Source organism: Garra rufa, chromosome 4 (assembly GCF_049309525.1).
Source record: "Garra rufa chromosome 4, GarRuf1.0, whole genome shotgun sequence".
Lineage (NCBI taxonomy): Eukaryota > Metazoa > Chordata > Actinopteri > Cypriniformes > Cyprinidae > Garra > Garra rufa.
Window position 1 is genome coordinate 31,376,801 of NC_133364.1, and position 72,089 is coordinate 31,448,889.

The 72,089-nt window shown below is 40.7% G+C and overlaps 4 protein-coding genes across 4 annotated transcripts; 2 read left to right on the plus strand and 2 right to left on the minus strand.

The window, feature by feature from the left end:
* Positions 1-5,581: 5,581 nt before the first annotated feature.
* LOC141332876 (uncharacterized) lies at positions 5,582-16,458 on the minus strand. Its single transcript, XM_073837837.1, has 4 exons — positions 16,428-16,458; positions 15,767-15,876; positions 11,219-11,530; positions 5,582-7,278 (listed from the first exon to the last, which is right to left on the minus strand). Exons 2-4 carry the CDS (start codon positions 15,855-15,857, stop codon positions 5,762-5,764), a joined length of 1,920 nt encoding a protein of 639 aa, XP_073693938.1. The 5' UTR covers positions 15,858-15,876; positions 16,428-16,458; the 3' UTR covers positions 5,582-5,761.
* Positions 16,459-21,459: 5,001 nt separating this feature from the next.
* LOC141333868 (uncharacterized) lies at positions 21,460-28,714 on the plus strand. Its single transcript, XM_073839024.1, has 4 exons — positions 21,460-21,544; positions 27,303-27,751; positions 27,989-28,550; positions 28,713-28,714. Coding segments are annotated over exons 1-4 (1,098 nt in total).
* Positions 28,715-49,202: 20,488 nt separating this feature from the next.
* Positions 49,203-53,623, minus strand: LOC141333837 (uncharacterized). Its single transcript, XM_073838986.1, has 2 exons — positions 53,487-53,623; positions 49,203-51,097 (listed from the first exon to the last, which is right to left on the minus strand). The coding sequence occupies exons 1-2, from the start codon at positions 53,590-53,592 to the stop codon at positions 49,425-49,427; spliced, it is 1,779 nt and encodes a 592-aa protein (XP_073695087.1). The 5' UTR covers positions 53,593-53,623; the 3' UTR covers positions 49,203-49,424.
* Positions 53,624-59,259: 5,636 nt separating this feature from the next.
* LOC141333894 (tripartite motif-containing protein 16-like) lies at positions 59,260-66,016 on the plus strand. The gene is made up of 6 exons (XM_073839055.1): positions 59,260-59,853; positions 61,997-62,092; positions 62,214-62,447; positions 64,905-65,064; positions 65,162-65,209; positions 65,294-66,016. The coding sequence occupies exons 1-6, from the start codon at positions 59,275-59,277 to the stop codon at positions 65,815-65,817; spliced, it is 1,641 nt and encodes a 546-aa protein (XP_073695156.1). The 5' UTR covers positions 59,260-59,274; the 3' UTR covers positions 65,818-66,016.
* The last annotated feature ends 6,073 nt before the right edge of the window (positions 66,017-72,089 follow it).

Sequence of the window (72,089 nt, forward strand, 5' to 3'; positions counted from 1 at the left end):
ATACATTAAACAAACCATTTGTAGTTGGTTATAAGTCATTATACATGTTTGTGTTCTACTATCGTATACACTGTTTTGACTGCTGGAAAGACGCAATTATAAAACTGAGGAGTACTGTAATTTCTTTCTTACTTTGGAATGTAATGTTTGGAATTATTATTGCTTTTCTGAAACAAGACAGCTTCGTCAAATGTGACAACTGTATTTGTCAGTGTTCTTCATTTTTGTTTATAACACACTGTTTATGATATTGGGAGCAAAATGAGACATACCCGTTCCGTTTCTTATGTGTGGATGCGCTTTACTCACGAAAAAAGTTAATTGTTGGTAGATAAAGCATTACACCGTTATATTCGATAACAATTGAAGCACTTTAAAGCTTCTGCAACTATAAGGTTGACTAAACAATTTGTATCCATTTAAACTCTTGAATGTTTGCAAATACAAACCTTTCTGCAGCCGAATCACAACAGTCTCAGGAGCGCGACGCAACCTTCTTCTTTTCTTGTAGAATTTGTGGCAGCCTAGAAGCATCATCGGTGTATTACTGCCCTCCTCAGGTCATCTTTATACTCCGCTCAACATTTAAATCCTTACAGTCATGTGCAAAAAAAAGAAGGATAATGACTTTCGCCGATTCATAAATCCACAGTCTTTCTGCATGTTGAATGACACACTCCATTATTACATGGTTTACAGTTTCTTCTTGTCCACATCTACATGTTTACCAATCCTTGCTTACCCAGAGTTCAACGTATAAAGAGTGGTCCAACCTTAGTCAAGTTAGAAGACAACCTTCCTAACCTAATAATAGTAGAATTTTCATCTATTGGCTGAACAGAATAATGTCTGCATTTGTGTCCTTCATTTCAGTCTTTATGCCACAATGTTATTGTTCCTTGTTGTATTATACTTTTACACTTAACTCTCCCGTACATAACATATACTCCACTTCACTTCTATTTGCAGCTTTTCTTGCCATTTCATCTGCCTCTTCATTTCCAACAAAGTGTTCAAACACTTTGGTTTATAGTGTAATTTACAACAGCTTAGAACGCGGCTCAACCAATCAGAATCAAGGACTAGAACTCCCCGTTTTATAACATTCTCTCACTAAAGATCAAATATTACATTGCAATGTTCATTATTTCAAACAATTTATTTGCTTTTATTTCTAGTCTTCAATTTACACTGTGGCATTTCACACAAGGACAAACACTTTTTTAATATTTTGTTCTGATATTCGGACACACAGGACTACTGGTGCCGACGTAGCCTTAATTTTACACAGATCCGTATTTTCTGGTGCCATTTTAAGTTGCTTAGCCATTTAAATCTCTTTCCACATGAAGAACAATGATAGCGTCTCACATCTGCATGACTTTTCAGGTGTATCTCTAAGTGTGATGACAAAACAAATTTTTTATTACACTGATCACAATTAAATCGCCTTCCTCCAGAGTGAATTCGCATGTGATTTTTGAAATTGACCCTTTTTCTAAACCTCTTGTCACACTCCTGCTATAGAAAATCATTCCACATCGACGACAAGTAAAAGACCTCTTCATTAAGTGAACTTTCAGGTGGGAAGTAAGGCGTGTTTTACGTGGAAAACTCTTTCCACACTGATCACATGTGAATGGCTTGTCTCCAGTGTATCATTGGCCATATGATATCTTAAATTTAGTTCTGATTTTAAGCTGTGAATGGTTTCTCTCCATTGTGAATTCCCATGTGGACTTTAAGGTCTTCAGGTTGATTGAAACTCTTTCCACACTGAAAGCAGGAAAAATAACTTGTCGTTTGTGTCTTTTGACCTCGTCTTTGTGAGGAAGTCTTTTCAGTCTGTAAGGTTTTAAAAGATTTTTCTCCAGTAATGAAATCATGATCTGTCTCTTCAATTTCATGTAGTACTTCATTCTCCTCTTTCAGTGCCATCGGGTCTACTGTGGAAAGATACAAATAAGAATTCATTAGTTTCAATTCTCTTTATCTGTTCACATTTTAGTTAATGCAATAGAAACTAACATGAATTAAGTACAACTGTATTGCTCAAATATTAATACATGCTGTAAAAATGTATACTGCATAATGCTAGCTAATACATGCTTGGTAACAAAAGTGTAAATATTAAAACTTACACACATTTTAGGTTGCAGCTAAAGAACGTTTGACCTGCAATATTTTGCGGATAAATTATTTTGAAAGGTCAAAGGGCTTTGAAGAAAGTACCAGTGTAACAGTATTTTAATGATTTACTATGGAAATGACCACGTGTCATATCTGTGACAAAATAATTTAGCATGGGGGCATCAACATCTACAAGTAAAAACACTACAAACTTGTGGACTCATCTGAAGCACATCTATCCAGAAGTCTAATGAAGCTAAGAAAAAAGGGGCAAGAAAGATCCTTCTCAGCCATCAGTGTCTCAGCTATCTAAAAGCAAGACAAGGGTGGAAGGACACAGATCCAAGGTCTATCAAATTTGAAGCAGCTATAATTGAAAAGACTGCCACTGACAACCAACCATTTTCCGTGATTTCAAACCTTTGATTTAAGGGTTTCATGTTCCTTATGGAACCTAGGTACTGAATTACAAATAAGAAGTTCTACAGAAGAAAGATGCTAGATGAAACCTATTCCAGAGTTTTGACAAAAGTCAAATGTAAAGTGACGAAGGAGAAGGCCCCATTCATGGCATTCACAACTGACTGATGTTCTGGAGCTAGAGTCCCCGATGAGACTAACTGGGAATTTCATTTCTGAGTACTGGTCAATAAAAGTATATTCTAGCTGAGGCTGGGCGATATGGCAAACAATTTAAATCTTGATTGTTTTGACCGATTCTTGATTTTGTACGATTTTTAACTAATCAACTTCAAAATGTAACTACAACATGATTCAAGTAGCGTTTTCTTTATTAACCCTCTAGTTAAAGAAAATGTTTAATTAAAAACACTGTATTAAAATGAAAACACACTAGTGTAAACAGGCTTAAGACCGCAAGTGCACATGACGTGTTCTATTTGGGACAGGGCCTTTCTGTCATTTAGACTTAGATGCACGTTTCTATACGACAATGGGTATGCTTGGGCTGTTGGGAAAAGCCATACTAAACTTGTGGCTTCATTTCGGGGCAAAGCAAAACATTGTCGAACTACATTATATAAAAGTCGTGGAACTAGTTTGGTTATTCTACAATTAATGGTACTATTATACTTCAATTAGAAAATACTATAAATTGACAAACTGTAAGGCGTGATGATGTTCAATGTCTCCGACAGCGGCTGTAGTCCCATTTAGCAACTTGTTAGCAACCCTTTTTTTAAAGAAACATAACAGTTTAAAAAAATCACGAGTGGAGTGTAACTGGTGTGTTTTATGTTGTACAATAAAATGTGAAAGTATCTTGAGCTTGTGTTAACCACGGACCTTATTTAAGGGATTTAACCAAAATCCCATTCAAAAACCCATTGACTTTGGGGGGATGGAACCAGAAGTGCTAAAATGCTAACTTTCTCTTGGGTTTTTGCCTACAAAGTAACATCATAGTTCACTCTACTGTGCCATATCTCCATGAGAGGTGACCAAAATTTTTGACATATCAGACCATACGTTGGCAGTCAGGAGAGGTTTATCGCTTCTCGTTTCCCCCTGTAACTGCACGACAAACAACGCACGCCAAAGCTGAAATTCAGTCCTTTTCAAAGAAAGGGTCACACGAGTTGGAATTTGGCTCAAAAAAATATTAAAAACACCTCAGGTGGAATAAATATGCATGACTCCTAAAAATAATTACTAAAATGAAGCTAGAACCAGACTTTCAAAAAAGAAAAGAGAAAGCTGAAAAATTTGACTATAGGTACCAAACCAATTTAAAATAATATACAGGCAAAATACATACATTTGCTGTTAATGACAGTGATTTCATTAAGCTGTAAATAATAAACAGCGTTTTTGTAGAGTTCAACATTTTAATAAAGTCCAAATGACAAAGTTTACCTGTTTGTTCCTCAGTCTCTTGTTTCAAACTGAATACTTCTGCAATCCTGAAGTCTTCAGTCTCCTCTTTAATAAACGCCATCTTTATCATTGGAGTTTTTCTCTGGATACTGTCATGTTTAAGATGAGAATAATTACCAGAAAGAAAAATAAATACAAACTAAATTTTTCAATCAGCTCCCTACATCACCATAGACTGTATATTACATTTAACAGATTACACATTAAACAAACCATTTGTAGTTGGTTATAAGTCATTATACATGTTTGTGTTCTACTATCGTATCCACTGTTTTGACTGCTGGAAAGACGCAATTATAAAATTGAGGAGTAATTGCTGTAATTTCTTTCTTACTTTGGAATGTAATGTTTGGAATTATTACTTTTCTAAAACAAGACAGCTTCGTCAAATGTGACAACTGTATTATTTGTCAGTGTTTTTTTTTTTTTTTTTTTTACAACACACTGTTTACAATATTGGGAGCGAAATGAGACATACCCGTTCATTTTCTAATGTGTGGATGCGCTTTAGTCACAAAAAAAGTTCACTATTGTTAGATAAAGCTTACACTGTTATATTCGATAACAATTAAAGCAGTTTAAAGCTTCTGTAACTATAAGGTTGACTAAACAATTTGTATCGATTTAAACTCCTAAATGTTTGCAAACACAGGAGCGCGACGCAACCTTTTTCTTTTCTTGTAGAATTTGTGGCATCATCGACGTATTACTGCCTTCCTCAGGTCATCTTTATACGCTGCTTGACATTTAAATTCTTAAGTAAAGTACAGTCATGAGCAAAATATTAATAATGACTTTTGCCGATTCATAACTCCACAGTCAAATAAGTCTTTCTGCATGCTGAATGGCACACTCCATTAATCACATGGTTTAGTTTCTTCTTGTTCAGTTTTTTCTGAATGTTTTCCAATCCTTGCTAACCCAGAGTTGATTAACTCCTCTCAAGTCCCTTATACTTGAGAGCAGCCATGTATGAAGAGTTTTTTGGAGGTTATAGTACATTGAAGAAATACCCCTCAGTAGAAATCGTGAACCGGGGGCAAGTAGACTGGACCACAAGGGCACTTCAGCAAAGGGGCAGGGGCTCAAGCCCTAGCATTAGCCATATTCAAATGTTTAATAAAGCAATAAGCCCCAAGAAGCCGTGGTTTACAGTGAAGCAGAGTGCCTAAAACCCCCTTAGCTGTTAAAAATTCACTGTAAATGGTTATTCAATATATGTAGCAATGTTTAACCAAAAAAAAAAAAAAAAAAAAAAAAAAAAAAAAAACACACACAGAGCAAATAAAGTGTAATGATATTAATAAAAACATTATACCTCCGGCAAACAATGTTCCTCAGAATCGTGGTTTAAACCGACAAATGTGAACAAAGCTGTAGGTTTATAGTTTAAATTACAACAGCTTAGAATGCGGCTCAACCAATCAGAATCAAGGTCCAGAACTACCCGTTTTATAAAAGTGCATTCTCGCACTAAACATCAATCAAATATTACAGTGCAATGTTCATTATTTCAAATAATTTATTTCCAGTCTTCAATTTACATTGTGGCATTTCACACAAGGACAAACACTTTTTTAATATTTTGTTCTGATTTTCAGAGTTCATATTTGGCCCACATTCAGCTGTGCTGTCACCGTTAATCAAATAATTTTTATTTTATGGGTTATTATTGGGTGGGGGGTCCACAAGGTGGGAATCAAACTCAGGACAGCCGCAGAGAAAGCACACAGGGCTACTGGTGCCGACGTAGCCTTAATTTTACACAGATCCGTATTTTCTGGTGCCATTTTAAGTTGCTTAGCCATTTAAATCTCTTTCCACATGAAGAACACTGATAGCGTCTCACATCTGCATGACTTTTCAGGTGTATCTCTAAGTGCAATGGCAAAACAAATTTTTTATTACATTGATCACAATTAAATCGCCTTCCTCCAGAGTGAATTCGCATGTGATTTTTGAAATTGACCCTTTTTCTAAACCTCTTGTCACACTCAGAGCACTGCAGTTTCTTTCCAGAATGAATTTGCAAATGACGTTTCAGGTCTATCTGGCATGTAAAACACTTTTTACACCGAGGACACACGTAAGGCTTCTCTCTAGTGTGAAGTCGCATGTGACCCTTGAGGTTTCCCCTAAATCTAAAAGTCTTTCTACAGTGAGGACACGTGTAAGGTTTCTCTCCAGTGTGAGTTCTCATGTGATTCCTAAGATTTCCTTTTCCTGAGAAGCTCCTCTCACACAATTTGCATTTGTAAGGCCTTTCTCCAGTGTGAGTTCTCATGTGGCAATTAAGGGATTCTTTATATGCAAAGTTTATTCCACACTGCTGGCACGTGAAAGGTTTCTCTCCAGTGTGAATTCTCATGTGAGGCTTCAGGCTAGCTTTATGACTAAAACCCCTTCCACACTGCTGGCATATGAAAGGCTTCTCTCCAGTGTGCATTCTCATATGAGTCTTAACGTATCTATTGAATCGGAATGTCCTTTCACATTCCGGGCATTTGAAAGGCTTCTCTCCGGCATGAATTATTACATGCCTTTTAAGGCGTTTCCTGCTATAGAAAATCATTCCACATCGACGACAAGTAAAAGACCTCTTCTTTAAGTGAACTTTCAGGTGGGAAGTAAGGCGTGTTTTACTTGGAAAACTCTTTCCACACTGATCACATGTGAACGGCTTGTCTCCAGTGTGATTGGCCATATGATATCTTAAATTTAGTTCTGATTTTAAGCTTTTTGCACACAGTTTGCAGGTGAAAGGCTTCTCTCTGGAGTGAGTTTTCATGTGGCTTTTAAGGGCTGCTTTTTGAATGCAACTCTTTCCACACTGAGGGCATGTGTATGGTTTTACACCAGTGTGAATTTTCATGTGAGCGTTAAAGTTTCCTTTTTCCTTAAAATGTTTTCCACACTGTTGGCAGGTGAAAGGCTTCTCTTCATTATGAATTCTTTTGTGGACTTCGAGATCTTCAGGTTGAGTGAAACTCTTTCCACACTGAGGGCATGTGTATGGTTTCTCTCCATTGTGAATTCTCATGTGGACTTTAAGGTCTTCAGGTTGATTGAAACTCTTTACACACTGAAAGCAGGAAAAATAACTTGTCGTTCGTGTCTTTTGACCAATTTTTTGTGAGGAAGTCTTTTCAGTCTGTGAGGTTTTATAAGATTTTTCTTCTATAATGAAATCATGATCTGTCTCTTCAATTTCATGTAGTACTTCATTCTCCTCTTTCAGTGCCATCAGGTCTACTGTGGAAAGAGACAAATAAGAATTCATTAGTTTTAATTTTCTTTATCTGTTAATATTTAAGTTAATTCAATATAAACTAACATGAATGAAGTACAACTGTATTGCTCAAATATTAATACATGCTGTAAAGATGTTCGTTTATTGCATAATGCTAGCTAATACATGCTTGGTAACAAAAGTGTACCTATAAAATGCACACACATTTTAGGTTGCAGCTAAAGAACGTTTGACCTGCAATATTTCACGGATAAATTATTTTGAAAGGACAAAGGGCTTTGATGAAAGTACCAGTGTGATAGTATTTTAATAAAGTATCACCAGGGGGAAGTACCACAGTGTCATATCAGTGACAAAATAATCAGCATGGGAGCATCAACTCATCTGAAGCACATCTATCCAGAAGTCTAATGAAGTTAAGAAAAAAGGGGCAAGAAAGATCCTTCTCAGCCATCAGTGTCTCAACTATCTAAAAGCAAGACAAGAGTGGAAGGACACAGCTCAAAGGTCTGTCAAAATTTAAGCAGCTACCATTGAAAAGATTGCCAATAACAACTAACCATTTTTAGTGGTTTCAGACCTTGGATTTAAGAGCCTCATGTTCCTTATTGAACCTAGGTACTGCATTAAAAATGAGAAGTTCCACAGAAGAAAGATGCTAGATGAAACCTATTCCAGAGTTTTGAAAAATCAAAAGTGAAGTGAGAAAGAAGGCAGCCCCATTCATGGCATTCACAACTGACTGATGTTCTGGAGTTACAGAGTCCCCGATGAGACTAACTGGGCATTATGTTTCTGAGTACTGGTCAAGAAAGTACAACAGTTTTAGTGAAAAAAAAAACATAAGATTACGAGATTAAAGCCATTACATTTCAAGAATAAAGTTGAAATAAATTTATTCTTGTAATTTAGCGTTCTTCTCGGTTCACCGCATGGACAGGATTAAAGAATCGGGGAAGTCAAGGGGAGGCAGCGTGTGCTTAATGGTGAACAACAGCTGGTGCAACAGCGCAAACATCGTTCCTCTCACACGCTTCTGCACACCCAACCTGGAACTATTGACCATTAAATGTCGCCCTTTTTACCTTCCTCGGGAGTTTACATCGATCTTAATCAGCGCCGTTTATATTCCACCAAAAGCGGACACGGACACTGCCTTATGCGAGCTGCATGAGGCACTCTCACAGCACCAGACACAACATCGGGATGCTGCGCTTATAGTGGCTGGGGACTTTAACAGCACCAACCTCAAACGCGCTGCGCCAAACTTTTATCAACATGTTACCTGCCCCAGCAGGGCCGAAAGGACATTGGACCATTGCTACAGTACAACCAAAGATGGCTACAAGGCACAATCTCGCCCATCGTTTGGGAAATCTGACCAAGCCGCCATCTTCCTCAAGTAAAAATACAAACAAAGGCTCAAGCAGGAAGTTCCGGTTCAGAGAGAGGTCGCGCGCTGGACGGACCAATCGGTGGCCGTTCTACAGGACGCACTGGATGACGCAGACTGGGACATTTTCCGATGCATCTCAGATGACATCAACGTGTTTACAGAAGCGGTTGTGGGATTCATCGGGAAACTAACAGATGATAACGTACAAAAAACGACCATCAGAACGTTTCCCAATCAGAAACTGTGGGTGGATAAGACCATTCACGATGCTCTGAGATCACGCACCGCTGCCTATAATGCGGGACTTGCGTCGGGTGACATGAACTCGTACAAAGCTGCGTCATACAACGTTCGGAAAGCGGTAAAGGAGGCAAAGCAGCGCTACGGGAGGAAACTAGAGTCACGGCTCCAACAAAATGACTCTAGGAGCCTGTGTCAGGGACTAAGGACAATAACTGACTATAAAGCACCAACATCCGGTATGACGAATGCAGACGTGTCTCTGGCAGATGAGCTGAACACCTTTTATGCTCACGTCGAAGCTGTTAGCAATGCTAACAACGCTAGCGGCGCTAACGACTGGAGACAGGAAGACAATGCCAACACCAGAAACGCATTCATCATCTCCGAGCATGATGTGAGGAGAGCCTTCAGGAGAGTGAACTCCAGGAAAGCAGCAGGACCAGACGGCATCTCAGGTCAAGTACTCAGAGCCTGTCCAGACCAGCTAGAACCTGTGTTCACTGAAATATTCAACCTCTCCTTATCTCAGTCGGTAATTCCTACATGCTTTAAAGGGTCCACCATTGTTCCTGTCCCAAAGAAACCCCATCCTGCTTCCCTCAATGATTATCCCCCTTTAGCCCTGACCTCAGTAGTGATGAAGTGCTTTGAACGGCTGGTTAGAGACTTCATTTCTTCACTACCTGACACACTGGATCCACTGCAGTTAGCATATCGCCCAAACTGCTCTACGGATGATGCCATCTCTCACCTCCTCCAAACATCACTCACTCACCTGGACACCAGAAAGGGGAATTATGTTAAAATGCTCTTTGTCGATTTCAGCTCTACATTTAACACTATAATTCCATCCACACTCACCATGAAGCTGGAACACCTAGGACTCAGCCCATCCATGTGTCAGTGGATCTCCAACTTCCTAACTGGCAGACCACAGGCAGTAAATATGGGCAGACATTTCTCAGGGTCCCTCACCCTCAGCACTGGAGCCCCACAAGGTTGTGTTCTGAGCCCCCTGCTGTACTCACTTGTACACCTACGACTGCGTAGCCACTACCAACTCCACCACCACCATCAAGTTTGCTAATGACACCGTTGTGGTGGACCTGATCTCTAACAATGACAAGACAGCCTACATGGAGGAGATTAGGAATCTGGAGAGCTGGTGCTCAGAGGAATGAGAGACTTTAGACTGCCCTCTGAGGTGCTTAGGAACTTCTACTCCTGCACCATAGAGCGCATCCTGACGGGAAACATCACAACATGGTTCAGGTACAGCACCATGGAGGACAGACGAGCTCTACAGAGGGTGGAGCGCGATCAGCCGAACGCATCATCCACACCAAGCTGTGAAAGACCTCAGCCATCCCAACAATGAACTGTTCTCTCTGTTGCGGTCAGGAAAGCGATTCCGCTCCCTGAAGGTCAACACCGAGAGACTGAGGAGGAGCTTCTTCCCACAGGCTATACGGACTCTCAATCACAACACCACATAGGACTTCACACTTTGATAGGCTTCTCACAAACTATTTTACTACCCACCATAAGCCCATATGGCTCACTTGCACATTTTACACACCGCAGAACTGTGAACTTTGAACTGTGACATGCACATTACACACATAACTGGCACTTTTTGCACATTCTGCCCATTACAGAACTGTGTACTTCAACTGTGACTGTGATCTTGCACTTATTTTACATCTGCACATAGTCCTGCCCATAACTGCACATTCCTTTTTGTATATTTATTATATTCTATTGCTACTTTTTCTATTTTTTTGTTGTTATTGTTATTGTATTTTTACTTTAAAATTGTAACTGTAAATTAATCCATATTTCTCTATATTTCTAATTCGTAAAAATCTATTCTATGCTGGAAATTCCATCTCTAATTTTTATATGATAGGTTATCAGCAGTCGTATAAGCATTTCACTTCATATCATACTGTGTATGACTGTGTATGTGACAAATAAAATTTGAATTTGAAAAATAAAGTAAAAATGTTTTGAGAATAAAGTCAAAATTCTGATAATTCATAGCAATTACAAGATTAAACTTTTTATATTTTTAGAGTTTATTCTAGCTAGGACTGGGTAATATGGCAAAATATTGAAATCTCAATTTTTTTCAGAAGGTTTAAACGATTGTTTTTTTTTGGAATTTTTAACTAAACTTGAAACATGGTTCAAGTAGCTTTTTCCACACAGTTTACAGGTAAAAAGGCTTCTCATGTGGCTTTAGAGGGCTGCTTTTTGAGTGCAACTTTTTCCACACTGAGGGCATGTGTATGGTTTCTCACCAGTGTGAATTTTCATGTGAGCATTAAAGTTTCCTTTTTCCTTAAAACCTTTTCCACACAGTTTGCAGGTGAAAGGCTTCTCTCTATAATGAATTCCCATGTGAACTTTAAGGTCTTCAGGTTGATTGAAACTCTCTCCACACTGAAAGCAGGAAAAATAACTTGTAGTTTGAATCTTTTGAGCTCTTTTTCGTGAGTAAGTCTTTTTAGTCTGTGATCCATTAAAATATTTTTCTCCAGTAATGAAATCATGATCTTTCTCTTCAATTTCATGTAGTACTTCATTCTCCTCTTTCAGTGCCATCGGGTCTACTGTGGAAAGAGACAAATAAGAATTTATTAGTTTCAATTCTCTTTATCTGTTAACATTTTAGTTAATGCAATAGAAACTAACATGAATTACGTACAACTGTATTGCTCAAATATTAATACATGCTGTAAAAATGTATATTGCATAATGCTAGCTAATACATTCTTGTTAACAAAAGTGTACCTATGAAACTTACACACATTTTTAGGTTGCCGCTAAAATTATTTTGAGAGGACAAAGGGTGGAAGGACACAGATCCAAGGTCTATCAAATTTGAAGCAGCTATAATTGAAAAGACTGCCACTGACAACCAACCATTTTCAGTGGTTTCAAACCTTTGATTTAAGAGCCTCATGTTCCTTATGGAACCTAGGTACTGAATTACAAATAAGAAGTTCTACAGAAGAAAGATGCTAGATGAAACCTATTGCAGAGTTTTGACAAAAGTCAAATGTAAAGTGACGAAGGAGAAGGCCCCATTCATGGCATTCACAACTGACTGATGTTCTGGAGCTAGAGTCCCCGATGAGACTAACTGGGAATTTAATTTCTGAGTACTGGTCAATAAAAGTATATTCTAGCTGAGGCTGGGCGATATGGCAAACAATTTAAATCTTGATTGTTTTGACCGATTCTTGATTTTGTACGATTTTTAACTAATCAACTTCAAAATGTATTTACAACATGATTCAAGTAGCCTTTTCTTTATTAACCCTCTAGTTAAAGAAAATGTTTAATTTAAAACACTGTATTAAAATGAAAACACACTAGTGTAAACAGGCCTAAGACCGCAAGTGCACATGACGTGTTCTATTTGGGACAGGGCCTTTCTGTCATTTAGACTTAGATGTACGCCATTGCTTACTGTATGTTGAGCAAATGCAGACTACTGGTAGAACCTGTATAATGGGCATAAGGAATGAATCTTCTAACACTGAGTTCAGGACAATCGGTTTGTAGCTCTGCTTCAACGGAGTGGTGGAAGTATGACGTCTCTTTGTAGGCCGATAAGATTTTTACATAGGCTTTTGGATTATCGCAAAAAATAAACTGTGTTCAACCATAGATCATGAAACTTACACGTTTTGTCCACCAAGATAATCCTCACAAAATATTATAACTTGTATGAATTTTGAAACCTAAATAAAAACGGCAGAACTAAAAAGCTAAACTAAGGCTATAAACGGACTACATCAGTCGCTCGCCTTCAACGTCTCCACCACCATTCCATGTTACATTAACCTTTTCATATAAAACTGAAAAAAAAAATTAAACTAGAGCCAAAATAAAACTGAAATGAAACATTAATAAACAGTAGGAGTGAATAAATTAAATAATCATTACTAAAGCACATGTGAAAGCACATTTCGAAATAAGGTCCATTAAAAGTAAATGAATCCCTGATTAATATGAATATTTTAATTAAAAACAAGTCTACAGGTAGTAGTCAATAAAAATATAGTCCATGCAATTATTATAACAGCAGATTGAGCAAGTTTTTGATTATGGTAGGATAAACCTATTTTAGTGAATAAAGGTGGTTAAGGTGGTTACACAAAATGTTATTTTATCCTTTCTACTTGAAAATCCTCAATCTTTCTGCTTTTAAACAGCTTCATGTGGCCGTAAACATTTAACATTAAGGTGACTTAAGTACTATTTATCAGTAAAGTTTCACCACGACAATGTAAAGCTGGTAAATGTGGTGTAAATGAGTTTACCTTACGGTACAAACCCAGAGTCTCCGCTGGTTACACCAGTAATAAAACAGCATTTTCCATACTAAACTTGTGGCTTCATTTCAGGGCAAAGCAAAACATTGTCGAACAACAATATAAAAGACGGGGAACTAGTTTGGTTATTCTACAATTAGAAAATAATATAAATTGATAAACTGTTCTGCGTGATGACGTTAAATGTCTCTGACAGTGCCTGTAATCCCATTAAGCAACTTGTTAGCAACCGTCTTTTTTAACAGTTTAAAAAAAAATCACGAGTGGGGTGTAACTGGTGTGGTTTATGCCATACAATAAAACGTGAAAGTATCTTGAGCTTGTGTTAAAGGAGTCGTTCACTTTCAGAACAAAAATGTACAGATAATGTGCTCACCCACTTGTCATCCAAGATGTTCATGTCTTCCTTTAGTCATAAAGAAACAGTGTTTTTTGAGGAAAACATTTAAGTTTTTTTCTCTCCATATAATGGACTTCTATGGTGCCCCGAGTTTGAAATTCCAAAATGCAGCTTTAAAGGGATGGTTTGGAGTAGAATTGACTTCATTGCTATGCACTCCGAAGCCCATCTAAATACCCCATCCGAAGTTTTTTTTACATTAGTCAAACATTTATGGAGATATTAGAGTTTTTCGAATTGCTTGTTACAGGAGTGAATGGTACATGTGATGTATCTCGTAAATTGCACCACTAAACGTGCAAGTAATCTTACCAAACTTGTACAGTAGTGTAAATAGGTTATGTACTCACAAAACGCTGCATCGGAACATTTGTAAGTCCACCATGAGTGTTTTAAAAACACGTTTTAGCCGATCCCTATTAGTCTCAAAAACTACAAATGGCGACACGTCGACGTCACTTCCCTGGTTTGAAAAAAGCACGTAAAAGTCCTCCTACAAGTTGACATGCAGACAGATGTAGTAGGAGGACTTTTACGTGCTTTTTTCAAACCAGGGAAGTGACGTCGACTTGTAGTTTCTGAGACTAGTAGTTCTCGGGTAAAACGTGTTTTTAAAACACTCATGGTGGACTTACAAATGTTCTGATGCAGCGTTTTGTGAGTACATAACCTATTTACACTACTGTACAAGTTTGGTAAGATTACTTGCACGTTTAGTGGTGCAATTTACGAGATAGCCTACATCACATGTACCATTCACTCCTGTAACAAGCAATTCGAAAAACTCTAATATCTCCATAAATGTTTGACTAATGTAAAAAAAACTTCGGATGGGGTATTTACATGGGCTTCGGAGTGCATAGCAATGAAGTCAATTCTACTCCGAACCATCCCTTTAAAGGGCTCTAAACGACCCCAGCCGAGGAAAGAAGGGTCTTATCTAGCAAAACGATGGCTTATTATCTAAAAAAAATAAAATTTCTATACTTTTTAACCTCTAATGCTCGTTTTCTCTAGCTCGGCAAGATGAAAGTTTGAGATTAAAAAGTATGTTTTTAGAAAATAACTGATTGTTTCGCTAGATAAGACTCTTCTTCCTTGGCTGGGATCATTTAGAGCAGTGTTTCTCAACTCCAGTCCTCGGGACCCACTGCTCTGCACATTTTGTATGTTTCTGAGTCTGACACACTCAGTTCAGTTCATGAATCTTTCTACTAATGAGCTGATGATCAAAATCAGGTGCCTTAAATGAGGAAGACATACAAAATGTGCAGAGCAGTGGGTCCCGAGGACTGGAGTTGAGAAACACTGATTTAGAGCCCTTTAAAGCTGCATTTTGGAATTTCAAACTCGGGGCACCATAGAAGTCCACTATATGTAGAGAAACCCTGAAATGTTTTCCTCAAAAAACACCATTTCTTTACGACTGAAGAAAGAAAGACATGAACATCTTGGATGACAAGGGGGTGAGTACATTATCTGTGCATTTTTGTTCTGGAAGTGAACTACTCCTTTAAGGGATTTAACCAAAATCCCTTTAAAAAAAACATTGACTTTGGGAAGATGGAACCAGAAGTGCTAAAATGCTAACTTGCTTCTGGGTTTTTGCCTACAAAGTGACGCCATAATTCTCCCACTCTACAGTGTGATATCCCCATGAGAGGCAACCAAAATTTCTGACGTATCAGAAATTCATCCGACATATGATTGCTGATCAGGAGAGGTTTATCGCTTCTCGTTTCCCCCTACAAACTGCACGACAAACAACGCCCGACAAAGGTAAAATTCAGCATGATTCAAATAAAGGGTCACACGAGTCAGAATTCGGCTCAAAAAAAAAAAAAAAAAAAATTATAAAACACCTCAGGTGGAAGAAATATGCTTAAAAATAATTACTTAAATGAAGCTAGAACAAAGCTTTCAAAAAAGAAAAGAGAAAGCTGAAAAATTTGACTAGGTACCAAACCATCAGAATTTAAAACAATACACAGGCAAAATACATTTGCTGTTAAAGACAGTGATTTCATTTAGCTGTAAATAACTGTAATATACAACATTTTTGAGGAGATCAACATTTTAATAAAGACCAAATGATGTTTATTTACCTGTTTGTTCCTCAGTCTCTTGTTTCAAACTGAATACTTCTGCAATCCTGAAGTCTTCAGTCTCCTCTTTAATAACCGCCATCTTTATCATTGGAGTTTTTCTCTGGAGACTGTCATGTTTAAGATGAGAATAATTAACAGAAAGAAAAATTAATACAACTAACTGAAAAACTAAATTTCTGGGTTCATCTCAATCAGCTCCCTACATCACCATAGACTGTATATTACATTTAACAGATTACACATTAAACAAACCATTTGTAGTTGGTTATAAGTCATTATACATGTATGTGTTCTACTATCTAAACTGAGGAGTAATTGCTGTAATTTCTTTCTTACTTTGGAATGTAATGTTTGGAATTATTATTACTTTTCTAAAACAAGACAGCTTCGTCAAATGTGACAACTGTATTATTTGTCATTGTTCTTCATTTTTGTTTACAACACACCGTTTGCGATATTGGGAGCGAAATCAGACATAAGTTACACGATCATTTTCTTGTGTGTGGATGCGTTTTACTCACAAAAAGTTCCCTATTGTTAGATAAAGCTTACACTGTTATATTCGATAACATTTAAAGCAGTTTAAAGCTTCTGTAACAATAAGGTTGACTAAACAATTTGTATCGATTTAAACCCCTAAATGTTTGCAAACACAAACCTTTCTGCAGCACAACAGACACAGGAGCTTCTTCTTTTCTTGTAGAATTTGTGGCATCATCGGCGTATTATTGCCCTCCTCAGGTCATCTTTATACTCTGCTTGACATTTAAATTCTTAAGCACAGTACAGTCACGTGCAAAAAACTGATAAATACTTTCGTCGATTAATAAATCCACAGTCAAAAAACTTTGAAAAAAGTATTTTTGCATGTTGAAGGACACAATCCATTATCAAATGGTTTACAGTTTCTTCTTGTCCACATCTACATCTATGTTTTCCAATCCTTGCTAACCCAGAGTTCAACACACAGGGGTCCAGCCTTAGTCAAGTTACAAAACAGTCTTACCTTCCTAACCTAATAATAGTACAATTTCCTACTATTGGCTGAACAGAATAATGTCTGCCTTTGTGTCCTTCATTTCTTTTTGCCACAATGTTATTGTTCCTTGTTGGATAATACTTTTACACTTAACTTTCCCGTACATAACATATACTCCACTTCACTTCTATTTGCAGATTTTCTTGCCCTTTCATCTGCCTCTTCATTTCCCTGAACATCTATGTGGCACCCAAAGAAATCCCACTATATTCCCCATTTTAATAACTTGATTCAGTGTTACTAATTAGTAATTCTACTATTAAGTCTGATCTGGCTTCACTTGTCCTCCCCTATAATGCCATTAAAGTTGCGCTTGAGTCTGAGAAAATGACTCTTTTCCCCGGACCATTTTCCTTTACCCACTCCAAGGCCAATAAAATAGCCACCAGCTTTTCTACTTCTTGAGTTCATTTAACCATCTGTAAATATCTGAACATAATCTGACTAGTTTCTATTTAAATAAAGTATAAACCATAACATGGCTACCTTTATCTTTCTTTATTTTATCCCTATAGAAGTCTTCCTACTCTCTCTTTTATTGCATATGTGTGTATCTTTACAGAAGTAGCACGGACAGACGCTTCTGAAACGTGCGCGCCATAATAATTACTGACTAGAGTGGCCGCATCAGAGCCATAAGGCAACTTAATACTTGTTTAAGTATTAATGGCAAGGAAAGCCCCTTATGCTTGAGAGCAGCCATGTATGAAGGGTTTCTTGGAGGTTATAGTACATTGAAGAACTACCCTTCAGTAGAAATCGTGAACCGGGGGCACATAGACTGAACCACAAGGGCACTTCAGCAAAGGGGCAGGGGCTCAAGCTCTAGCATTAGCCATATTCAAATTTGACAACGTTTAATAAAGCATATAAGCCCCAAGAAGCCGTGGTTTACAGCGAAGCAGTGCTAAATTAGCACAAGGATATGTTTGGATAGGTCTTATTCTGTTTTTCAAAAAAAAATTATATGAGTGGGAAAAAATCTCTCCCTTCTACCATGCTCTCTCTGTTCTCTGCTGTGGCTCCTCCTGGCAACAGGTTTTGTTTGATTTTTTAAACAAAAAAATCATGTGATCTCCATTCCAATGGACAGGGTCTGAAGGGGTTAAAAATTTACCTCCCATAAATTTTGCATCCTGAAATAAGGTTCACGTCTTTTCATAGCTAATTTGTCAGTGTGTCTTTAGTAAATCCTGACAGACGTTCACTTAAAGAGGGTGCAAGATGTTATTTTATCTGGCTGTTGATCCTTAATCGAGTCATTTTTGTACAGTAGCCTCGTAGTTCCACAGGATCTTGTGGAAATGCATCAAACTACACTGAAAAAAATGGCTTTGAGAAAAAGCTCCTGACCCCTGGTATAAATGATTTCTGCACAGTTTTGTCTTTAAAGGGTAGAATGTCACAATCTTCCACTGGTAGTTTATATGCATTTCACCGATAAAAATCTCTGAATTTCTCTGACATCTGTTTTACTTATTAATATATTTTTGTATGTATATTTTTACTCACTTTTTTGACACTGAACTTTTATTTTGGTCTGGAGACATGATGTCATAAGGCTGCACCGCTATCGTTGTCATTCGGCTGAAAAAAGGTTTGTGTTCTACAGCATGCAAGGTGTTTAAAATAATACAAACCGTTATGTCAGTCGTATCGGTTTTACATGCGGTGTGAAATTATGTGTTATTATTGAATGTAACATTATTTTACTTAACCTATATGAACGGCATTGTTTCTGAGTGAAGCGCATCCTCACAGGAGTAAGACAAAAGATGCGTCTCATTTTGCTCCCTACTTGGCTCCGTGTATCATGAATCAGTTTGTATTAAAACTAATTCGGGCACTGGCATGTAGTAATGGGAGAAACGTTGTTACAGTTTAACTAATGTCCGTGTTCAGCTGTGATTATTATGCAGATCAGCCGCATTTTTTTTTTTAATTTGACAACAAAGCTGCACACAGATTCATCTAATACCGTTGTATTGTATTATTGGCTGTATAACAGACTGAAACTTGAATAAGGGTTACGAAATTAGCCAATTTATGTAACTTATATATGCATTTAAAATACAAATGAGTAACTGTATTTCATTAGGTGGTACAATTATAGTAGGCTAACATCCAAAAAGATTTTACCATAGTGATTACTTTAAATTTTTAATGTAATTTACTTAATTAAACAGTAATGTAAATAGCAGTTAGCGATTCTGCTACAGTTTAGCTCTTGCAGAATATGCCTTTTTTTTTTGAACAAAATTAAAGGGATCATCAAAATTCCATGTTATTTTTTGATTTAGTACTGTCCTGAATAAGCGATTTCACATACCAAATGATTACGTATACTCCAAAATAACTGATTTTGAAAAATTTTGCCATTCGGAAATTTACATAGCCTTACATTTTAACTGTCTGGAGCCATGACTGTATTTATGTTTTGTGATAGTTGTTTAAGGCGAGACACTGCAGATGAATAGGGTAAAAAAATAATAATAATAATAATAAAAAACAACTAATAGTTAATAGACTTTACTATCACTCAGGTGATTGATTACATTGATAACTGCAAACATTTTTTGTATTACAAATTTTCTAAAATGTTACATTTAAATATGCAAAGGAGGCATTATTTAATGAAATATGCGCTAATGTGCATACATTTCTAGCACAGAAATTGAAACCCTGGATGAAGTCAGTTTCAAAATTTTTTTTTATTTTTTTTGACATAATAGAGTCAAAAGTTTTTACACAGGGAATTTTCGGTATCTCATTTCGTCACTAAATAATTTAGAAAAAAACTGACAGGAAACATTTTTTTTTTTTTTTACAATTTTTTTTACAATTTTTTGAGGAATAAAATGTATAAAATCAAGCAAATTATATATAAACAAATCCCTTTGTAAAGAACTTCAGGATATAGACAGGAATAACAATGTAAAGTTTGGTGTATATAAGTGCTACTGAAGTGGAGATTTATGGCTCAGTATAAGAAAAAACTCATTTTGAGAAAACGGTCTTTAAAAATGTGTATTTTAATTGAAACCTATTGACACAAATAGATAAAGTGCTATAAAAGAAACACTTAACAGTGTCTTTTGGATGATTTCTTTCCACTAAAAAACTCTATGAAAAACCAAAAAGCCCAGAATCTCAAATTTGACAGGTGCATGAAAAAAACAATGTTTTTGCCTGCAGTGTCTCCCCTTAAGAGTCCCTAGTTTGTCCTGAGGAGTTCAACTGTCCATTGTTCTTCAGAAATATCCTCTGGTTCTTGCGCATTGTCAGGTTTTTATAGCTTATGCATATTTGGCACCTTTCCGACAATGAATGTATGATTTTTAGATTCATCTTTTTGAGATCCAGGACAAATGAGGGGCCCAAACACAACCATTACAAAACGTGAAAACATTCACTGATGTTCAAGAAGGAAAAACCCTGGCTCTTAAAGGAGAAGTTCAAATCCAGAACAAAAATTTACAGATAATTTACTCACCCCCTTGTCATCCAAGATGTTCATGTTTTTCTTTCTTCAGTCATAAAGAAATTATGTTTTTTGAGGAAAACATTTCAGGGTTTCTCTACATATAGTGGACTTCTATGGTGCCCCCAAGTTTGAACTTCCAAAATGCAGTTTAAATGCAGCTTCAAGTGGCTCTAAACAATCCCAGCCGAGGAAGAATGGTCTTTTGCTTCGTCCTCGTCTGGAATTGTTTAAAGCCACTTGAAGCTGCATTTAAACTGTATTTTGGAAGTGCAAACACGTGAGGCAGCATTTAAGTCCATTATATGGAGAGAAATCCTGAAATGTTTTCCTCAAAAAACATTATTTCTTTACGACTGAAGAAAGAAAGACATGAACATCTTAGATGACAAGGGGGTGAGTACGTAATCTGTAGATTTTTGTTCTGAAAGTTAACTTCTTTATTACATCGTGTTTCCTTCTTGAGCATCAGTGATTTTTTTTTTTACATGATTGTCTTTATACAAGCAATTGATGCTGTTAAAAAATAATATAGAGAGGAATATAATACCAAAATTATCACGAAAAAGTTTTATTGCAATAGACATTGCACAGGTTTTTTTTTAATTTACAAATATGTGAAATTGTTCTCATTTAAAGTAGAAGAACTAAACATGGACATCAGTTCAACTGTAACACCGGAACTTTCTTAAACTTCATTTCTGAAATTCATTGACTCGATTTTCCAAAGTGATTTGCAAAACATTGCATATTGACACCAACTACTGCTCATAATTGTGTAAATTCAACTTGTACAATGTTTATAACAAACTGCAAATGTTTTAATGAAAGTGTAATCTTATGAGTTTATCGACCACCCATTAAATACAACTCAGTGAATTAAATTTGAAGTGTCTGTATAACTTGTCTTCTTTTAATAATTTGATGTGCTAGTTTTTTGGAAGCGCTTGGCTAATTAGATCATTTAAAAATATTAACTATCACTATTACTGAACCCCCTGACCAGTGCACTGGCTGCTGAACTAGGGAGCTGATTGAGAGGCATCCAAAGATTTCGTTTGGATCTATTTTTCTTTTTTGTTAAGCAATGTCATTTTAAACGTGACAGTGTTCAGACACGCAGAAAAACTGGTGAAGCAACTGGGATCCATGTGACGTGCTATTATAAAGATGGCGTTTATTAAAGAGGAAAGTGACGACATGAGGATTGAAGAGGACTTCAGCGTTAAACAAGAAGATGCTGAAGAACAAACAGGTTGGTTTCTATTCTTAAAAGTGAACTCTTTCATTTGTTCCTTTATGGAAATGTTTCACTTTTCAGAAATAAATGCTATTTTTGAAAAATATTTGAGCTGCCTAATTTTGGTTTTGTTTGACATAGATCAGGTTGGCTCATGTGTGTGGACATGTTGAGATCACATGACCAACCAGATCGTAATGCTGCATTCAAGTGCACCTGCGAAGATTGTACTTCTAAATTTGTGACTTTGAAAAATAAAAAGTAGCCCCTATAAAAGGAAAAAAAATTTAACTGTTGATAATTAATTATGATAATCATTCATTTCTATCACTCATCAATCATTAGTTTCTATGCAACAGTCTATCTAAAACAGTGCTGGGTTGACAATATAGTTTAATAGCTGGTAAAAACATTTTTTGACTGTACATTTTCTCAGTTCATTCACTGTTAGCAAGTGCTTTTGTGCATTTGTGCTTGTGTACATTTTTCTTATTTTGCCTAAAATCATATTTTTTCATTTAGTACTGAGGCTACAGAAGATAGTTATATGTTTCCCAGAAGACAAAATCTGATCTTCACCTGCTCTTCAAAATCGAAATTCAAAAGTTTTCAACCCCCATCTCTTAATGCAAGGTTTCTTACTTCTGAAGCATCGGGGAGCCATTGAACCTTCTGTAATAGTTGCATATGAGTCCCTCAGTTGTCCTCAGTGTAAAAAGATGGATCTCAAAATCATACAGTCATTGTTGGAAAGGGTTCAAATACACAAAAATGCAGGACAACCAAATAATTTGTGGGACCTAAAGGATTTTTCGAACAGGAGGCAGTTTAACTGTTCAGGACAAACAAGGGATTATTGTATTCAGGTCAGTACTAAATAAACAATAATGTGTATTTTGTATGATCCCTTTCATTTTGGTAAAATAATTAACATTTTGCATATTCAGGGGGATGTCAACTTTTGATTATAGAATAGACTTTCTGTGGGCCCCACCCCCATAAGCTAAAATCCACTATCATCTCAACCTTTTAGGTTAAAAATTGCACATCCTTTGCAGAAACAACACAAAACCAAAGATTTGTACCAAAAACTAATAATATTCCTAATAACATTAAAATTATATGTAATTTTTAAAATAAGTTGTGAATGAGGATTATATATTCACAATTATATCACAATTACTTGTTTTTTATGTATTGACATCTATTGTATATTAAAAGGGTTATACACCCAAAAATGAAAATGTTCTTATAATTTACTCACCTTGCTATCCCAAATGTAAATGACTTGCTTTCTTCAGATAAACACACAGAAGTTTTTTTTTTTTTTTTTTTTTTAATTATCCAGCTCCGTCAGTCTATATAACACAAAATATTCACTCCACAATGTTAACTTATACAACCCCAGTGAATGAATCATTGTCTTCTGAAGTGGAATGATAGGTGGGTGGGAAAAACAATAATGTTTTAAACTTTCTTAACTATAAAACCTTGCTTATATCCAGCTGTCATACAGTTCACGATTGACGTAAATCAACACATTGTGAAGTGTAATGATGTAAAGTGCATTGCATGAATGTTTGCATGAGATGCTTGCTTTGCTTCCATAACATACTTAGTACTACACAACATGAACATATCACTGTTGACAGAAGCAATAGTTTATAGTTTAAAAAGTTTTAAATATTAGAATCATTTAGGTTTAAAAGACATTGGTTTTCCACTGGGGTTGTATAGGTTACTGTTGCAGTTTCTTTGTCTGTGTGTGTGTGTGTGTGTGTGTGTGTGTGTGTGTGTGTGTGTGTGTTTTGTAACAGCAACTTTAGGGCCAGATTTACTAAACAGGGCAAATCAGTGTAAGAGCGCAATTCCATAAAAGTGCAGATGGGAGGGGAAAATTCTCTGTGTGATTTACTGACAATGTGCACATTAAAGAACACAGATACAGCCAGAAAATTTCCATAATGATTAGAGCAATTCTGCCCTCCAAAGGCAAAGTGCAGTAACTACACATTTGGTCAAAATTGAGTTAAGGCTTAAAATGGACTTTGTGACAACAGTTCTGTCTTGTGGCAAAATCTCCTGGTTCAATTTTGTCCCGTTTCAGAGAAACGAGAGCGTCAACATGTTTAACTAGCTGTTGTAAAAACTTTAAAGGCATTTTTCTCAGTTTCAGTGTTCACGTAGTTACTGCAATTTACCAAGAGCAGCACAAATTACCACCTACAAATTTACCAAGACATGCTGGTGCACCTTTACCAGGCGCCCTGGAGGCTGGTGAAGGGCAGGAACAGTGGACACAATAAAGGCCTCCAGGGCGAATCAGGGAGCAGGGGGAGCCATGGCAAATCAGGGAGTTCAGGGGGCCATGGCGGAGCAGACAGTTCAGGAGGCCATGGTGGATCAGGGAGCTCTGGAAGCCATGGCGAAGCAGACAGTTAGGGAAACCATGGCAGATCAGGGAGCTCGGGAAGCCATGACAGAGCAGACAGTTCAGGAGGCCATGGTGGATCAGGAAGCTTGGGTAGCCATAGCAGGGCAGACAGTTCAATAGGCCATGGTGGATCAGGGAGCTTGGGTAGCCATAGCAGGGCAGACAGTTCAATAGGCCATGGTGGATCAGGGAGCTTGGGTAGCCATAGCAGGGCAGACAGTTCAATAGGCCATGGTGGATCAGGGAGCTTGGGTAGCCATAGCAGGGCAGACAGTTCAATAGGCCATGGTGGATCAGGGAGCTCGGGTAACCATAGCAGGGCACACAGTTCAGGAGGCCATGGCGGGTCAGGGAGTTCAAGAGGCCATGGCGGGATAGACAGTCCTAGGAGCCATGGCAGATCAGGGAGCTCGGGAAGCCATGGCAGGAAAGGAAGCTCGGGTATGTGCCCCACCCCCCAAAAAAAAAAAAAAATTTCTTGGGGGGAATTAGGGCACTACAGGCCTGGAAGACTTCAGGAGGAGTGGGCTCTGGAGTGCGCTCAGGAGGGGCAGGCTCTGGAGGGTGCTGTAGAGGCACGGACACTGAAGGGCGCTCTGGAGGCGTGGACACTGGAGGGCTGAACAGGACCAGCGGAGACTCAAGAGGGCTGGATGGGACCAGTGGAGATGAAGGAGAATCGGGAGGGCTGGACGGGACCAGTGGAGATGAAGAAAACTCAGGAGGGCTGGACGGGACCAGCGGCGATGAAGAAGACTCAGGAGGGCTGGACGGGACCAGTTGAGATGAATAAGACTCAGGAGGGCTGGACGGGACCACCGGATATGAAGAAGACTCAGGAGGGCTGGACGGGACCAGCGGAGATGAAGGAGACTCAGGAGGGCTCGGGGAACAAGGAGCGACACATTGGAGCAGCAGGTGGAGGATGCTGGCTTGTGGTGAGCTGGAGCGTTCACATGCTCTCGGATGGGAGGAGGATTGGAACCCTCCACATCGACATAGAACTTAGAATTACTTAAATCATGAACATAATTAATAAAATCCGCTAGGGGTTTGCGGCAATTGTCAGGAGTCAATAAACAAAACAAACTATCATCATTCATCCCATCCAAAAGCATGCGTTAATCATCTAATCGCTCCAGCTCACCAGGTTTAAAACGCTCAAAAATTCCTCCACGTACTGCTCCAATGGCCTTTCCTCTTGCTGGATGTTTAAAAGGAAATCCTCAGCCCAGTTCATTTTGATGGTTCAGTCTTCTGTCACGGGTTGTTGGTAGTAGGGAGAATGCAGGAGACAAACTTCAAACGCAGATATATTTTAATAATAAAGAATGCAGGAGTACAACCACATGGAAATAACACAACACTAGACATTTAAGACTGAAAGAAAAGGAAGAGACAAGCAGGAACTTAAATACACAGGATAATTAAACTCAGGTGCAGGGAATAATGAATTAACTTAACAAGGAAAAGCAAACCGGAACTAAACAAAATAAGGAAAAACAGGAACATGGATGTGACAGTTAGTATATCTGGCCCATAGTTGTTAGTATTTATATATTTATACGTACATTATATGGTCCTGGGGCCTGACGTATGCAATTTTCCACACACATATCAGGATTTATAAAAATAAACTAAGCGTAAATATGTGTGCACCATAGGACACTCTAGACCAGGAGTTCTCAACTCTGGCCCTCGAGGTCCACTTTCCTGCAGAGTTTAGCTCCAACCCTAATCAAACACACCTGAACAAGCTAATCAAGCTCTTCATCATTACTAGGAAGTTACAGGCAGGTGAGTTTGATCAAGGTTGGAGGTAAACTCTGCAGGAAAGTGGACCTCGAGGGCCAGAGTTGAGAACCTCTGCTATAGACCAAGCATGGGAAAACTCGGTCCTGGAAGGCCGGTGTCCCTCCAGAGTTTAGATCCAGCCTAAATCAATCACACTTGAACACACAAATCAATGCCTTTAGGATTACTAGAAGGCTACAGGCAGGTGAGTTTTATCAGGGTTGGAGCTAAACTCTGCAGGGACACAGGCCCTCCAGGACTAGTCTCGCGTAGCCAGACCTTCAGACTGACGGCTGAAGGTCTGGAATTCATGGCAGCTTTAATTGGCCAAGGCCCGCCCTTAAGGCCGTTTGACCGACATGTCAAACAACCAATCACAGTTCGTTTCGTTCAGCGTCACGTTTCGGGGTGTAGAAATGCCCCCACAACAACAGACTGTCATGCAACAAGTCAGTCATTGAAATAACCAGCATTGAAAGTTAACGAAGACGAGGGAGAGCAAGCAGTAAGTCAGTAATTTGTTTGCGAACGTCGCAAATGTGTTTAACAACAACGGCGTCTGCATAAGCACCTTTTAGCAAAACGCGAGTAAATCAGTCTGCGCTTTGTTTCCCGGCGGACCTAAAATAAACGCGACACTCGCGTGTTCCGGATATCCGATCAAATTCAACTAATCAGATCACGACTTCGACATTCCTGAAGTGTTTCCAGTTAAGTGTACCATATGCATCAGATGTTTAGCCAACGTTCCGTGGGCGTGACGTCTGAGGCTGAGACTACTCCAGGACCAATAATAACAAAGCAAACAGAATTATTTTAAAGACATCTACATTTCATTTAAATATGAACTCTCATTAATAAAGTTAAGCACTGAATTTTCATGAAATCATTATCTAGAAATTACAACATTTTTATATGAATTTAAACAGAAATATTTGTAGTGGATGTGCTACTTTTGAACAGTTATCCTGTGGTATGTTGTGTTTTAAAGGGTGTTTTAAATCTGCTTTTCCCTAGGGCATCCAAGATGTAGGTGACTTTGTTTCTGCAGTAGAACACAAAGATTTTTAACTCAAACCGTTGCAGTCTGTCAGTCATATGGCAGTCAATGGTTACCAAATCTTCAAGAGTAAATAAAACACACACAGACAAATTAAACCCTGCGGCTCATGACGATACATTGAGGAAACAAAGTCACCTTCATCTCGGATGCCCTGGAGGTAAGCAGATAAACTTCAAATTTTCATTTTTGGGTGAACAATCCCTTTACTCTCAGCTTTAAATAGCAAAACATTTTTGCGCAAATAATGATCATTGATGTAAACTTGAATTTGCCTGATTGTCTTTGGAACATAGATGGTCGAACATACCCTTGGTTAAGCTGTGTTTGATAAGGGGTTTGATAACTGCCAGCTTGAAAGTTCTGTGATTAGAGGAAACACCTCTTTGAGTAGCACATTTCAGTAGGTGTTGACGTTTTGATGCTTCAGTGCTAGTTATGTTGGTTTTGATGTCTGTTGTGTTTGTTTCTTTTTCCCACTTTAGATCTTATCATATTGAAAGAAGAAAGTCCTGAATCCAATGAAATGGAAGAGAAAGATCAGAATGAGAAGCATCATGATATCACAATTGGAAAAAAATCCACACAGACTGGAAAGACTTCCTCACGAAAAAGAGCTCAAAAGACAGATTCTAACTGTTATTTTACTTGCCCACAGTGTGAAAAGAGTTTCAATCAAAAACAAAACCTTGAAGTCCACATGAGAGTTCACACTGGAGAGAAACCTTTCAGCTGCCAACAGTGCGGAAAGTGTTTCACTCAAAAAGGAAACCTTAAAAGTCACTTGAGAATTCACACCGGAGAGAAGCCTTACACCTGCAAACTGTGTGGAAAGAGCTTCACGGCAGAACCAAACCTTAAGTATCACATGAACATTCACAATGGAGTGAAGCCGTTCACTTGTGATCAGTGTGGAAAGAGTTTCACACGTAAAGTAACCCTTAATTATCACATGAGAAGTCACTCAGGAGAGAATGGTTTAATATGTCATGATTGTGGAAAGAATTTCAGTCATAAGGTAAGCCTCAAGACTCACATGAGACTTCACACTGGAGAGAAGCCTTACACATGCCCTGAGTGTGGGATGAATTTCACATATAAAGCATCCCTCGATTCCCACATGGGAAGTCACAGTGGAGAGAGTCCATATGCTTGCAAAGTGTGTGGGAAGCGCTTCTCGCTAAAAGGAAATCTCAAGACTCACATGAGAATTCACACTGGAGAGAAGCCGTTCATATGTGTTCAGTGTGGAAAATGTTTCACACGTAAAGGAACCCTTAAGTACCACTTGAGGATTCACTCAAGACAGGACTGTTTTATATGTCATGAATGCGGAAAGAGTTTCCCAGACATTGAACACCTAAACAGGCATGTAATAATTCACTCCGGAGAGAAGCCTTTTAAATGCCAGCAGTGTGGAAAGGGATTCCAATTCAATAAAAACCTTAAGACTCACATGAGAATTCACACCAGAGAAAAGCCTTTCAAATGCCTTCACTGTGGAAAGACTTTCAGTTATAAAGTAAGCCTTAAGACTCACATGAGACTTCACACTGGAGAGAAGCCTTACACATGCCCTCAGTGCGGAAAGAGCTTCACATATACAGCAACGCTTAATGCCCACATAAGAAGTCACACTGGAGAGAGGCCGTTCATATGTGGTCAGTGTGGAAAGAGTTTCACACGTAAAGGAAACCTTAATTACCACTTGAGGATTCACTCAAGAGAGAACTGTTTTAAATGTTATCAGTGCGGAATGAGTTTTGCAGACAGGAATCACCTTAAGATTCATGTAATAACCCACACCGGAGAGAAGCCCTTCATGTGCCATCACTGTGGAAAGAATTGCACAAACAAAGCAAATCTTGAAGTTCACATAAGAGTTCACACTGGAGAGAGGCCTTTCACCTGCCCTGAGTGTGGGAAAAGTTTTACTCTTAAAGGAAATCTTAAGACTCACATAAGAGTTCACACAGGAGAGAAGCCTTTCATGTGCCTTCAGTGTGAAGAGAGCTTTACATATCAAAGAGACCTGAAACGTCATTTGCAAACTCATTCTGAAAAGAAATTGCAGTGTTCCGAGTGTGGAAAGGGATTTAGAAAAAGTAGCAATTTCAAAAATCACCTGCACATTCACTCTGGTGGAAGGCGATTTCATTGTAATCAGTGTAATAAAAAATTTATTTTGCCATCACATCTACAGATACACCTGAAAAGTCATGCGGATGTGAGGCGCTATCAGTGTTCTTTGTGTGGAAAGAGGTTTAAATGGCTCAGCAATTTAAAATGGCACCAGAAAATACGGATCTGTGTGAAATTGCCTGTTTACACCTCAGCTGAATGTGGGCCAAATCTGATTGTCCAACTTCAGGACAATTTGCATCCTTCACCTCTGTATTCTTTGTATTGAGGCTTTTTTATTTTCTTTTGTAATGTACATATGAACTTTTGCAGCCACAGCGCACCATCTCCTTTACTATATACAGTCAAGCTCAAAATTATTCATACCCCTGGCAAATTCTGACTTAAAGTTACTTTTATTCAACTAGCAAGTTTTTTTTTTTGACCGGAAATGACAATAAGACGATGTACCAGAGGCATCATTGTGAAAAAGAATATTTCTCAGCTTTTATTTACATTTGAATAAAAAGTGGCATGTCCAAAATGATTCACACCCTTCTCAGTAATCAATAGAAAAGCCTTTATTGGCGATTACAGCAATCAAACGCTTCCTAAAATTGCTGACCAGCTTTTTGCATGTCTCCACTTGTATTTTTGCCCATTCATCTTTAGCAATGAGCTCCAACTCTTTCAGGTTGGAGGGTCTCCTTGCCATCACCCTGATCTTTAGCTCTCTCCACAGATTCTCATTGAATTTAAGTCAGGACTCTGGCTGGGCAACTGCAAAATGGTAATGTTTTTGTCAAGCGGCAACCTCCCGCTCTCTCTATTGAAACCAACACGGAAGTGACTTAAACTGCAATTCATCGACTGGCCGCTAGTGACTGGCTGCAAAAGGGAGTCAGTCCCATTGACTCCCCATGTTAAAATGCCCAACTTTACAGCAGAAAAAAGTATGTTTACAGCCTGGTTCAAAAATGGTTTTGGTCTATATAGCTAGCTTTGCCCTTCATGTCAACTGTGAGGGGGGTGAATTTTTTTTTATAACTTATCCGTTTAAGCCTTAAAGTTCAGCATAATTTAGGGCGTGGCCACTTGAGTGACGGGGGATTGGCACTGCTGTCACTACTGTCGTGCTAGGTGGGCGTGGTTTCAGCAACCAGCTCCACCCACGTCCCGCCTCTTTGCCCATTTTTGATTATCCGGGAGTGACGCGCGGTGACGCGATTCCAAGATGGCGACGGCCAAAATCCCGCCCACTATAGGCTCCAAAAGAGCTCTTAAGAATCCTACGGGTGACGTCAGGGATACTACGTCCATATTTTTACTTTTTTTTTTTTTTTTGCTGTGTGTTTTGGGTCTGTCATGATCGGGGCTGTGGGTCTTCCCTCAGCCTCCTGAGGTCGCTGTTACTGCACTGCACTTCCTGATTGCATTTACCTGTCTTTGTCATTAGCACTGATCACCCACATCTGTTCACTATCTGGACTATAAGAACTCTCACTTCTCACTCCTGCTTCATGTCTGCATTGTCTTTAGTCTGTCTTGTTACTCTTTGTGTTCCTGATCCTGGCCTTAGACCTTGTTTCATGTTTTGTTCAGTTTATGTTTCAGTTTATGTTTAGTTTGCCGTGTTGACCTTTTGGTTTGTTATGTTATTATTTTCATTAAAACCCTTTTACCTGCATTTGGACCCAGACCTCCCTTATTAACGTGACAGAATGCAGACATCCAGGATGGGTCCAGCGGGGAGGATTTTTTCTGCGGAGACGGTGATTTTGCCTTTCAGGGAGACGGTGACTGTGTCCGAGGGGATGGCGGCCATTTGCGCTCGTTGGGCGGCGGAGACGGCAGCGTCCGCTATCTCGGTTCCTGACGCGGCGGTCATTGAGGCGGCTGTGCCCGAGCGGATGGCGGCCATCTACGCTCGTTGGGCAGTGGAGGACGCTCGTCTGGCGGCAGTTCCCGGGGCGGCGGCGACCGCTATCTCTGTTCCTGACGCGGCTGTGACCGCGCTCTCTGTTCCTGACGCGGCTGTGACCGCGCTCTCTGTTCCGGACGCGGCGACCACGATCTCTGTTCCTGACGCCCCGGAGACCACGATCTCTGTTCCTGACGTGGCGGCGACCGCTGTCTCTGTTCCTGACGCGGAGGCAACCGCTGTTTCTGTTCCTGACGCGGCCCTTACCGCGCTTTCTGTTCCGGACGCGGAGGTGACTGCGCTCTCTGTTGCTGACGCGGAGGCGACTGCGCTCTCTGTTCCTGACGCGGAGGCGACCGCGCTCTCTGTTCCTGACACGGCTGTGACCGCGCTCTCTGTTCCTGACACGGCTGTGACCGCGCTCTCTGTTCCTGACACGGCTGTGACCGCGCTCTCTGTTCCGGACGCGGCGACCACGATCTCTGTTCCTGACGCCCCGGAGACCACGATCTCTGTTCCTGACGTGGCGGCGACCGCTGTCTCTGTTCCTGACGCGGAGGCAACCGCTGTTTCTGTTCCTGAGGCGGCCCTTACCGCGCTTTCTGTTCCGGACGCGGAGGTGACTGCGCTCTCTGTTGCTGACGCGGAGGCGACTGCGCTCTCTGTTCCTGACGCGGAGGTGACCGCGCTCTCTGTTCCTGACACGGCTGTGACCGCGCTCTCTGTTCCTGACACGGCTGTGACCGCGCTCTCTGTTCCTGACGCGGAGGCGACCGCGCTCTCTGTTCCTGATGCGGAGGCGACCGCGCTCTCTGTTCCTGATGCGACACTGACTGCCGTCTCTGTTCTTGACGCGGAAGTGACCGCTGTCTTTGTTCCTGACGCGGAAGCGACCGCTGTCTCGGTTCCTGACGCGGCCGTGACCGCTATCTTTGTGCCTGACGCGCCGGAGACCGCTATCTTTGTGCCTGACACGCCGGAGACCGCTATCTCTGTTCCTGACGCGGCGGCGGGGCCGGCTCGCGTTCCTTGGGCGGCGAGGCCGGTCCATGGGACTCCGCTGCACGGGCCTGGCCCGCCATCCCTCCCCCTGAGTTGCCTTCCTCCGTTCCTCCTCCCTCCAGACTTTGGGAACGTCTGGGAGCCGTTCCGTAAGGAGGGGGTACTGTCATGATCGGGGCTGTGGGTCTTCCCTCAGCCTCCCGAGGTCGCGGTTCCTGCACTGCACTTCCTGATTGCATTCACCTGTCTTTGTCATTAGCACTGATCACCCACATCTGTTCACTATCTGGACTATAAGAACTCTCACTTCTCACTCCTGCTTCATGTCTGCATTGTCTTTAGTCTGTCTTGTTACTCTTTGTGTTCCTGATCCTGGCCTTAGACCTTGTTTCATGTTTTGTTCAGTTTATGTTTCAGTTTATGTTTAGTTTGCCGTGTTGACCTTTTGGTTTGTTTTGTTATTATTTTCATTAAAACCCTTTTACCTGCATTTGGACGCAGACCTCCCTTATTAACGTGTCATGCTGAAATGACATTTTACAGTTTCTCTGCAGACTGCCTGATATTGTTGTTGAGAATTTTGATGTATTGCTCCTTTTTCATGGTGCCGTTTACTGTACTCCGGCTAAAAAAAAAAAACAGTGGGGATGGTGTTCTTAGGGTTGAAGGCTTCTCCTTTTTTATGTTAAATGAAGGCTACATCATTGTGGCCAAACAATTACATTTTTGTTTCATCTGACCATAAAACAGAAGACCAGAAGTCTTCTTCTTTGTCCAGATGAGCATTTGCAAAGGCCAAGCTGGCTTTTTTGTGCCTTATCTAGAGAAGTGGTGTCCTCCTTGGTCTGCTTCTGTGGAACCCAGCGGTGTGCAGTGTCCATTGTACTGTCTGCCTTGAGATGTTGCCACAGGATAGCTTTGGTGGTGATCCTTGGATTCTTTTTTTACCTCTCTCGCTATCCTCCTGGCCAGCACAGGTGTCACTTTTGGCTTTTGACCACGTCCTCTGAGATTTTTCACAGTGCAGAACATCTGGAACTTCAAAACATTTAGATACGGTCTTATAGCCCTTTCCTGACTTGTGAGCAGCCACAATGTGCAGCCGCAGGTCTTTAGTGAGCTCCTTTGTCTTAGCCATGACTGTCCACAAACGAACAGCAGATAGCTTCTGTTTTTTACCTGTTAAGTTGATTAAAACAGCTTTTCCCAATGAATTAGGGTAATTAGGATGCTTTAGAACACCTTGGACTATTTGGAATGGTATAGAACTTTGGATTTTCCCATAGACTGTGACAGTTTGCAAATAGTATGAATAGTTTTGGACATGCCACTTTTTGTTCAAATGTAAATAAATTATTTGTTTCACAATGGTGCCTCTTCTACATCATCTTATTATCTTTTAGGAGAAGCCTGTGTCATTTCCAGGCAAAAAAAAAAAAAACTTGCTGGTTGAATAACAGTAACTTTAAGTCAGAATTTGCCAGGGGTATGAATAATTTCAGGCTTGACTGTATAATCATTGTTGTAGTTGACAACCTTTAATTTTGATTCTATAGTGGCATTGCTCCATTACATATGTTTATGTCTCAGAATCATAATATTAAACTTGTCTTGCTGTGAATTGCTACAATATATAGGATACGAAAAAACTGTAAATAGAAGCATTACAAAAAATGCAGGTAAAAGTATACATCAGTTTTTGATGTGAATGCCTTTTACAGTATACTCCAATTGATGGTGTGCATAAACACAAATGCACTAGAAAGTTTTATCTATGTCCAGTGTCTGGGTTGTTTCTCTTCAGAAGTTATGAGTGATGAAAATGTCTTGTTTAGAAAGTACTTGCACCTGTCTATTGCATCTCCTGTTGTTTTTGTTGTTGTTGTTCGGTCAGCTTGTTTTCTTTTTCCAATGTGAAACACCACATCACTTTATGGACCAACTAGTTTCCAAGTGCAAAAAAAAAAAAAAATCACGATATATGTGCATGTGCTGATTGTACAGAGTATGCACTTTTAGAATAATAGGGTTTTGCATGTAGGTATGTACATTCAATGCTGATTCATTTCATGCGTTCAGTTTCTTAAAGAAATATTTCACCAAAAAATGAAAATCAATGGGTGCTGTCTGAGAGTCAAAAAAAATAGACTACAAAATACACTGACCAAAATTATAAACTCAACACTTTTGTTTTTGCCCCCATTTTTCATGAGCTGAACTCAAAGATCTAAGGATTTTTCTATGTACACAAAAGGCCTGTTTCTCTCTAATATTGTTGACAAATCTGTCTAAATCTGTGTTGCACTTCTCCAAGCACTTCGCCAAGATAATCCATCCACCTCACAGGTGTGGCATATCAAGATGCTGATTAGAAAGCATGATTATTGTACAGGTGTGCCTTAGGCTGGCTATAGTAAAAGGCCACCAGTATCTGGTGTGACCACCATTTGCCTCACGCAGTGCAAAACATCTCCTTCGCATAGAGTTGATTAAGTTGTTGATTGTGGAATGTTGGTCCACTCTTCTTCAATGGCTGTGCGAAGTTTCTGAATATTGGCAGGAACACACACTGTATACACATATGACACACTGTCATATACACAGATCCAGAGCCTCCCAAATATGCTCAGTGGGTGACATGTCATGTGGGTACTGGGATGTTTTCAGCTTCCAGGAATTGTGTACAGATCCTTGAAACATGGGGCATTGCATTATCATGCTGCAACATGAGGTGATGGTCGTGGATGAATGGCACAACAATGGGCCTTTGAAAAAAATGCACCTGTGTTCGTTGTCTATAACGAATGCCTGCCCATACCATAACCCCACTGCCACCATGGGCCGCTCGATCCACAACGTTGACATCAGCAAACCGCTCACCCACACGACTCCATACACGCTGTCTGCCATCTGCCCTGTACAGAGAAAACTGGGATTCATCCATGAAAAGAACACCTCTCCAAAGTGCCTGACGCCATCGAATGTGAGCATTTGCCCAGTAAATTTTGTTACGACGACGAAATCCAATCAGGTTGAGACCCAGATGAGGTTGACAAGCATGCAGATGAGCTTCCCTGAGACGGTTTCTGACAGATTGTGCAGAAATTTTTTAGTTATGCAAACCGATTGTTGCAGCAGCTGTCCGGTTGGCTGGTCTCAGATGATCTTGGAGGTGTAGATGCTGGATGTGGAGGTCTTGGGCTGGTGTGGTTACACATGGTCTGCAGTTGTGAGGCCGGTTGGATGTACTGCAAAACGCCTTTGGAGACGGCTTATGGTAGTGAAATGAACATTCAATACACAAGCTCTGGTGGACATTCCTGCAGTCAGCATGACAATTGCACTTTCCTCAAAACTTGCAACATCTGAGGCATTGTGCTGTGTACTGTGTACTAAAACTGCACATTTTAGAGTGGCCTTTTATTGTGGCCAGCCTAAGGTACACCTGTGCAATAATCATGCTGTCTAATCAGCATCTTTATATGCCACACCTGTGAGGTAGATGGATTATCTCGGCAAAGGAGAAGTGCTCACTAACAAAGATTTAGACAGATTTGTGAACAATATTTGAGAGAAAAAGGTTTTTGTGTACATAGGAAAAGTCTTAGATCTTTGAGTTCAGCTCATGAAAAAGGGGGCAAAAACAAAAGTGTTGCATTCATAATTTTGGTCAGTGTATATATGAACTGAAAGTGAAGTGAAACAATCAGTCTGAAACTGAAAATTATTTACAGCATTATTACTTGTAATCCACAGTGTCAGATAAGCAGTCCTTGGAGCTCATTCTTTTTTTTTTATGTTGATGACGTATTCATGATAGAAAAATCACAAGTGGACTGACATGTGTGCAGACCAAACACCTTCACCAGCAACCTAACACCAGCAGTTTAAAAGAACCTGGCATTACAATCGCTGATAACATCACCTTCAGCAAATTTGTATTTTTGGCTGAACTATTTCTTTAATCCCTGACATCTGTCTACTACACTGCTGCCAACCTGCAGAGTTCAGTTCCAACTGTGATCAAACACACCTCTCAGTAATTATCAAGTGTTACTGAAGGTGATATTGAGCTGATTGGACACCAATGCCTGTTCAAATTCTGGCATACTCCCCACAAGTCAACATTTATTTATATAACACTGTTACAATACAATACAGATTGTTTCAAAGCAGCATATAGTCCACAAGAGAAAATAATAGTTGAATTTATAAAAATAACCCCATTCAAGAGTTTACATACACTTGATTCTTAATACTGTGTGGTTACTGGAATGATGAATCAAGAGTCATAAGTCCCTTGTTTATCCTGAACAGTTAAACTGCCCGTTGCTCTTTAGAAAAATCCTTCAGGTGACACAAATTCTTTGGTTTCCAGCATTTTTGTGTATTTGAACTCTTTCCAACAATGACTGAATGATTTGAGATCCATCTTTTCACACTGAGGACAACTGAGGAACTCATTTGCAACTATTACAGAAGGTTCAAATGCTCACTGATGCGTCAGAAGGAATCACGATGCATTAAAAACCGGGGGTAAAAACTTTTGAACAGAATGATGTGTAAATTTTTCACTTAGTACTGCCCTTCCGAAGCAACAGAAGATACTTTCCCTGAAGACAAAATAAGTTAAATTTACCCTAATTTTCAAACAAAGTTTTCACCCTCGCGGCTCTTAATGCATCTTTTTCCTTCTGAAGCATCAGTGAGCATTTGAACCTTCTATAATAGTTGCATATGAGTCTCTCAGTTGTCCTCTGTGTGAAAAGATGGATCGCAAAATCATACAGTTATTGTTGGAAAGCGTTCAAATACTCATAAATCCTGAAAACCAAAGAATTTGTGGCACCTGAAGGATTTTTCTGAAGAACAGCGGGTAGTTTAACTGTTCTGGACAAACAAGGGACTCAACAACTACACAACTATAAAAAATAGCTGTGGATTGTTCAGGTAACAACACAGTATTAAGAATCAAGTGTATGTAATTTTTTTATAAATTCAACTATTATTTTCTTTTGTGGACTATATGTAAACATATTTGATGTGAAATATCTTACTCCGGTCAGTGCTAAATAAGAAAAACATGCATTTAGTATGATCCCTCTTATTTTGGTAAAGTAATTAACATATTTGCAGATTCTGCAAAGTGTATGTAAACTTTGACTTCAACTGTATATACAGTAGTGCCATTGATTAACTGAGGTCAGTTCAGTGTTAATTCAGTTCTGAAGCATTTACAGAAAAAAGACAATATTACAAGTAATGTATTATGTCTCATTGTATTGATGGTACTCATTAAAGGAATATGTAAATATATTTTCAATATAAATGTCAGTATTCTTATTCATAATGAAATGAAAAATAATACAACAGTACAATAAACATACAATTGGGCTAAAAGTATTGCAGTGCATTATCCAGCAAAAACCTGGAGCTCATGGTCATCTTCAATGTTTATCTGCTTATTTATAAAATAAAAACCGCTTGCAACTTTGTAATTTGTGATGAATGTATCATACTGTTCTGTGACTTAATAGTAGCCTGGAAAAAATCCAGACCCTAATCTATTAAGCTTAAGGGTCTGGCATCGAGCAATGAAAAGGGCCTAACTCGAGGGGCGGCACCAAGCGTGCATTTGAAACTCTCACTGCACGCAATTGGATAACGCCACGACCAATCACAACAATACATTGTGTGACGTATCCAGAGCGACGGTGAACATATAAGAGTGGATTTCAATGTTATAACATAAACAATTTGACAAGATTAATAACTATTAATTACGACAGCCGAATCAACCTCATAAAACAATTAGGTCCGATCAAACTATTCATTCACTATCAACAAATGTTGATGGACGCTAGCGTTTCATTCAGCAGTGATACATATCGTCCTGTTCAAGTTAGGCTACTGTATTACTATTGAATAGTTCAGTTTTTCGTTACAGTAAGTTTACCAAGTGACTCTTACCATTTGTAAATGAGATGGACCTCATCCACTACAATCCCGATCAGGTTGTCCCGGTAGACCTTGTTCGATAACATTTCTCGCCACTTCTTTTTTCTGCCGAATTCTATCTGGCATTGCCCATTCGGATCTGATCCTCTTCGTGGTCGCCAAGTTGCAGAGCCGAAAGACCGTATTTCCTTGCCTCTTTCACCTGGTCCTCCAAAAGGGCGATCGACGGCGAGACCACAACCACCAGTGGGTTTTCACTAAGCCCCATATGCTTAACTACCAGCGGTGCTAACTGATGGATAAAACTCTTGCCGTATCCAGTTGGCAAAACAGCAAAAACGTCCTTCTTGCAAAGGAACGATTCGAACGCGGTTTTATATGAAAAGCCGAGTCTGACTCGTTCTTTGTAGAGGCCAAAGCCATTTCAAACAACTGGTGTTCTTCTGTAGATCTCTTTCAATGTTTACTAAATGATTCCGGACGTCGCAGTGCTGTCGTCATCAGCTTATCTTGCCTCTGGCCCGCCTACATCAGATACACCAATTTGATTGGTTCCCAGAACTGCTCACGTATTGCAGTAACATGCATCATTGCTCGATGCCAGAGTGTCTTGCAGAGACAATTCAAATTGTGCTCTCGCGAGACCTCTGGATTTCCAGGGTAACTTAATAGCACATTTCTTGTACAACTGCTGGTACTGCATGTTTTTCACAAATTTTAGGATAAACAAGCAAAGATTTTTTTAAACCTTCAGTTATTACTTAGTAAGTAGGGTTGCAATACTTGAGAACTTGTTCTGGCTATGCTGTGTCACTGTATATATGTTCATCATCTTATTTTCTGATTTCTAAATCACTGTAAATATATTGCTGTTCAGAAAAATGCAGTTTTAAATTTCCTTATGTTTAAACATGAGACCTCTATGCAGTAAAATGACTACTGCATAATAAAAAGTTTGTATCAACCAATCAATTTCTTTTTCATGTTGTAATTTTGCCTTTGAAGATTTGATTTAAAACATACAATTTAAAGGGTTACGAGACCCCAGACAACTTTTTCTTATATTTTAGCAGAAGTGTTTGTGTTGCACATCATAAAAAGCAACGATGGCATCTGTTAATATTAATTATTAGAGATAACTTAAGCTTTTTGCGCTATTTTCATCTTCCGGGTTTAAAATCTACATTGTGCTGACGTCACCGTTTGTGACGCGGTGATGGACTATAGTACAGTCGTGGCCAAAAGTTTTGAGAATGACACAAATATTAGTTTTCACAAAGTTTGCTGCTAAACTGCTTTTAGATCTTTGTTTCAGTTGTTTCTGTGATGTACTGAAATATAATTACAAGCACTTCATACGTTTCAAAGGCTTTTATCGACAATTACATGACATTTAAGCAAAGAGTCAGTATTTGCAGTGTTGGCCCTTCTTTTTCAGGACCTCTGCAATTCGACTGGGCATGCTCTCAATCAACTTCTGGGCCAAATCCTGACTGATAGCAACCCATTCTTTCATAATCACTTCTTGGAGTTTGTCAGAATTAGTGGGTTTTTGTTTGTCCACCCGCCTCTTGAGGATTGACCACAAGTTCTCAATGGGATTAAGATCTGGGGAGTTTCCAGGCCATGGACCCAAAATTTCAACGTTTTGGTCCCCGAGCCACTTAGTTATCACTTTTGCCTTATGGCACGGTGCTCCATCGTGCTGGAAAATGCATTGTTCTTCACCAAACTGTTGTTGGATTGTTGGAAGAAGTTGCTGTTGGAGGCTGTTTTGGTGCCATTCTTTATTCATGGCTGTGTTTTTGGGCAAAATTGTGAGTGAGCCCACTCCCTTGGATGAGAAGCAACCCCACACATGAATGGTCTCAGGATGCTTTACTGTTGGCATGACACAGGACTGATGGTAGCGCTCCCCTTTTCTTCTACGGACAAGCCTTTTTCAAGATGCCCCAAACAATCGGAAAGAGGCTTCATCAGAGAATATAACTTTGCCCCAGTCCTCAGCAGTCCATTCGCCATACTTTTTGCAGAAGATCAGTCTGTCCCTGATGTTTTTTTTTGGAGAGAAGTGGCTTCTTTGCTGCCCTTCTTGACACCAGGCCATCTTCCAAAAGTCTTGGCCTCACTGTGCGTGCAGATGCGCTCGCACCTGCCTGCTGCCAATCCTGAGCAAGCTCTGCACTGGTGGCACTCTGATCCCGCAGCTGAATCCTCTTTAGGAGACGATCCTGGCGCTTGCTGGACTTTCTTGGATGCCCTAAAGCCTTCTTAACAATGCAGTGGAAAGTTTTTTTTCGGGATTAAGTTAATTTTCATGGCAAAGAAGGTCTATGCAATTCATCTGATCACTCTTCATATCATTCTGGAGTATATGCAAATTGCTTTCATAAAAACTTAAGCAGCAACTTTTCTAATTTCCAATATTTATGTAATTCTCAAAACTTTTGACCACGACTGTCTCATAAATATTCCCGACTCTGCGTGTTCTTATCCTATGAGAAGTCGATTCGCTTAATTATTCACGACAGCGTGTGCTGATTTGCTGTCTCAGGCGCTTCAGACTATGAGTGTCACAGTTCTGTCTGTTTATGTCATTGGTTTCACCCATTGTCTCCCCCTGCCATTCTGTTGTCATTTGGTTTAGCCCTCGTCACCGTCATCTGTTACACCTGTCCTTGTAATTATTAGTCATCTGTGTCACCTGTGTTTGATAATTAGTTTGCCTTTATAAGTCTGTCTTTGAGTTTAGTCTTTTGTCGGTCTTTAACGTAGTGTATGTGTGTGAAACTGCTCCTGCCTGTTCCTGCCTTGTTCCTCATTGGAGAATTCTATTAAATATATTGTTAATTGTTCACCTCGTCTATCGTCTCGTCTCGTCCTGCACACACCCCTAACAGAAAGACCGACCCCAACAGTTTACCCGGCACGTTTTCCCTGCGTTTATTTTTTCTCGTTTTTACTCAGTGTTTATTTTATTTTTTTCGGTGTATCATGGACCCTACTGTTCTCCTGATCCTCCTGAGGCAGGGGGAACGCTCTCTTGAGGACCATACACGTGAGTTCCTCTCCCTGGCAGAACATTCCCACTTCCCGGATAGCAGCCTATGCATTTATTACCACCTGGGACTGAATTCCACCACCAAGGCGCTGCTATCCGGGGAGGGTCCTCAAGAGAGCCTGCCGGACTACATCGAGTGGGTGTTGGCGTCCTGCCACTCTCCCTGGACTGTCGGCGTCATCGAGGAGGACGTCAACCCCACTCACGACCCAGAACCCAGCCAAACATCACCCCGACATGCGGAGTTACAGCCTGAGCCCACCACAGATGGAGTGCCAGAGCCGAGAGCGACAGAGCCTGACCCATCTGACCAGGTGCGAGAGCCGGTATCAACATCCGCGACGGTGGAGTATGACGTGGAGCAAGAGAGGGCTACAGAGAGCCCTGCCCACTGCACCACCGCTGAGGGTGAGCTTGGATCCAATTCTGGGGATTTAATAGACTTCTTCTCGGATCTTGCCCAAGACAACTCATATGACTTAATTGACTTTTTCTCTGAGCCACTGACCTGTATAGACTTCCCTCCCACCCGCCCTCGTCTGTCTGAATCTGCCTGGTCCCCGCTGGTTCCGCCCAGCCGTCCTGAGTTCCCGCTGGTTCCGCCCAGCCGTCCTGAGTTCCCGCTGGTTCCGCCCAGCCGTCCTGAGTTCCCGCTGGTTCCGCCCAGCCGTCCTGAGTTCCCGCTGGTTCCGCCCAGCAGTCCTGAGTCCCCGCTGGTTCCGCCCAGCCGCCCCAAGTCTCCCAGGTCAGCAGTCAGTCCCCCAGCTCACCCTCAGCCCACCACCTGTGCAGTGGGCTCGCCGCGGGACTGCCAGCTTCCATCGGCGTCTCGGCTGGAGGATTCCTCAGCTCCGCCTCCAGCCTCCGAGTCCTGGACTCCGCCTCGGCCCTTCGACCCCGCGGTTCCACCACGGCTCTCGACGCCCTCCTCTTCATCGTCGCCCGTCGATCCACCAGCTCCACCGGGCTCCATCGTCTTTCCGGCTCCGCCCTGGTCAGTCGTCACCCCATCGGCTCCTCAGGACTCTGCTCCTCCGGCTGTGCCTCGTCGCGCCGTCCCACCGGCTCCTTGGGACTCCTCCTTCCTGCGGGCACAGCCTCCATCCTCTGTCGCTCCGGCTCCGCCGCGGATCTCCGGGACTCCGCCTCCGCCTCGGGCGCCAGAGCCTGCTCCACCTTGGCCCTCCGGATCCTCGGCGTCACCCTGGATCATCGGCTCTCCATCTTCGCCTCGGGCTCCTATTCCATCTGCTCCGCCTCTGTCGGTCGGCCCCATGGAGTCGGCACGCCTTCATCCACCATGGTTCCTCCCTCCGTCGGCTCCACAGTGGGCCGTCTTCATGGCTGCGGTCTGGGTCGGTTCCTCCTGCCTTATGCCCCACCCATGTCCTCCCTGGCTCCTCCCTCCGTCGTCGCCCCTCTGGACTGTCTGGTTTTTCACATGGACTTTTGTTCTGGTCCTCCTCCGGGGGTTGCGTCCTCCGCCGGAACCCCCTCCTTCATTGACTCTGGTATCCTGGTTTTTCCGCCCCTCTCATTTTTTCTTTTTTCCACGGCGCGAGGACGCGCCTTTCCGGAGGGGGGCGTAATGTCACAGTTCTGTCTGTTTATGTCATTGGTTTCACCCATTGTCTCCCCCTGCCATTCTGTTGTCATTTGGTTTAGCCCTCGTCACCGTCATCTGTTACACCTGTCCTTGTAATTATTAGTCATCTGTGTCACCTGTGTTTGATAATTAGTTTGCCTTTATAAGTCTGTCTTTGAGTTTAGTCTTTTGTCGGTCTTTAACGTAGTGTATGTGTGTGAAACTGCTCCTGCCTGTTCCTGCCTTGTTCCTCATTGGAGAATTCTATTAAATATATTGTTAATTGTTCACCTCGTCTATCGTCTCGTCTCGTCCTGCACACACCCCTAACAATGAGACTGCGTACATTAACTGAGAGGAACGTTCATGGATGAAAGAGAGCGTAAGAGTTCGGCACACACGATTCATTCACAAAGTAAGCGTAAGCGGTTTTTCCTTGATGCAACCCATCAAAATGTTTATATAAACGCGGCAAAATAAGCCTTAACAGTTATTAGTGGTTCAACAGTGTGTTCATATAAAGGTTTTCGATGCATAGTGCAAAAGGATGTGCATTTATTTGTGTTTTAAACTTGTGGGGAGCGAAATGAAACTGTCTGAACCCAAAGCTGTCTGTGTTGTCTCTCTGCCCTCTCCTCCAGGCAGCGCTGTGAGCGCACCGCACCCACTTTTGCAGCATTTTTCAAAACTGTGGTGAGAGTAGCCAGTGCTGAAACAGGGGGTGTCAATACCCTTTAAAGTAACAGGTAAATATCAAGTAAACATCTATATAACACAATATATTTTGTATACAGATACTGTAACAGTATGTGCCTACACTGTGAATAAAATTCGGTAAAATTTTACTGTCTGACCTCCCACCCAGCCTCCCTCTCCCACCTCTTCTGCCCCGCTGCCGCTGCCACCGCATCCTCATCCTCAGCTTCTGTGGAGCGGATTCGCTATGGGTCTGTCAAGGTGCGTTCACACCGGACGTGACTTGCGCGAATAAATCACGCTATTCGCCCGTAGTTAGACACTTGAACATTTGAAGTTTACTCGCGTCATTCACGCGTGAAATTTAATTCACAACAGACGTGAATTCGTGTCATGGGAGGGGCATCTGCCACTCGTCAGCGGGAAAGTAGTTGTTAAATAGGTGAATGAGCTCAATTTGCCAGCTTTAGCTCGCTTGTAGTCTCAATATGTATAGGTCAAATTGAGTAAAGAGCGTTTTTTTTTTAAACTTACCAGATTGTCTGACCTCTTCACTCACTTTCTTCCAAGCAAGATTCTTTTTATTCCTGTTTCTATAAAAGTACAAAGATGTATCGTACAGCTCTGAGTAACCACAGACAGCAACGGTGATTTTGTCCTCCATTGTTGTTTCGGATTTCTGCCTCCGTCACTACTAGAGAAAGCTCCTGATTGGTTAACGCGGCGCAAATTTTCACCAAAGTTCAGATTTTTGAACTCGCGCGAATGGCATGGCAAACGCTTGAAACGCTCAATGTGCGCCGGTTCATTCACGCCATTCTCGCGTTTCACGCAGCAGGATGGCTATTCGCGTCTTTGCATTGACTTAACATGTAAATCACTCGTGCTTGAACGCACCATTAGTATCCAGCTCCATCAAGCTCGGAGGACCCCCGGTCTCCGCATCCAACCTCCAAGACCCAGATTCCACCTCGGCCATCAACCCATCGTCGCTACCGGGGCTTTTCAGTTCACCAGCTACGCCTTAGTCTGACATTGACCTGCCTTTGCCTTGGGACTACAGTACTCTCCTCCAACTTTTTCCCTCCTTCTCTCTAGCTCTGTTGGGCTCCTCCCTCCTTCCAGCTCCACCTTGGTCCTTTGCGGCTCTCAGTCTCCACCCTGGGCTCCTTTACCACTGGCTCCCCATCCGTCAGTCGGCCCCCTGAAGTCGTCAACACTTCTTCATAACTCCTCCCTCCTTTGGCTCCACTGTGGGTCGTCTCCTCCCTCCATTTGTTCCACACTGGCTACTTCTTTCGTCTGTTCCACCCTTGCTCCCTCTTCTGTCCATTCCTAACTTGGCTCCTCCCTCCACCATCACTATCCTGGACTCTGGTCATCCTCCTCCTGGTCATCCGGCCTCCTCCTGCCTGTCTGTGCCAGTCCTTCGCCATCTCTCCACTGTCTCCTGACCCTTTCTTCTCTGCGGCGTGAGGTTGTGCCTTCCGGGAGGGGGACAACCTTTCACAGTTCTGTAGTCTTATTGTTTGCACGTTTTTCCCTGATTTGTTTGTTGTTATGGTTATTTATTTGATGGCATCATTATGTTAAGGTGTGTCTTGTTAATTATATTAGTTTGATCTGTGTATTTAAGTTCCGGTCTGTTCAGTTTAAGTTTATCAGGTCGTATATGTCCTTCTGTATGTGTGTCATCATCCTTTGCTGTTTGCATTACAATTTGTGTGGATTTATTAAAGACTGTTAACCTTCGTCTTCATACGTGTTCATCTACACAGTTCGTGACAGATACTTGGCCATACGTCACGTCACATTAACAATGGTCAACTCAACATTCAATAGTGTGTTTAACAACATTCAGCCATCATTCATCTGCCGGCATATTTCTTAATTTACCTGACCATTATTCTTTTTTGTATGCTGAAGCTAATCAACTTTTTATACTTTTTGTGTGTTTGGCTTCTGGATTGGCCCTTGCAGGGTAATGGAATGAATTCTTAAAAGGTTAGTTCACCCAAAAATCAAAAATTCTGTTACTCACACTCATGTTCATCTTTGGAACACAAAATAAGATATTTTTGATGAAATCCAAGAGGTCTCTGATCCTCCCATAGAAAGCAAGGGTACTACCATGTTCAAGGCCAAGAAAAGTACCAAGATGATCGACAAAATAGTTCATGTGACATCAGTGGTTCAACTGTAAATTTTCACTTTATCTACATATTCCCACAATTTATAACATTTCTTAAGATAGAAATTTAGAGCATTTCAATAGTATTCTGCTATAATAAAAAAAAAAGTTTAAAAAGGGGCAAATATAAGACTTTAAATATTAGTATCGTAACTTGCAGTGTAAATTAAAATAATTATTGGACCCATAACTGTCAAATAAACATTTGTTTTATTATTTTACTGAATAAAGTTACATATTTATATTTTCAGTAAAGTTAAAGGAAAGTAAAAGTCAAAGCTTTAATTATTAGAAATAATGCCCCACAAAGAGCCCTTCATTTTCAGGATTGTTTCAGGATTGGACTCTTGCTACTGCGGTCTGGTCCAGTGTCTTCATAGGAAATAGATAAGTCTACAAGACCAGAGAGTAAGGCTCAATCCCAATTCTACCCCTTAGCCCTACACTTAGCCCTACCCCTCCGTTTGGCGCGTTCACGTGAAGGGGTAGGGGTGTCTCATTTCTCTTTTGGTTGGAGGGGTAGGGGTAAGGGGAAGGGCCAGATAGCCCTCCAAACGAAGATTTTTCAGGACCTCACTTCAAACGAAGGGCTAAGAGAAATTTCCAACATGGCTGCTCACTCGAGCGAGCAGACTCGTAAATATAAGTAATTTTTGCCTTTAATAAGGATTTTCATGACAATGTTTCATTATATGTATATTACCTTCAATCTTGTGTTTGTGTTTATGGTGTTGTTTTGTAAATAAACGTTTGCAAAAAAATCGCTAAAGTTTGCTAGCAGATAGCACTGATTGCACGATATTACAAAAGATATTTTTATGTCATATACACTTGACTGCATGTTAGAAACATGAAAGACCAGTGGCACGGCAATTTGCAACGGTTGTGTAGTGGAGGGTGTACGCAGGTAACATATACGGTGTATACACACTTACACTTTTTAAATCCCCTCTGATGCGCATTATTCAGTAGTGTCCTGCATTCGCCAAAATCATGGCAGTCCACCACATCCAGTCATGTGAATAAATGTAAATATTCGCTCAAAACACCCAATAAAGGCAGTGATGATGCAGTCAGGACCGTGGAGCTGGCTTGCTTTGAAATGTATTTAATGATTGCGCCTAATGCGCCCGCTCACCGCACCAGTAATTTAAATCAGTACATAATAATAAAATACGATACCTTACAAATAAAAAGAAGCTGATTTTTACGATCAGAAATTTATTAAACCAGTGAACCCCTGTAAACATTTTAATCCAAGGATCCAGAAAACGAATGCGTTCACAAAAACGAAATTCACAAATGAAGCATATATACTTCTCCAGGCACCACTACACTGATTAGCAATTTGCCGCGCATGTGATAATGCGTTGTTTGTTTTGCTTACGGCCACATGTGAATGAACGGTGCGTACACCGTACATTTGTACTTTTTGAAACATGACAACATTTTGACATCTTGGAATGAGTGATAAACATCTGCGCATGTCCTCTGACGTAACATTAGGAGCTAGCGACAACGTATGATGACGTATCACAGTGTTGTAGTGGTGTCCCATTTCTTAGGGGAAATATTTTAGCCCTTCCCCTTTACACTTTGTTTCAAGGGACAAGGGGAAGGGGCGAGGGGTAGGCGAAGGGGTAGAAAATAGAATTGGGATTGGGCCTAAGAGCTGACACACACAAACATAATTTTTTCTCTGTCATTTATAAAGTGTCCTAGAGTAACAAACTAATAACAAATTTATTTTTATTTCCACAGACCTAATGATGTTCCATGACTGATGGTGAAGGATGCCACTGACCATGTCATTAAAGGGGTCATTGGGTGCCACATGCACTTTTACAAGCTGTTTGAACTGAAATGTGTGTTGGGAGTGTGTTTACACAACCACCTTAGAATGACAAAGATCCACCCAGTAGTTTTCTTTTAAGTAAAATAATTCGCCTCTTCTCATATCAAGCCGTTCTCAGATGCCTGTCGTTGTGGCGTAACACCGACAGAGGCCGCTCTTGCGATAGTTGGTAGACAGTAGTGTTTTAGCATAGACCCAACCAGAGTCAAAAGTAAACTGACGGCACTGAGGGAATGTGGCTGCCGATCTCCCTTAATGGGTTCATGTTTACGCAAATCATTTCTCACCATACTGCTTTAAAAACAAGGGTCAGTAAAAAGCAGTTTTTGCGAAGCTGCTGCTGCTGAAAAATGGATCTGTAACTATTCATGTTCCTGCTTCATCTTCACCAGAAAAAGTGAGTGTAATTTCTTTTTATATGAATCTTTGCTAATCGCCTTTAAAATAATGTGCTAAAGTTAGCGCGTTTCACGATGAATGCAGATAAAGTGTAACTTACACTCTCAGAGAACATGGTTATATCGTCTTCTCTATGTACGTTACATCCGTCTCAATATATTTCCTAATCGCACGTTTATAATGAACAATGCATTAAGGTGATTGTCTATTTTCAAACTGTGTACGTTGTAGTAAAACTACATTAAGCTTAGCTTTTTAACGCTAGATGGTTTAAAGCATGTCTTAATGATTAAGATGTCATGTACAATTATTTTAAATCATTTTGGATCAGTTATAACTGCATTAAGAATGGTAACGTTAACGCAATATGCAATAATGTTTACAGCCCGCAACTGCATATGAGTACAGACCAGAACACTCACATTTATGTATTTCAATATTAGGACGGGGTAAGTTATGTTAACCGATCACATTTTGCTCTCATTCAATCAGCTATACCTCAGTAAACACATCACATTCATCTCTATACCTCAGTAAACATATCACGTTCGTATCACTACCCTGACATACCCTTATACGAAGATAAATCAAAGTGACATTAAGTTTACAAACCATTCAGACACGTCCAGTATAAGCCGTAATTGCCGAACTTCTTTGAGTGTGTCATCTTGTTTCAGTTCCAACTCCCGATTTTTAATTACATTTTAAATGGATGGGGTTGTACAATGTCTTCAAAGCCCCCCCAGTGCCATTTTCCCCAAACTATACAACTATACCCCCAACTGTTGTCTAGGCAACACCCCGTGTGCTATGTAATGATACGCCCCACAGAACTGAGGGGCGGGGTGAGCAAAGGTTCATAAAATTTAAAGGGCCAGGTACTGATATCCCTTGCTGAGAACAAAGGCATTTTTTACCAAGTAAAATGAGTGGTTTTTTACACTACCATAGAGAATTTTGAATCAAAGTATATTACAAACTTTTCATTAGGACCCTAAAGAATCATATTAACTTGTGGAAAATAGGCATCCGATAACCCCTTTAAGGTGAGATGCATCAAGCCCAACAGATGTTTCAATTTGCAGAGTTTCTACGTAGATAGCTAGCTATTTGAATAAGACTACCTCCAATCCATTGTGTCAGCGTGCTCTCTAACATTTCAAGAGCCATGTACAGAAAAAGAGCTGTTTTAGACAAGGTAAAAATGGTATTGTTTTACACAACAAATAATGTATTTCAGCCAAATTAAAGACATTTAAAGACCCTTAAGCAGGGCTGCCCAACCCTGTTCCTGGAGATCTACCTACCTGCAGACTTTAGTTCCAGCCCTGCTCCAACACAGCTGTCTGTAATTATCAAGTGCTAACTAAGAGATTAATTAGCTGGTTCAGGTGTGTTCGATCAGGGTTGGAGCTGAACTTTGTGGGATGGTAGATCTCCAGGATCAAGGTTTGGCACCCCTGCCCCTAAAGAATCATACCGACCTGTGGAAAATGGGCATCTGATGTCCCCTTTAAAGTTTAGACTGAAAACATGTTTACCTGTGCATTTTCTTACTAAAGATCAATCAAATAATGCAGTTGATGTTTATTTCATTCCCCTTATATCATTTTATTGACAATCTTTCAGTGACAAGTCTTATTTTACTAAAGTTTGATCCCAAGGTACTAATACATGAAAAGGAGTGGCTCTATACAAGCAAAATTAGAGGGCATCTACTGCAAATTGAGATGGTCAGATTTGGAGTTTATCAGAGGAGTTCATGTATACATGACAAAAGAAAATAAAGTCTGAATTGAAAGGATATGAAAGAAATGGTCATCCGATCTGGCCCACATGGCTACGGTGTGAACGGAGCTTTAATTTCAGACAGATCTGTATTTTCTGGTGCCATTTGAAACTGCTAAACCATTTAAACCTTTTACCACACAAGAAACACAAATAGCGTCTCACATCTGTGTGACTTTTCAGGTGTATCCTTAAGTGTAACGGCAAAATAAATTTTTTATGACACTGATCACAATTAAAATGTTCCCTGTTTCCATTTCTACTTTTTGTAAAACCTTTGTTACACGGCAGTTTCTTTCCAGAATGTGTTTGCAAATGACGTTTCAGTTCTCCTTGATATGTGAAACGCTTTTTACACCGAGGGCATGAGTAAGGCTTTTCTCCAGTGTGAATTCTCATGTGAGTCTTAAGGCTCACTTTACGATTAAAACACCTTCCACAGTCCTGGCATTTAAAAGGCTTCTCTCCAGTGTGAATGATCAGGTGAGTCTTTAGATTTCCTTTTTGTGAGAAGCTCTTCCCACATTGTTTGCATATATAAGGCCGTTCTCCAGTGTGATCTCTCAAGTGGTAATCAAGAGATGGTTTATAAGTGAAGCGCATTTCACACTTAGGGCATGCGTAAGGCTTCTCTCCAGTGTGAAGTCTCATGTGAGCCTTAAGGCTTATTTTATGACTGAAACCTTTTCCACACTGCTGGCATTTGATAATTTTCTCACCAGAGTGAATTACTACATGCCTGTTTAGGCGTTTTATGCTTGTGTAACTTTTTCCACACTGCTCACATATAAAACAGTTCTGTCTTGAGTGAATCTTCCTGTGTTGACAAAGGGTTACTCTAAGTCTGAAACTCTTTCCACACTCATCACATGTGAACGGCTTCTCTCCAGTGTGAATATTTATGTGATACTTAAGGTTTAGTTCTCGTGTGAAGCTCTTCCCACACTGTTTGCAGATGTAAGGACTCTCTCCAGTGTGAGTTGTCATGTGGGCATTAAGGGCTGCTTTATATCTGAAATTAATTCTACACTGAACGCATGTGTAAGGCTTCTCTCCAGTGTGAAGTCTCATGTGATTTTTGAGGTTTGCTTTTTGACTGAAAGTCTTTCCACACTCATGACATTTAAATCGGCTCTCTTTAGAGTGAATTCCCATATGGAAAGTGAGGGTTACTTTACGTTTGAATTTCTTTCCACACTGATCACATGTGAATGGCTTCTCTCCAGTGTGTATGTTCATGTGATACCTAAGGTTTAATACTGTTGTGAAGCTCTTTCCACACTGTTGACAAGTGTAAGGCTTCTCTCCGGTGTGAACTCTCATATGCCGTTTAAGGCTTCCTTTTTGAGTGAAACTTTTCCCACACTGTTGGCAGGTGAAAGTATTTTCTCCAGTGTGAATATTCAAGTGGAGTTTAAGGTTTGCTTTTTGAGTAAAACTTTTTCCACACTGCGGGCAGGTGAAAGGTTTCTCTCCAGTGTGAATTCTCATGTGGACACTGAGGATTTGTTTTTGATTGAAAGTCTTTCCACACTGATGGCAGGTGTAACATTTGGTAGATTCTCCATTTAGAGCTCTTTTTCCTGATGAAGTCTTTTCTGTCTCTCTGGATTTTTCTCCAATGATGAAATCAGGTTTCAGGTACTGATTTTTCTCTTCCAATTCATTCAGCTCTTGACTCTCCTCTTTCAGTGTCTTCAGATCTAAAGTGAAAAAATACAAGTTAACCCCAGTTTAATAGCACAACGCAACAGACTTCAAAACCAACATGAAAGCATTCAAGCCTCAAAGTCGACAACATGATTGCTAGAATCCTATGTGCAATCTCTTGTAATACCATTTGTGACCCTGGACCACAAAACCAGTCAAAACCATAATCTGAAAGCTGAATTAATAAGCTTTATATTGATGTATGGGTTTGTTAGGACAATATTTGGCTGAGATACAACTACTACTTGGAATCTGAGGGTGCAAAAAATCTAAATATTGAGAAAATCGCCTTTAAAGTTGTCAAATTAATTAATATTATGCATATTACTAATGAAAAATTAAGTTTTGATTTATATACAGTAGGAAATTTACTAAATGTCTTCATTAAACATTTTACTTAATATCCTAATGATTTTGCATGAAAGAAAAATCGATAATTTTGACCCACACAAAGTATTTTTGGCTATTGCTACAAACAGGGTCACATTTATCAAACATAGCTTAACCCAGGAGAACTGGGGCCTATACAATATATATATTAGTTTAGTTTGTGACAACATTAAGGCACCATGAAAGTGGTTTTAACAGTGTTTATTTAGTGAAAAAACATTATTTAGTGGGGAACAAATTAATGTCTAGCACTAAATCTGGTAAAATGTTACACATAGCTATTTGTATTGTTAAAAAAAAAACATTCATGGAAAAACGAAAGGTTTATAAATATATACTGTAAACCTAACAGACATTTCTTTTAAATGTGTAGCAGATTTTTAAAAGAGGCAATAACATATCATAGATAGGACAAAACAAATACAGTGTGGCACAAAAACACATTTCGAAAACTTAACTTAGTGATTACTTTTTGAATGTGCAGAGACTTTCAACCACCATAACAAAAAATGTTCATGAAGCAAATCGCCTACCCTGCCATTAAAGAACACTTATTATTTACTGCCTTTAAAGAACACTTTAAGTTCCTCTTTAATATCACTAAACCAAGTTTTTTAAATTAAACGGTCTAATTTAAATCCTAAACTGCTCATGCTGCATGTAGCATCTTTGTTTGAATTGTGATGAAAATACAGCAGCTGCCTATCATTTTGAATGGAAACAGCACAAACAAACCCTTAGTTTGTTTATATAAAGAGATAATTTATTATATTTATTTGTATATTTATTTTGTTTGATTTGAGATTTGCTTTTTTGTTATTTGTCATTTTAATTTCACAAAGAAATGTGCAACGTTTTGTCTGAAAATAATGGCACCTTTTATTTTGTTGTATCAATATATATATATATATATAAAACTCACAATATTTTCAGTTTGCCTGTAAACAAAGACATGTTTACAAGAAATTGTTTGACACAGTGAGTGCTTTTGAGGGTTTCAAAAACTTTTAACAATGATTACTTTTAATAGTATGCCCAAGTAAAATATATTTTCTATACGGTTGCATAATTAAGTTTTTTTTTTTTAAATCATTATCAGAAATAAATAATGGGTTTTATGCTACACAAAATAATTGTTTTGCTTAGGCTACTTTTCTGTGCTAGTTTTCAGATTTATTTAGCATTTGATTGACATATCACAACTTGCTAGAAGAAGCTTCTCTGGTGCACTTAAAGTAGTTGTTTAATTTCAGAACAAAAATGTATAGATAATGTACTCACCCCATCCAAGATGTTCTTGTCTTTCTTTCTTCAGTCGTAAGGAAATTATGTTTTTTGAGGAAAACATTTCAGGAATTCTATACCATATAATGGACTTCTATGGTGCCTCCGAGTTTGAACTTCCAAAATGCAGCTTCTAATGGCTCTAAACCATTACAGCTGAGGAAAGAAGGGTCTTATTTAGCAAAACGATGGGTTTTTTATAAAAAAAGACAATTTATATACTTTTTAACCTCAAATGCTCGTCTTGTCTAGCTCGGCAAGACGAGCGTTTGAGATTAAAAGGTATATAAATTGTAGATGTTTTTAGAAAATAACTGATCATTTCGCTAGATAAGGCACTTATTCCTTGGCTGGGATCATTTAGAGTCCTTTGAGGCTGCATTTAAACTGCATTTTGAAAGTTCAAACTCGAGGGCACCATAGAAGTCCATTATATGGAGAGAAATCCTGAAATGTTTTCCTCAAAAAACACCATTTCTTTACGACTGAAGAAAGAAAGACATGAACATCTTAGATGACAAGGGGGTGAGTCCATTATCTTTAAATTTTTGTTCTGAAAGTGAGCTACTCCTTTAAAGGCAGCATTGTATTCGGTTGATCATTTAATTTTAACAAGTCTGCCCACATGAGGCAACCTGCTCCACGTCAAAAACAAATCAGTTTAATTAGCTTACTCATATAACATTCTTCAAAAATATAGAAACTAACCTGTTTGCTCTTCAGTATCTTCTTGTTTCACTGTAAATGTTTCTTCAATCCTCACGTCTTCACTCTCCTCTTTAATAAACGCCATCTTTATAATAGTGTGTTGCATGGATATCAGTTGCTTCACCAGGTGTTTTTCGGTTTATCTGGACATATTTATGAGAAAAATGAACAGAAAAACAGATAGTTAATAGTCTCTAATTGACCTTATTAGCCAAGACCTCCTAAAATGACATCTAAATTACATACATATACTGTATTCCACTTTCATGAAAACATTTACAATTGGTTCGTAAAACTTCTTGTTTGTGTTTTACCAGCAGATGACTTCAGTGTTTGGTGGGTCGAAAATACTTTTGCAAAGCAAATTTGTTTAATTTGTTCAAAGTTTGGAAAGCTGCATTTCTCGTATCACCATTTGCCAGTGACCGATTTCGTGTTTATGATTAACATAAAAGACAAACTAAGACGCGACTGGTCGGTTTCTCTCAAAAACAGCGTTTATTAATCTTACATAAAGCATTAGAGTACTGCATTCAATAATAATTAAGGTACTTAACTAGTACTAGAAAAAGCACAAAATGAAATTAACGCTTTGTATTGATTCAAACATTTAAAAACTTGAAAGCGCAGACCTTCCTTCAGCCTGATCGCAGTCGCAACTAGGCGCGACGCAGCCTTATAACGTCACATCGCCAGAAACAAAATAAAAGTCAGGTTCACACGTTCAAGTCACAAAAAGGGTTTAGATATCTGCATTCATAAAACACATACAAATGATACGATCTGCGATGCCGACATGAAAGATTCTGCATTAATGCATAAAAACAAAATGTATTTACAAAATGTCATTTATGTGTAATTTAAATATGTATGTCGCACTGCTTGTAAACATGAATTTTTATAATATGTAGTATGTCCGACAGAATAGTGGTTTGCTCATGTCATGGCTCTGAGAGGTTTGTAGGGTTAGCTGCTTTAAAAACCACTTTGGAAATGTTTTGGAATTTTCAGGCCGTTTTAGACGTTTACTTATGTTTTGCAATAATTTATTTATCTTGGTTAATAACAATATAATGATATAAAGAAAAACTGATGTTTTTTTTTTCAATTGATTAGAACAACATATTAATATAGACCGAATATTTTTACACACAAATTCATGATACAGAAATGAATTAAAACATTTTGGTTTTCTATGCTGTTCATTTAAATGTGTTGTTTTTTCTGACATTAAACCTATGTTGTAAATTATTGTAAATAGTACTTTGAGTAATGTATAAAACGATTTGTTTTAATGTAAAAACAGCGCTACAAAAACGCAACTATTGCCTCACATACTGGTTGTCTTATTGTTTGTGGGCTTTGTGTTGGGTGATGGCTAATTTGTTATAATACACAAGAGAGCTTAGTACACAGATTGTTGCCTTACCTCCAAGCCATGCTGGCTGGGTTTTTGGCCCCGGTAAATAAATGACCCTTTTCACCCCTCATTTTATTAAATTGAGCTGTCTTATTGCTCCCTAAAAGCAATCGAAATATTAGAAGTAGTTTTGCCTCAGACCATCCAACAAATGAAGCCACACAGTGGTAACAATTTTAGTTTAAGTTCAAGTTTTTAAAGAAAAACCCCTGGCTTTTAACACTTGTTCTGGTAGGTATTTGAGTAAATTAAAACACAATACTTACAGTGAGAGAAACTTTTGCCACCAACAAAGAAATTATTAGTCTATAATTTTAATGGTAGGTTTATTTGAACAGTGATAGACAAAATAACAACAACAACAAAAATCCAGAAAAATGCATTTCTAAAAGGTTATAAATTGATTTGCATTTAATGAGTGAGGTAAGTATTTGACCCCTTCACAAAACATGACTTAGTACTTGGTGGCAAAACCCTTGATGGCAATCACAGAGGTCAAATGTTTGTTGTAGTTGGCCACCAGGTTTGCACACATCTCAGGTGGGTTTTTGTCCCACTCCTCTTTGCAGATCCTCTCCAAGTCATTAAGGTTTTGAAGCTGACATTTGGCAACTCAAACCCTCAGCTCCATTCACAGATTTCCTATGGGATTAAGGTCTATACTGGCCAATTCTTTGGTGCCTTGGCTGCAGGGGCGCCGCTAAGGGGGGGTAAGTTAGGACAATTCGGTGTCCGCTTGCTCTGTCCCCGAGGAGGTGGGGACTCCTCGCTCTGTTCCTGACGCGGCCGTGACCGCGCTCTCTGTTCCGGACGCGGCGGTGACCGCGCTCTCTGTTCCTGACGCGGCCGTGACCGCCCTCTCTGTTCCTGACGTGGCCGTGACCGCGCTCTCTGTTCCGGATGCGGCGGTGACCGCGCTCTCTGTTCCTGACGTGGCCGTGACCGCGCTCTCTGTTCCTGATGCGGCGGTGACCGCGCTCTCTGTTCCTGACGCGGCGGTGACCGCGCTCTCTGTTCCGGACGCGGCGGTGACCGCGCTCTCTGTTCCGGGCGCGGCCGTGACCGCGCTCTCTGTTCCGGACGCGGCGGTGACCGCGTTCTCTGTTCCGGACGCGGCGGTGACCGCGTTCTCTGTTCCGGACGCGGCGGTGACCGTGTTCTCTGTTCCGGACGCGGCGGTGACCGCGCTCTCTGTTCCTGACGCGGCGGTGACCGCGCTCTCTGTTCCGGACGCGGCCGTGACCGCGCTCTCTGTTCCGGACGCGGCCGTGACCGCGCTCTCTGTTCCTGACGCGGAGGTGACCGCGCTCTCTGTTCCTGACGCGGCCGTGACCGCCCTCTCTGTTCCTGACGCGGAGGTGACCGCCCTCTCTGTTCCTCTCTGTTCCTGCCCTCTCTGTTCCTGACGCGGCCGTGACCGCCCTCTCTGTTCCTGACGCGGAGATGACCGCGCTCTCTGTTCCTGACGCGGAGGTGACCACCCTCTCTGTTCCTCTCTGTTCCTGCCCTCTCTGTTCCTGACGCGGCCGTGACCGCGCTCTCTGTTCCTGACGCGGAGGTGACCGCGCTCTCTGTTCCTGACGCGGCCGTGACCGCCCTCTCTGTTCCTGACGCGGAGGTGACCGCCCTCTCTGTTCCTCTCTGTTCCTGCCCTCTCTGTTCCTGACGCGGCCGTGACCGCCCTCTCTGTTCCTGACGCGGAGATGACCGCGCTCTCTGTTCCCGGACGCGGCGGTGACCTGACGCGGTGTTCCTGACGCGGAGGTGACCGCGCTCTCTGTTCCTGACGCGGCCGTGACCGCCCTCTCTGTTCCTGACGCGGAGGTGACCGCCCTCTCTGTTCCTCTCTGTTCCTGCCCTCTCTGTTCCTGACGCGGCCGTGACCGCCCTCTCTGTTCCTGACGCGGAGATGACCGCGCTCTCTGTTCCTGACGCGGAGGTGACCACCCTCTCTGTTCCTCTCTGTTCCTGCCCTCTCTGTTCCTGACGCGGCCGTGACCGCGCTCTCTGTTCCTGACGCGGAGGTGACCGCGCTCTCTGTTCCTGACGCGGCCGTGACCGCCCTCTCTGTTCCTGACGCGGAGGTGACCGCCCTCTCTGTTCCTCTCTGTTCCTGCCCTCTCTGTTCCTGACGCGGCCGTGACCGCCCTCTCTGTTCCTGACGCGGAGATGACCGCGCTCTCTGTTCCCGGACGCGGCGGTGACCGCGCTCTCTGTTCCTGACGCGGCCGTGACCGCCCTCTCTGTTCCTGACGCGGAGGTGACCGCGCTCTCTGTTCCGGACGCGGCGGTGACCGCGCTCTCTATTCCTGACGCGGCGGTGACCGCGCTCTCTGTTCCGGATGCGGCGGTACCCTCTGATGTTCCTCAGGCGGCGAGGCCAGCTCACGTTCCTCTGGTGGCGAGGCCAGCTCACGTTCCTCCGCTGCACGATCCTGGCCCGCCATCCCTCCCCCTGATTCACCTTCCCCCGTTCCTCCTCCCTCCAGACTGTTTTTGGCCTCAGGGAACGTCTGGGAGCCGTTCCGTAGGGGAGGGGTAGTGTCACGATCTGGGCTGTGGGGTTTTCCCTCAGCCACCTGAGGTCGCTGTTCCCTGCACTGCACTTCCTAATTGTTATCACCTGTCTAGATGTCATTATCACTTGTTACACTTAACACCTGCTCACTATTAACGACTAAAAGAACTCTCATTCCCCACTACTCATTCTGTCTGCATTGTCTTCTGTCCTGTCATGTCAACTCTGTGTTCCTGAACCCAAGCTCTAGATCGTGTTCTCTGTTCTGTTTATTTTGTGTTTCAGTTTTGTGCCGTTCTTGGCTTTTTGTTGCGTTTTGTTTATTTAATAAAATAATCTCTTACCTGCACCTGGACCCATACCTCGTTTTCTATTCCGTGACAGGTTCTCACCCAAGATTTGATGGTACATGACCTTGTCCATCGTACCTTTGATGCGGTGCAGTTGTCCTGTCCCCTTAGCAGAAAAACATCCCCAAAGCACAATGTTTCCACCTTCATGTTTGATGGTGGGGATGGTGTTCTTGGGGTCATAGGCAGCATTCCTCCTCCTCCAAACATGGCGAGTTAAGTTGATGCTAAAGAGCTAGATTTTGGTATCGTCTGACCACAACACTTTCACCCAGTTCTCCTCTGAATCTTTCAGATGTTCATTGGCAAACTTCAGATGGGCCTCTACATGTGCTTTCTTGTGCTAGCTGGCGCTGCAGGATTTCAGTCCTGAGGTGAGATCTTGCATGGAGCCCCAGACAGAGGAAGATTGACAGTTAATTTGTGTTTCTTCCATTTGCGAATAATCGCATCTGTTGTCACCTTCTCACCAAACTGCTTGGAAATCATCTAGTAGCCCATTCCAGCCTTGTGTAGGTCTACAATCTTGTCCCTGACATCCTTGGACAGCTCTTTGGTCTTGGCCATGGTGGAGAGTTTGAAATCCGATCGATTGATTGCTTCTGTGAACAGGTGTCTTTTATACAGATAACAAGCTGAGATTAGGAGCACTCCCTTTAAGAGGGAGTCAGATATCTTGCTGATGGATAGGGGATCAAATACTTATTTCACTCATTAAAATGCAAATCAATTTACAAAAAAATACAACTTTTTTAACATGCATTTTTCTGGATTTATTTGTTGTTATTCTGTCTCTCACTGTTCAAATAAACACCATTACAATGATAGATTGATCATTTCTTTGTCAGTGGGCAAACGTACAAAATCAGCAGGGGATCAAATATTTTTTTCCCTCACTGTAAATGTGAATTTCTCAATCGCCACAGAACTCTCACCCGCTAGGTTCTTTAAATACAAACTCCGTCAACACCTGTGCACAGTTTATTCTGGGACAGGGTAGACTGCGAAAGGTTAATCTGTTGTATACCCTTAATTAAACAGGATGTAAAATCCACCTTAAGTTAAACTTCTTATCTGAAAACTAAAACTATTATTTGCATACAGATGAAAACAGGTTGATATAATAAAAAAAGATAATTAAAAAAAAACATATTGGCATGAAAGGGCGACATACAGCCTTGTAATACAGTCTTGGTAATGTTAAAGTGCCCCTATTTTGGATTATGAAAGGTTCATATTTTGGTTTTGGGAGTCCCCAACAACAGGTTGACATGCATGCAATGTCTTGCTTCTGTGTATCTCTTATTCTTTGAGTGTCTGTTTGAGACTGACATCTAGTGGACATTTTATTATATGTGACTTCACAGATTTGGCGTCAAACCAGTTTTATGCATCACAGAAACAGCACTAGGAAACAGGAAATGAGTTTAAGGAAGTGATTTTTAAGTGTAGTTGAGCTGTTGTGTGTTTGCCTGTTTCTCTCTGTTTACATGCAGTAAAATGGCAGAAGCCAGAATTTCAGTGGATCAAAATGAGTTTATCTGTCCAGTGTGTTTGGAACTCCTGAAGAATCCAGTGGCAATTCCATGTGGACACAGTTACTGTAAGAGCTGTATTACAGGCTGCTGGGATCAGGAGGACCAGATGAAAATCTACAGCTGCCCTCAGTGCAGACAGACCTTCAGTCCAAGACCTGCTTTAGCTAAAAACACCATCTTGGCTGAAGTGGTGGAAAAACTGAAAAAGACTAATCTTCCTGGTGACTGCTATGCTGGAGCTGGAGATGTGCAGTGTGACGTCTGTACTGGAAGAAAATATAAAGCGGTGAAGTCCTGTCTGGTGTGTCTGAACTCTTACTGTCAAAATCATCTTGAACAACATGAGAGTTTCTTTAAAGAAAAGAGACACAATTTGACTGATGCCATTGGACAACTGCAGGAGATGATCTGTCGTGAACATGATAAACAACTAGAAATGTACTGTATCACTGACCAACAATGCATTTGTATACTGTGTCCAAAATATGAGCATAAAAACCACAACACTGCATCAGCTGCAGCACAGAGAACAGAGAAACAGGTATGAATTTAAGGGAGTTAGTAAAAAGAATAAAAGTAATTCAATATAGAAATATTATGGTTTTTTAACATTTATGACTGTTATAGCACCAGCTGTGGTTCGATCTCTTTAAAACTTTGCATGCTTGCTTAGAATCACCTGTCGCATGTGCTCAGCAGGTTTTGTGAAGTTTTGAGTTTTCCTTTAGGCTTTATAAGATTTTGGGTAAATTTGGACATGCTCCTTTTCTAAACAACCCCATTATAGCTTTCCCAAGGGTAATTTTTTAAGGGTAAACATTTGTTTTGATAATTATTGACCTAGAGAGTACAGAGAATTGTACCGCAGTTTTTTTTTTTCAAGAGCGAAAAACCTAAGACTAGTGTGCAAAAGTAGTTTTTTTTTACATCTTCTCAATCATTTAACAAAATATTTGATTGACAGCAGTGGTTTTAGAGGCAAAGTTGCCTGGAATGAGGAGTTCTATTATATGTTACCCACAAATCGGACAATGTACAATAATGTACAATAATTCATGCCCTTGTAAAATGCGATTTTGCCTCCAGAGAATGTTTCTGCACTGGTTTGGTTCCGATCGGGCGAAAAACCTAGTACTAGTTTGCAAAAGTAGGTTTTTTTAAAAAAAATCCAAAATACGCAAAAGTTCGCAAAAAATACTCTAAAATTTTAGAGTATCACTCAACCTGATGTTCTTCCAATCTCGAATCAGTCACAATAGATACAAGGAGGACATGGTTGATTCTGAGAGAGCTATATACTGCCCTCCAAAGACAAAGCGCAGTAACTACACATTTGGTCAAAATAGAGTTAAAGGATTAGTTCACTTTCATAACAACAATGCACAGATAATTTACTCACCAACTTGTCATCCAAGATGTTCATGTCTTTCTTTCCTCAGTCGTAAAGAAATTATGTTTTTTTTGAGGAAAACATTTCAGGATTTCTCTCTTTATAATGGATATGGATGGTGCCCCGAAGTTTGAACTTCCAAAATGCAGTTTAAATGCAGCTTCAAAAGGCTCTAAACTATCCCAGTCGAGGAGGAAGGGTCTTATCCAGTGAAACGATCAGTTATTTTCGAAACAAATTGACAGTTTATATACTTTTTAACCTCAAATTCTCGTCTTGTCTCATCTCTGCGCAGCCTGTGTGATTCAGGTAAATACAGTTAGGGTATGTCTAAAAACTCCCATCTCGTTCTCTTCCCTAACTTCAAAATCACCTTCACTGCAAAAGTACCGACATAGTGTTTACAAAGTGAACATACAAAGAAACTCAAATGCCCTTTACAAAAAAAGGGTAAAAACAGCATTATAGGATGATTTTGACATTGAAGACATAAACGAGATGGGAGTTTTTCAACATACCCTAACTGCATAGACCCGGATTCTGCTGAGTATACATTCACTGCGCAGAGACGAGACAAGGCGAGCATTTGAGGTTAAAAAGTATATAAATTGTCAATTTGTTTCGAAAATAACCGATCGTTTCGCTAGATAAGACCCTTCCTCCTCGGCTGGGATCGTTTAGAGCATTTTGAAGCTGTATGTAAAGTGCATTTAAACTGCATTTTGGAAGTTCAAACTTCGGGGCGCCATCCATATCCATTATAAAGAGAGAAATCCTGAAATGTTTTCCTCAAAAAAAACATAATTTCTTTACGACTGAGGAAAGAAAGACATGAAGATCTTGGATGACAAGGGGGTGAGTACATTATCTGTACATTGTTGTTATGAAAGTGAACTAATCCTTTAAGGCTTAAAATGGGCTTTGTGACAACTCCTGGTTCAATTTTTACCTGTTTCAGAGAAAGAGAGTGTCAAAACTGCAGTAACTACAAAATCCAAACTAATACCATATGTGGTGTAGAAACTTTAAAGGCATTTTTCTCAGTTTCAGTGTGGGTGTAGTTACTGCATTTTGCCTTTGTAGGGCAGTATAGTAAGCTGAAAAAGAAAAATCTGTTTGTTCTTGACTTATATCTAGCCAATGATGAAATACTACTGACACATTTTATGTTAATTTATAATCTCATTTCAGAAAGAAAAATATCTCACCATCAATATTGGATTTATATCAGTTGTTCCCAATATGATTTCATGATAGTAGTTTTAATATTTACTGTTATTTATTTGCCCTCTAGAAACAATTAGAGGACATGCAGAAAACCGTCCATCAGAAAATCCAGCAGAGAAAGAATGGTCTTAAGCAGCTGAGAGAGGCTGTGGTGTCTCATAAGGTGAGTGCAGAGAAAAAGAAACATTTAAGAGGTCTCAGTTAGAACTCTCATCCAGTGAAGCTCTTTCAGTCCCACTGAAGCCTAATGTGTGTGTGATTGTGATATGTTTCCTATATAACAGCACTCTGCTAAGACAGCAGTGGAGGAAAGTGAGAAGATCTTTACTGAGCTTGTCCACTCTATTGAGAGAATCTGCTCTGAGGTCACACAGCAGATAAGAGATCAGGAAAAGGCTGCAGTGAGTCGAGCTGAAGGACAAATGAAGCGACTGGAGCAGGAGATTGCTGATCTTAAGAGGAGAGACACTGAACTGGAGAAGCTTTCACAAACACAGAATCACATACATTTCCTTCAGGTAACAGATCTAGAAGGAAAAGAAAGTGAATTTAAGCAAGATCCTGCTATGATAGGAGACCCAAATATACATTCTTTGATAGCAGAATGAGCAGTTGACTTGAATATTTAAAGGGATAGTTCACCCAAAAATGAAACTTTGATGTTTTTTTGCTTACCCCCAGGGCATCCAAGATGTAGGTGACTTTGTTTCTTCAGTAGAACACAAAGAAAGATTCTTAATGGCTACATTGCCAGAGCACATTGATGTGTCACGTGCCGGCTGTTGTGAACACGCTCAATACAGTTGAACGTTGAGGTGAATCAGAGTTAAATAATGATATAAATACTGTTCAGTTTCTTGCACAGACTGAAACACCTCAATGTATCGTCACGAGCCGCAGGGTTTCATTTGGTTTTGTCTGTGTATGTTTTTTTACTCTCAAAGATTTGGTGCCCATTGACTGCCATTATATGACTAATAGACCGCAACGGTTTGAGTTAAAAATATTTGTGTTCTACTGAAGAAACAAAGTCACTTACATCTTGGATGCCCTGGGGGTAAGCAGATAAACATTAAATTTCCATTTTTGGGTGAACTATCCCTTTAACTGTTTGACTATAAACGTTATATATAGTTATATATAAATGACTGCTTTTCCATCGTAAATCTACCCTGTTGCACTTCAAAAAATGCTTTTCTTACTTAGATTTTTTTGTCTTGTTTCCAAAATATCTAAAAATTCTTAAATCAAGAAGGATTTTCTAGATGAGTAAAACATTTTCTTGTTTTAAGAAAAAAAACAAGTCAAAATTAAGTAATTAAGAGTTTTTGCTTAGAACAAGCAAACTAATCTGTCAATGACAGAAACAGAAAACAAGATTATTTTTGTCACCCCATTGGAAGATTATTTTATTTGTTTTAAGCAAAAAAGCAATTAATTTTGTCTTGTTTTTTTTTTCTGAAAACAAGACAATATTTTTTACTCTTCTTGAAAATCATTCTTGATTTAAGAATTTTTAGATATTTTGTCTGGAAACAAAATGTAAGACGTCAGAATATCTTTTTTTGCAGTGTGAAAAAAGCAGCATATGGAGGTTAGGTATGTTAGCTGCTTAGGACCAGCTAAGGACCAGCTTAAACCAGCAGCAATGCTTCAAAAAATACAGTGGTGTGAAAAAGTGTTGGCCCCCTTAATGTTTTTTTTGCCACACTTTAATGTTTCAGTTCATCAAACAAATTTAAATATTAATCAAAGATAACATAAGTAAATATAACATGCAGTTTTTAAATGAAGGGAAAAAAATCCAAAGTTAAGGTCAGTGTTCATGACTCCACCATAAGTAAGAGACTGGGCAAAAATGGCCTTCATGGCAGAGTTCCAAGACGAAAACCGCTGCTGAGCAAAAAGAACATAAAGGCTCATCTCAGTTTTGCAAGAACACATATTGATGATCCTCAAGACTTTTGGGAAAATACTCTGTGGACTGATGAGACAAAAGTTGAACCTTTTGGAAGGTGTGTGTCCCATTACATCTGGCGTAAAAGTAACACAGCAGTTCAGAAAAAGAACGTCATACCAACAATATGGTGGTGGTGGTGGTAGAGTGATGGTCTGGGGCTGTTTTGCTGCTTCTGGACCTGGAAGACTTGCTGTGATAAATGGAACCATGAATTCAGCTGTCTACCAAAAAATCCTGAAGGACAATGTCCGGCCAACTGTTTCTGACCTCAAGCTGAAGCGAACTTGGATTCTGCAGCAGAACACACCAGCAAATCCATCTCTGAATGGCTGAAGAAAAACAAAATAAAGATTTTGGAGTGGCCTAGTCAAAGTCCTGACATGAATCTTATTGAGATGCTGTGGCATGACCTTAAAAAGGTGGTTTGTACTCAAAAACCCTCCAGTGTGGCTGAATTACAACAATTCTGCCAAGATGAGTGGCAAACGCAAACGCTTGATTGCAGTTGTTGCTGCTAAGGGTGGCCCAACCAGTTATTAAGTTTAGGGGGGGCAAATACATTTTCACACAGGGCCATGTGGGTTTGGATTGTTGTGTTGACTTGTGTTACCTTTGATTAATATTTAAATTTGTTTGAAGATCTGAAAAAATAAAGTGTGACAAACATGCAAAATAAAAAAATCAGGAAGGGGGCCAACACTTTTTCACACCACTGTACCTAAACAGCTTATGCTGGTTGTTTCAACAGGGTACTTACTTGTGCACTGTGATGTGCAGATCACTGATGTGCTTGGCCTGTTACTTGGACATTTATGTTTCATCTAAACTATTTTCTAAACATATAGTGTAAGTAGCAAATGTTAAAATGTGTAACTTCAATGTCATATAGTGAAGATTAGAAGAATGTAGATGATGCTATAAAAGTGCTGGATTGAGATGAGTTACTGAAGGTAAATCATGTCAACAGGAGCCACACAAATCAGATTTTTTTTTTTCTGTTTTCTGTTTCCTATAGAGTTTCCAGTCTTTCTCAGCACCTCTCGAATCTACAGACATACCCATAATTCCCTTTAGTTCTCTCTTTTCTTTTGACGGTGTAAGAAAATCTGTCTGTCATTTTAAAGACAAACTAGAGGATGTCTGCAAGAAGGAGCTCAAAAAGATCTCTGAAAGAGGTAAAGATTTGCGGGTCAATCTGAATATCTTATTAGAAAAAATGTCTTTCTCTTGACATGACAGTGATATTGTTCGTGTCTGTGGATTTCCATATAGTCATATCCACCAACATGATTCCCTGGACCAGGAATGACTTCCTTCAATGTAAGTCACTAAGTAAACAATCATACATTAAAAGACAAAACAGATTTATAATTGCTCATTCTTATACACTTTTTTCTCCATTAGATTCCCATCAGCTCACTCTGGATACAAACACGATGAATGAATTCCTCTGTCTGTCTGAGAGTAATAGAGTGATTACAGTTACTGACACAGAGCAGCCATATCCTGATCATCCTGACAGATTTGATTTGTGTCAGGTGATGTGTAGAGATACTGTGTGTGGACGCTGTTACTGGGAGCTTGAGTGGAGTGGGAAGTGTGTGTGTCTGTCAGTATCATATAAGAGCATAAGCAGGAAGGGAGAGGGGGTTGAGTGTGTGTTTGGAGGTAATGATCAGTCTTGGAGTTTGTTCTGCTCTCCATCCAGATGCTCATTCTGGCATAATAACTCACAGACTGTTCTCCCTGTGTCCAGCAGTAAAATAGGAGTGTATGTGGATCACAGTGCAGGGACTCTGTCCTTCTACAGCGTCTCTGACACAATGAGCCTCATCCACACAGTCCAGACCACATTCACTCAGCCGCTCTATCCGGGGTTGTGGATTTATTATGGGTCATCAGTAAAACTGTGTGATATATCAGAATAGATTCTATAGAACTAATACCGGCGGAAAATGTAAAGCTGCGATTTTCTAGGCCGATAAGATTAGGAACTACACTCCCATTCCGGTGTAATAGTCAAGGAAGTTTGCTGCAGTAACATGGCTGAAGCAGGCGCAGTAATATCACGCAGCACATGTGCAAATGCTAACCTAGCTGGGAACTAATTTCAGGCGCTGTGTGATATTACTGTTCCTGCTTCGGCCATATTACTGCAGCATATTTCCTTGACTATTACACCGCAAGAAAATCGCAACTTTGCATTTTCCGCCGGTTTTAGTACACAATAACTACAGAAGTGTCAGATTTTAAATAGCACAAATAAAACTCGTTGGTTGTTTTTGAACGCGATGCTATTGGTCTAATAGGATTCAATGAACTATGCTAAAAGTGATATCGCCAGAACAGGAGAACAGCCGAATGGATTTCAAGGGGTAAAAATCAACTGATTAACTCGGGGGGAGTTGGAGAATGAGCCTATTCCCAAAAAAGTGTTCCTTTAAGATTAAATTTCATATTTGACATCACCAATGAAATCTGACAATAACTGCCTCATAAGTATTGTTGCTTGTGCTCCAATAGCATTAAAAAAAGCTTATTTTTCAGGCTACAGATTTTTTACTAATCAATAATGATTGGCTGTTCCATTATGAAGGCGGGGCTTCGCGGCCTTAATGAGCATTGCATTTTTCCCCATTCAAAACTATACGAGTGACATGTCTTGGGTATTCTATAGTCTTTGGTGGTGTTGAAATTTGTTATAATCTTAAAAAATTCATAATCTTAATTCGAGTGCTGAAGGATTTTGAAAGTCTGAGTAATCAGTGTTGAGTAGCCTACTATCGTTTGGTTAACCATGCCTGCTTTAAATGTTTGAAAATGATTAACAGTTTAGAAAGTCAATAAAAAAGATGTTTAAATTGAGAAAAGTAAGCAAAAAGTTAATCAAATGTAACCACCCTTGTGAAAAACCCCCCCAGCTAAAACCAGCCTAGGCTGGTTGGCTGGTTTTAGCTGGTCAGCAGGCTGGTTTTAGAGGGATTTTGGCCACTTTTACAGCCTGGTCAGGCTGGGAAAACACCAGCTACTTCCAGCTTAAACCAGCTGATACCAGCCAACCAGCCTAGGCTGGTTTTAGATGTTTTTTCAGTTACATTACTTTACAGGCCCGTCGCCAAGGACATGACGCCCCCTGCACATGACCACGAGTTAACTTACTTTTGAGAACAAAAAACATTGATCTAGCATTGAATACTGCCAAACAAATCATAGCTCTAAAGGAGCGCTAATCTCTACAATGGTAAACTAATATGAAGCTAATAAATAATCGTTTCCGTAACCTTTTTATGCACATTTTGCGCATAAATTCTAAAAATGCGCGTAAAAACTTATGTGCCAAGTAGGATAACATTCTTATCCGGTAAGAAAACATGCACATAAACTCGATGGAAACACTTTTACCTAATACATTCCTTGATGCGCATCAAAAATTTGACATGTGACTTTGCAATGTGATAGCATAACTGGACCAACCAACGGACCGATCTCATTGCACAGCATCTTAAATTCAAGTTCCGTCATTTTAAAATGCTTGAGGAATGTCTCAAAGTGCTTCGTTATAATAAACTCCCAGAACTGTTTTCCCAAACAGCCGGCTCTGAAATAAGATGACTGCATTTCGTCTGCGCCAAGTGTGCCGTAGGTGTCCTGAAAAGTGAAGCCAAAAGTTTTCGATCGCCCCCCGGTGGCTGGCTGCAGTATAGGTCATAAACCCCGCCCTCTCCATGTAATCTAATGGGACGTGAGCCAAACTAAATAATCGATTTACACGGCAAATAATTTTTTTCCAAAGGTGATTTCCATTGTGTGAGGTAGTTCTTATAATGCTGATTCATGCTCAGGTATTCGTTTTTCTAAAAAGTTTGCTTTTAAGTAGTTATTTGATGCTATAAAAACGGGGTGTGGTATAATGATTGTGATCGTGCGATTGGGTCTGCGGGAGTTTGGGCGGGACTTTGACACCGCGGCTCCGCCTCACGACACTACTGCGCATGCTCTGGCTCCAAATGACGTAATTTCCCCCAAGATGGTAGCGGCCATATTGAGCTGTTTTGGCTTCACTTTTCTATAGTGGAAAGAAGCGGAGACGCGTTGTCCATCTTTTTTAGTCTATGGTCTGCGCGCTCTGAAGCTCGTAATTTATTGTATACAAGAATGATCATAGGCTATAGCCTACTGTGCCTCCTCCTACTGCAGAACATTTATTTTTGCTTCGTGATATTTAGCGCAAGTTAATCAGGAAGTGACAATTTTGTTCTCTTCAACTCACTGGATGGTAACATTGCTTTATTCGCAAATGTTTTATGCTATATTGTAATTTTGCGCATAAGATTAATTAACTTTGGATGGAAACATACTGGCGTAGCAAGCAGGCGGGCACGCACTGCGCATGGGATTCTGTGAGGGAGAAAACCAAAATAAAAAAGGGTATAAAAAATAAAATAAATAGTCCTAAACGAAATCTGTTTCACTAAAGTAATTCTTATCAAAACCAAAACTGTGCGACATGTCTACACTGAGTTCTGGTTCATTTAGTGACCGCACAGCAAGCTCAAGGAAACAGGCTGAAAGCCCACACTTTTTCTTTATTTTACGAAAGCTGTTTTTATAGTGAGTGCCAATAGAAGTTAACCTTTTACAGTTCGGAATAATGTCTTATTCTTATCTGTGACCAAAAATGACATATTTTATGTTTGGTTCCGGTCAGGGGCGCCGCTAAGGGGGGGTAAGTTAGGACAATTCTAAGGGCCCACGCCTTTTAGGGGCCCCCAGAGATCTGCTTTTGTGTGGTAGGGGGTGCCCAATCTCATAATTTGTCAAAGGGCCCAAAATTGCGAGCGGTGCCCCTGGTTCCGGTATAAGGAAAAAAATCTAAGCGATCGTGCTGGAGCCTCTAGATGTGGAAAATATTTGTATTCTTGCCGAAAGATGCATAGGTGCATTTCAGTTTCTCTTTAAATTCGTATGGTTAGACTTTTGTATGGTGTTTATAACGAATGCCATTATAATTTGTGATTGATTTCATAATGTTTATATATAAATTTGTACTATAATCTTGTAGCTGCTCATATTTTTTATGTTCGTCTGTCTGAATAGGCTACCATAAAATTTAAAGGATTTGTCGACAACAACTGTTTTTTTCTCTCAATACAATTTTGTCTGATATGTATAGCAGTTTTTTAATTCATGCAGCAAGTGTTTTAAAATTAGTAAGTATGTAAATACGTTTTTAAACTTCACATGCTTTGAAGGAACTTTTAACTATAACTTTTTGGGTAGTTTAATGTAAAAACATTGTCATGAATTCGTTGTAAATTACAAAATTCATTGTTATAGGCCTATATGGAAGAATATTGTTTTAGCAAAGTATATAGTCGCATATAACATTATAGTGATGTATTGATAAATATTAGACAGTGCATATGTTAACCAGAGGTTGCGTTAGACTTCCACATTGTCTGTCATTTTGACGGACAGGGTCGTAAAAATTCCGTCATAATCTATTATTATCCGTCATTTTAATTTTCATATTTTAATTATAATAACACATTTAATTGCTTTTATTTTTGTTCACATTTTCATTTTTAATCATGAATCTACAAGGCGATCATACTGTATAGTTCTCTTACAAGAGGGAACGAGTACTGCGTAAGAAGTATCTTACGCTAGGGGAAAATCCTTTTCTGCGAGATATTGAAGCCAAAAATTATCCTTAATTTTGAAATAATGTAAAGCGCGTTGCAGCAGCATACAGACATAGGCGAAACAGCTTGCACGCCTATTGGCTGCTCTGCGGCAACTGCAGCAGCCTATTAGAGCGAGGCCTGACGCGACGCCAGATCCAATGGGGGCATTTCGCGCCCTTTGCGTCGCTTCGCGCCCTTTTCGTAGCTTCCCGCCTAAAAGGGCGTGGTCTAGACCTATAAATATCGCTCATAGGCAGCTATTATCTGATTTTTCATCCTTCAAGCGAAGCACACGCATCGCTGGAGCCGGATAAGAAGCCGCCGTTTGACTGCAAGCATCTCAGCGGGACGAGCCACTGAAGCTGCTGGCCACGCCGCCTTCCGTGCATTCCTGCTGCGCTTTCCGGCGCCTATATCCTTTATAATCTACAGTGTGTGTCGCCGCTGCGATACACACTGTTTCTCTAAAAAGAGCAAAGCGTCTTTTTAAAGATGCCTTCATACGGCTCGTGCAGATGCCAATGGTGACTCTGAGGACTTGCCTTGCCTTCTTCACTGAGACTGCTCCCCCGCCCGCCGCGGTGTAGCGCCGTAAAAAGCGCCGTGCCCAGCGGGCCCCGGACACTTCCCCCAGCCGACAAATCTCGCAGGTTCGCCCGCCTGCTTCATCGACCTCGTCAGCCTCTGTTCCGGACGTAAAGCGGCCGCTGTCTGCCACCGCTTCCATCGACGCCGCTGACGAGGGGGGCCATGAAGGAGGAAGAGGTTTCTGATTCTGATTTCCGTTTCCCGCCAAAGCAGGAACGCGCATGCTGCTCAGAAGAGGCGATAGCAGCCCACTTATGTCTGCCCTCCGCTGGACGGCGTGCTAACTCGGCCCTCCCCTCTAAAGCTTGCCGTCAGACGTCAAACCTGCTTCGCCGCGCTTTCGCCGCCGCCTAGCCGCGTCAGCGCTGCGTAACATGGTCTCTCACTGTTGCTGAGAGGCACCCGTGGTTAACGCTTTCTGACGTTTTTCTCGTCTGGCCGCCGCCCCGCCAGACGCGGCCCGCGGCCCAGGATTGAGTTGAAACCTGAGCCTCCGAAATCGTCCTAGCACAACTGGGAAAACGACGGTGTACGAGTCCCGCTGTTGCCGGACCCCCACCAAAGTTATTCGCTCGTCCAGTTCCAGGAAATGTGACTGTTCCAGTGTTTTCTGCAGCCAACAAACCGGCTCCGTCGCCCGTTTGCCTGCACACAAAAGTCGTTCCCACGGCTACACAGATAAACCCCCAATAAAGTGTATTGTCTGGTGTCCCGGCCACGGCCGATGGTGTTTCATGTGTCGTAAGAATGCCCACTAACCAGTGCTCATCTCTAACGTTACACACAAGCACAGCGCACATAAAATCGACACAGATCGATTGCGCTTCACAACCGGCCACGGCCGATGGTGTTTCACGTGTAAGAATGCCCACTGCAGTGCTCATCTCTACACACAAGCACAGCGCACTTAAAATCGACACAGATCGATTGCGCTTCACAACCGGCCACGGCCGATGGTGTTTCACGTGTAAGAATGCCCACTAGCAGTGCTCATCTCTACACACAAGCACAGCGCACATAAAATCGACTCAGATCGATTGCGCTTCACACGTGGTAACTATGCCCGCTTCACAGTGGCCACAGACACCACATTATGCACGTCAAACGGTTTCTGTGAAAACGAAACCAAAAGTGCATTCGCTCTACGCAGGCGAACGTTGTTTGGAGTGTGTTAAATGTGCCCGCTGCCCCACAGCCACATCCACACACAGACATAATAGTTCCCGCTATCAGCGTGCCCCATGCCTCAAATATCACGAGCACGTTTTGCATGAAATCAGCGTGCATTCGCTCCATGCAAGCGAACGATGTTTGGAGTGTGTTAAATGTGACTGTTCCAGTGTTTGCTGCAGCCAACAAGCCGGTTCTGTCGCCCGCTTGCCTGCACACAAAGGTTGTTTTCACGGCTACCCAGATAAACCCCCAATAGAGTGTATTTTCTGGAGTCCCGGCCACGGCCGATGGTGTTTCACGTGTAGTCAAAAATGCCCACTCCTCCAGTGCTCATTTCTACACACAAGCACAACCTGTCATACAGACCCTGCGAACATAAAATCGGCTCAGATCGATTGCGCTTCACAGTGCCCACAGACATCACATTATGCACGTCAAAAGGTTTCTGTACAAACGAAACTAACGTGTATGCAGGCGAACGGTGTTTGCAGTGTGTTAAATGTGCCTGTTGCGACACAACCACATACACACACAGACATAATAGTTCCCGCTATCAGCGTGCCCCACGCCCCGAATGTCACGAGCACGTCTCTGGTGCCACAGCATACCGAAACCACTCCGTTAATGAAAGAACGGAGCGCGCTTCGTATTCAGCCTCTAGCTATTCATGCAAACGCATTGGAAAAGCTTCCAGGGGTCTCGAAATGGGTGCTGGACATTATAAAAGGAGGCTATTCGCTACAGTTTCACCG

Coding starts and splice junctions, on each gene's coding strand:
- LOC141332876 (XM_073837837.1), bottom strand. CDS start 15,857: ATGATAAAGATGGCGGTTATTAAAGAGGAGACTGAAGACTTCAGGATT. Junction 11,531..15,766: donor AGAGACTGAGGAACAAACAG/GTAAATAAACAT, acceptor CTCTTTCCACAG/TAGACCCGATGGCACTGAAA. Junction 7,279..11,218: donor TCACATGAAAATTCACACTG/GTGAGAAACCAT, acceptor CTCTTTCCACAG/TAGACCTGATGGCACTGAAA.
- LOC141333868 (XM_073839024.1), top strand. CDS start 21,460: ATGGCGTTTATTAAAGAGGAAAGTGACGACATGAGGATTGAAGAGGAC. Junction 21,545..27,302: donor AGATGCTGAAGAACAAACAG/GTTGGTTTCTAT, acceptor TTCCCACTTTAG/ATCTTATCATATTGAAAGAA. Junction 27,752..27,988: donor GAAAGAGTTTCACACGTAAA/GTAACCCTTAAT, acceptor GTGTGTGGGAAG/CGCTTCTCGCTAAAAGGAAA.
- LOC141333837 (XM_073838986.1), bottom strand. CDS start 53,592: ATGCAACACACTATTATAAAGATGGCGTTTATTAAAGAGGAGAGTGAA. Junction 51,098..53,486: donor AGATACTGAAGAGCAAACAG/GTTAGTTTCTAT, acceptor TTTTCACTTTAG/ATCTGAAGACACTGAAAGAG.
- LOC141333894 (XM_073839055.1), top strand. CDS start 59,275: ATGGCAGAAGCCAGAATTTCAGTGGATCAAAATGAGTTTATCTGTCCA. Junction 62,093..62,213: donor AGGCTGTGGTGTCTCATAAG/GTGAGTGCAGAG, acceptor CCTATATAACAG/CACTCTGCTAAGACAGCAGT. Junction 62,448..64,904: donor ATCACATACATTTCCTTCAG/GTAACAGATCTA, acceptor TGTTTCCTATAG/AGTTTCCAGTCTTTCTCAGC.